The 67536-nt window shown below is 32.8% G+C and overlaps 4 protein-coding genes, 1 long non-coding RNA gene and 1 other non-coding gene across 7 annotated transcripts; 4 read left to right on the plus strand and 2 right to left on the minus strand.

The window, feature by feature from the left end:
* Window positions 1-8038: 8038 nt before the first annotated feature.
* LOC120258392 (ethylene-responsive transcription factor 14-like) lies at window positions 8039-8425 on the plus strand. Its single transcript, XM_039265778.1, has one exon. It carries the CDS (start codon window positions 8039-8041, stop codon window positions 8423-8425), a length of 387 nt encoding a protein of 128 aa, XP_039121712.1.
* Window positions 8426-27518: 19093 nt separating this feature from the next.
* LOC120258399 (ethylene-response factor C3-like) lies at window positions 27519-27974 on the plus strand. Its single transcript, XM_039265789.1, has one exon. It carries the CDS (start codon window positions 27519-27521, stop codon window positions 27972-27974), a length of 456 nt encoding a protein of 151 aa, XP_039121723.1.
* A 10969-nt stretch (window positions 27975-38943) lies between these two features.
* LOC120267887 lies at window positions 38944-39050 on the plus strand. The gene has a single exon (XR_005538614.1). It is a non-coding gene; the product is annotated as a small nucleolar RNA R71 (small nucleolar RNA).
* Window positions 39051-48533: 9483 nt separating this feature from the next.
* On the plus strand, window positions 48534-55154 carry LOC120263966 (OVARIAN TUMOR DOMAIN-containing deubiquitinating enzyme 9-like). 2 transcript variants are annotated; one of them, XM_039271949.1, is made up of 12 exons: window positions 48534-48686; window positions 49537-49694; window positions 49784-49879; window positions 49988-50142; window positions 51635-51708; window positions 52210-52264; window positions 53530-53604; window positions 53747-53820; window positions 53916-53964; window positions 54431-54515; window positions 54608-54664; window positions 54745-55154. In XM_039271949.1, exons 2-12 carry the CDS (start codon window positions 49553-49555, stop codon window positions 54831-54833), a joined length of 951 nt encoding a protein of 316 aa, XP_039127883.1. In that variant the 5' UTR covers window positions 48534-48686; window positions 49537-49552; the 3' UTR covers window positions 54834-55154. The 2 variants fall into 2 exon arrangements, with proteins under 2 accessions (XP_039127883.1, XP_039127891.1); XM_039271957.1 differs by having other exon boundaries at window positions 54772-55154.
* Window positions 55091-60599, minus strand: LOC120263957 (pumilio homolog 1-like). The gene is made up of 10 exons (XM_039271940.1): window positions 59739-60599; window positions 58324-59119; window positions 57673-58240; window positions 57435-57576; window positions 57255-57362; window positions 56738-56950; window positions 56508-56618; window positions 56116-56310; window positions 55596-55770; window positions 55091-55504 (listed from the first exon to the last, which is right to left on the minus strand). Exons 1-10 carry the CDS (start codon window positions 60345-60347, stop codon window positions 55470-55472), a joined length of 2952 nt encoding a protein of 983 aa, XP_039127874.1. The 5' UTR covers window positions 60348-60599; the 3' UTR covers window positions 55091-55469.
* A 1729-nt stretch (window positions 60600-62328) lies between these two features.
* LOC120265652 lies at window positions 62329-67276 on the minus strand. The gene is made up of 3 exons (XR_005537709.1): window positions 67116-67276; window positions 64907-65297; window positions 62329-62445 (listed from the first exon to the last, which is right to left on the minus strand). It is a non-coding gene; the product is annotated as an uncharacterized LOC120265652 (long non-coding RNA).
* Between the last annotated feature and the right edge of the window lie 260 nt (window positions 67277-67536).

Consider the following 67536-nt stretch of genomic DNA (forward strand, 5'->3'; position numbering starts at 1 on the left):
GCCAAGTAAAGAAAGGAAGTACTAATTTTCTATGATTCAGATCACATGGACATCTTTTTCATGAAGAAAAGCTACAACAAGACTTTATAGGCTTGGTACTGAATCTATGCTTCACAATAGAAGTTTGTCTCATTAATAAGGTAATCCTCTCTTTTATGAAATTCAATGTTCAATGATCCACTGTTATAGCTCATAACTATGAGTAAAGAGCAGAAGAAGGTTCTTGCGAGGTTCTAAATATCAACAATGATCTTCTTAGACCACTTATTATATATATATATATAACTAATGCTTGATTTAGACCACTTATTATATATATATATATATAACTAACGCTTGATTTAGACCACTTATTACATATATATGGCATATGCTTTAGAACATTTGGCGAGAAGAGAAGTTAATTAAATATGGAAGGGGATAATTAAAGAAAGCAAATTAAGGACAAGAAGGTTCTAAAATTAAAACCAACGGCAATGAGATCATGGACCATATATTTAGCTATATATATAACTTCATGGAATATGTTCTTGAGTGAGTCAAGACATGAACTTTTGATAAAAGTGCAACCATGCAGGTTAAGCATCTTCTTGTTGCTAGAGATAATATATATATATATATATAGTATTCTAGATTAAGAATAAAGAATGGTATGAACGAGCATAGAAGGGTCCATATACTCATTACCACAAATGGAAGACCATGACCATGTATAATATATACTCGGAATTTCATTGACCTAAAGAAACTTTTTGTTTAATAAATCAAAAGTTAAATACATTAATCAATTAATTAATTAATTAGTTGTAAAACAACATGATCACTAGAAAAGTAATCATAAAAGATTCATATGCATTGAAGATGGCAATTTTCTATCACCAACATTCAATCACCTTAGTTCTTTAAAATAAAAAAAAATGTCAATATATATAGATTCTAGAATTAAAAAAAAAATAAAATAGTGATAGGGACTAATGCCACCTAAGACACAAGTGCACGGGTTAATCAAGTAGTAAAGTGCACCTGAAATAGGGTAGCGATTCACGAGGAACTAAGAAGCACTAGTAATAATTCAAGACTCGTTAATTAGCCTAAACTAAGATCGAAGGTGTCAATTCAAGAGTAAAAACTAGAAGCTATTCTGAAAATAAAAGGTCAGTCAATCATGAAAGAGAAATGTTCATGCATAGGTTTCCCCTAGGGTTTTGATTAAGCTCTATACAAAGTTACACTGAATGTTGCAATACAATTAAATCGAGAGACTTCCTAAATCATATTGCCCCCTTTCTCAAGGTGAACAACATCTAATCCCATACGATGCTGATACAAACTACCCTATGACTGCAGTACATTAGTGAACTTTTTCTAGACAAGTCAACACAGATTTAATGAATAGCCAATCCTTCTCTCGAAGCTATTGGCCATAATCCCATACAAAGTATGATTGGAATCTCTTCCTAATCCTCGCTCTCTATGATTGCATTACGGTTGGAATCCTAATGTTAACTCATTCAAAAGAAGGAGAGAATTCTCAATTCCGAAGTACCCTATTTCTAAGCAAACTCGTAGTTCTCTTTAATTGTAGTATGCCTAGCTATACACTGTGGACTCTCGATACATCATTCATGTGCATTAATCAAGAAATTCTCGGCTCTCACTAAGATAGAGTTCAGGACAAGATAAATACTAAAATACACAATTGAATTCAAAAGTATGACATTGCAATAGAAAAATTGATACAAGATTGAATGTCTACAACCAATGTCATCAAAAAGTAAACCCTAGGTTCTAAATATGCCAAACACCATAAATTTTAGTTCTCCATTCATAGAGAAGAATCATATAATCCAATAAGAACAAAAAAAGAAAATATTAAAACTCCTTCAAACTTCTCCGTCCCATATTACCGATGAATCTCCCACAAATCCTCCACAAACACCACCTAGCACTCTTCTTAACGGCTTCCTTGGTATCCTAGATTGTGGATGAAGCTCCCCAACTGATTTGGTTACGGGGAAAAGCCTGAACTCTTGCTCATCTCTTCCTTTTGCTTGGCCACCAAGAGATTTCCCAAAAACCCTCACTCAAACCTTTTATACCTGACCTCTTACAGGTTACTTACCGGCGTAAGAACAAGACCCGAAGGAAATGGAGATAAGGAGTTTGGTACATTATAAACATCTTACATCCATAAACTGCGCTTGTAAGGTATTTTGACTGGGTGTTACGGTCTAACTTACTACGGTAAGTGTTGGAATATAAGCTTCCATGTATAGTGCTTGTAAACTTCCTTATGGGCATATGACATGTCCCTAAATTCCTCAGTCTAACCCTTATGCCTATGCTTAAAAGCATAAGTAATGCATGTAAACCCTTCTGTCTGGCAACTATGCCCCTACTTATGCGCATAAGCATGCCTGCAAGGTCTCCTGTTTGAGGATTCTGGCCCTAAATGATAGTTTAGTAACCCCATTATGCTCTTTTGGCTCAAAATTACTTCTTTTGGCTCCCTCTTGCCCATTATGCACTATCTGTGACCTAGAATCAATTTTTTACCATGTTAAGTACTATCTTTCAAATAAATACTTCAATACTTTCTAATTAAATATAGAAAATAATACAAAATATGTTTAATTATACAATTATCAAATAAAGATCAAACTTAGAGATTATTTTAATTTGTAGGCTTCTTGTTTATTCATAGAATATATCAAACCTCTTTTTCATTCAAGGGTCAAAGTAAAGATAGAGGAAAGTTCAATAACGTAACCATAAATCATTTCCCTCATCAATACTCGTATGAAATATATAATTGATTTATGTGATTTTCATAGATTTCTCATTGTGCTTTCGAACATGTTGACAATAGTAGACAATTGCAAGAGAAATCATGAGAGCAAGAAGATAATGTAAAAATACAATATTTATGAGGTTCGGTGATGTAAACATACAATTGTGAATGTTGCATTTCCTTGGTATCCACAAATACTATATAGTTAAAACAACAATTATAAAATGTCAATATAAGACTTTTAAGAGACATTTAACAAATGTTACTAAATAATTCTTGTTATAAATAACATTTAATTTCAAAATTAGATATGATGAATAACTTTTACCAAGATTTATAAATATTGACTTAAATTGTGATTTATAATTGCTATTTTGTTAAACCAATGTTTTATAAAAAGGTTGATATAAGTTATTTATGAGACCTTTAATAATGTTACTATATAATCTCTATAAAAATAATTATAAATGTTGCAATATTTCAAAAGTAATGTGATAAAATCTTATGGCGACATTTGCAAATGTTGTAAAATAAAAAAAATTATTGCGCAAGCCATATACAAATGTTGGAATAAAATCCACATTGAGATTGTTTACAAATGTTGGGAAAATATCACAATGTCAGAATATATAGATATCTAAGTTTCTTGAAAATGCACAACAAAGTATACCGAGTGTGGCAATAGCAATATATAATCGACATTTGTTACAAAAGTTGGTATAGAGTATTCCAATGGTTGTTGGCTATTTTAGGACATATGACAAATGTCACATAAACCCTTTTTTGTTGTAGTATACATTTCAATTACATATTTCAAGAATAATCTTAAAACAAGAAATGATACCGATAAACAAGTCTTCCATAATGTAATAAGTTCAACTCTATATAAAATCCAATATCAGAAAGCTTGCATGCCAAGAAATTGTTCCCAAACTAAACCGCCGTCGCGATTAGGTGTGGGACTGAAAAGGCCAGTTACACATTTTTAAACATGAAAACAAACCCACCTTGAAGTTGGACTCTGAGTTCACTCATGTGGTGAAGCGCGTATCTCAGAATTAGTGGGGGTACCCACCCACTCCCAAATCAAATTCCCTTCGTGCCTCCTGAATGGGTAACTAATATCAGCAAGTTAACCATGCACACAGCCTCTCACTAAGCAAAACCTTGGAGATCGCTAGTGCAGTAGTCAACTCACAGACTCGTGGTCACCATTATACAGGATCACCATACATATACATAATTGCAGTAAATAAATTCATATAATTTCATTTTAAGTATATCACATAAAATAGTTTCTTTTTATTTTATATCACATTTTCAAAGTATATCTACAAGCCCAATAGAAATCACATTATGAAAAGATACTATAAAAACCATTTATAAATATCATATTCATTTGTATTAAAATGACAAAAATTTAATCTCTAAAAAATAGCAAAATATGAAACAAGGTCTAGAGTAAACAAACAGTAAAACCATTATAAAATCATTATTAGGGAGGGATATCCACTCATAGTGCTTAGACACGTAGGTCTAAGAGCTTATACGTAGTGCTCCTCCGTGAGTGCCCTTAGCTAAGATTCACCACCTATACCAAGTTTAACTCAGTATAAATCTAAAAATAAAAATGAAAATGCTATCTGATATGCAATGCATGAATGGTTAAGTCTATTTTGATTTGAAATCTAATCCAATTAACCTATCTGGATGCCATTTCAGTTCAAAACCACTAATTATACTCAAACTAGCTTCAAGTAAAGTTGAACCAATCCAATTTAGAATCAAACCAACCAAAATCGGGCTCAATTTGCTTGAACTAGGTCAGTTCAATTTGATTGAACCTGTTCAACCTCAACGACTTGAACCAAACTGGTTCAATTGAATTGAACCGGGTCAATGAACCGAACTAGGTTCAATTGAATTGAGCTGGGTCAATTGACTAAACCAACCCAAGGCTTACTCAAAACTTAGCCTAACGGAAAAGAAGCAGGTTAATCTAAATATACCTATAGAAAAGAAGCAGGTTAATCTAAATATACCTACTATGCATAAAATACGATTTTTCAACACTTCACAAACATTAACCAACCATGAAACACATCACCATCATCAATCACATTTACTAATTCAATTCAATAATTAACACACAAAACTGATGTAGAAATTCAAATATAATCAATATAATACCATCAAGTTCTCTTCAAAAAAGTAAATCATGAATTCCCAAAACACATAAATCAAAACCAATCACAATAAGATATTCTCTAAGTCTAACCTTAAAACTCAAGTTTTTCTTTTATTTCTAAAATTCTCTTCTAAGTCTCCTTTCCACTTCTAAAATCCTGTGAAATCAAGAAGAAAAGTGAAACCAAAGAATAAATAAAAGATCTATGTTTTCAAGAGATAAATGCAAGGAAATCAGCGTCTTACCACTTAGAAGAAAACCTAAATCTTCTCACCTTGAACCTGCAAATCGAGAAGGAGAGGGGTGAGGAAAGAAATTGGGTGCGGCAACTTATGGAAGCGAGAAATCACTATAGTAACTAAGGTTCTTAAGACATTAAAATCTCATTTAAGTTAATTTGTAAAAACACCTCGGTAGACTCACAAAATTAACCTATTATGACATTATTGGAGATATTAAACCTAATGGCTCTATTCTTTTATAATTTTACACATTCGAACTCGGTTAACATTCCTCTCCTAAATTAATATTCTCATTAGCATACAAAATTACTATTTTACTCACGAAGAATCAAAAATTTATCAAACTACCCCTTAGGTTAGATCCAGCCTTAAACCAAGGTATTACACAATTATAACACTTTCACCATGATTGCATGTGCCATAAAAGTGCACTATAATGTTTTGATTCTGCAACTACAACTCCATCTATAACTATATTCCCCATCAGCTTATAGATATTTCATGTATTCCTTGTCTCTCTCATTACTATCAATGCACCTTTACTTATCCTGATACAATCCTCATCAGTCTTGTAGTCAAAACAATTCACATGCAAAGTGTCCAAAAATCAGATTCTCTTTTAATTCTGGAACATGTTTGACAGATATCACACAAGGTCCAAACAACACCATCATGCATCCGAATTTTGATCTGCCCCTTTTCAACAATATCACATGCTTTATCATTGCCCATATAGACAAAACCAAGATCACCTGATGTGTACGAATCAAACTATACCTTGTTAGTCAAGTAAAACGAACATCTCGTATCCCAAATCCATGAATCTAAGAGTTCACTTGATAAAACTGAAAGTGAATCCCCATCGCTACAATTTGAATCACTATTCTAAACAACATTAGCAGACTTTGATGAATTATCATTCTTCTCATCACTCTGCTTCTTTTTGTTTGGATAATCTTTTTCTAATGTATATATGCCCTATCTGCTGACATTTATACGTTACTCTCAGTCTCTTAGTTCTACTCTGATCCAGCATTTTTCCATTTACTTCTCTATAAGAGCAATATACAACAAACTATTATTAAAAATGGAAAGTTAAAAGGATTTTATTTGAATTAGAAATTTGCGTTGCAAGAAAATTTCAAAAGTTCAAAATCGTAATATTTTATCAACTTGCTAATGAAAAAACAGATTTCATGTGATAATTAATAGCAATTGAAACAAAGTTTCTTCCTTGTTTGTTTGTGAGAATAATTAGAAAACTATCGTAAGCAAATCAAACAATATACATCGATCATAAACTTTAGGCACCAAACTTAACATGCAAAAGTCTCTCTCTCAATGCGAGTGAGTAAGAAATCCACAATGTGCATGGGAAGACACTCTCCTATTAACAAATCAAAGACCACGGAATTCTACTTGAATAATGACACTAGATGCACACATTCCTTTCATCCAAACAAAATCCACCAACTAAATGAAATGTGAGACGGAGAAATTGAAAATATCACCAAAAATTACCACTATCCATGGATCTTCTAGGCATGTCTAGAGCTTGAAACATGCCTCCCCCATCAAGATTAAAGAACAAGTGACAAAACTATAGTTGAAGTTTCAGCGAAATCTGATTCAAGTTTCATTAAATTTTGCGTTAATTTTCACAGTGAAAGTCAATCCTAACCCAACACAATTTTTTTGGTTAAATTCTTTGAGTAATTTCACTGTAAACATGAAATGGGTGAGAATTTTGTATTAAAAGTAGATTCTATGATTGAGTGGTTCACTGAATCAGGTGTAAATTTAATTAAGAAAGTAATCTTATAAAGTTGATTCTATATATATTCTTATTTATGAGTGAGCCAATGGATGAGAATCTTCTAGAGATGAAAGAACTTTATAGCCATGGCTCTTACATATATTCTCACTTTTTAGAATTAGACTTTGTGTTAGAATTAAAATATTTTTGGAGAACATGTGGACATTGTATTGATGTTTAGTTACATTCTTTATAGATATGCACTTTCCACATATGAAGTCTAGAAAATTATGCTTAGCTTAGCAAACACTAACCATCATATATATAGCCTAAAGCTTTTCCTTTGATGAAAAATTCATGTGTAATTTATTGATGCAATGTTTTTTCTATTTTTTCATGGCACAAATCCAAAAAATCTAGTTTTAATAAATCCCATGAAATTTTTATTTTTCAAACTACAAAATATTTTATTAATGTTCAAATAAAAACAAATTTAAAAGTAAAAAGTTTATTTCTTTAAGTAAATTACTAAATTACTTCAATAACCAAATTTATATAATCTATTACCTCGTTGAAAGTTCATCCATAATTGAAATTGAAGTTGAATTTCAATATATGTATACATAAACAATTAATGCATTAATTCTAGCAATTCAAACATGAATATTGAAAAGAAAGAGAGAGAAAAAAAAAAACAAATAGAAAACGTGATGAGGAGATGACATCACTCTAGAATAGACGTTTAAAGAAAGTTTGGAAGAGTTTGTGGCTTTAACTTACAATGAATGAGGGAATGAAGAAAAAATAAGCACGAGGCTTAATGTTGTGGCTCTCATATCATATGGATCCTTTATGCATGTTGACCAGCCATCTTCTAGTTTGACCCATCTACGTACAAAGAACCCAAATCCAACTCCCCAATTAAAGGGCCCCACATATACACACTCCCTTTCACTTTCCCTCACAAATTTGTCCCTTTTCCCTCTCTATAAATAAAGAAACACAACCAAGAGTTCGTTACTCACTTGAACTAAACTAACTACCATTTGTAACTGTCAAACATGGAACAAGATGGATCATCGAAAGGAGAAGGAGAGGTCAAGTACCGGGGAGTTCGACGCCGGCCATGGGGGAAGTTTGCAGCAGAAATAAGGGATTCAGCTCGACACGGAGTCAGGGTTTGGCTCGGCACTTTCGACACAGCTGAGGAAGCAGCTAGGGCCTATGACCGAGCTGCTTATTCTATGAGGGGCTCACTCGCTGTGTTGAATTTTCCAAATGAAGTTCATCTGTTACAACGCGGAAGCTCATCTTCGTCAGGGGCATCGTCTTCTTCACTTGTTGGGGCAAATAAAAAGGAGGTGATCGAGTTCGAGTACTTAGATGATAAGGTGTTGGAGGACATGCTTGAATATGGCGAGAACGAGAAAGGTTATAAGAAGAACTGAATTATTATCAGTATGGGGATGCTGTTCAGACATTATTACATATATAAAATAAGAGCCAAATTATCTAAAATTTTCATGCACGTCTGAACTTCTAATATTAACTACATTATCTACTACTTAATTATATATATTCTCAATTATTAAATTTTATTATTTTAATTATGAAAAATGAGCATTACATTCATTCCCAGAGAATTCTTTAGGACTGTGATTAATTGTTTGTGTGTGTGTGTAACCATGTATAACTCATTCTGATGAGAATTAATAGACTAGGAATGGGGGAATAGAGACCACAAACAACTTAGACGTATGTTGGCCGCAAGATGATATATTAGACCATATTCTTTTGTTTGTGAAGGTTATTAGTACCCTAATTTATTCAAGTTATATAAGTCCAATTTGGATGGCAACTGAAAGCCTAAGCCAAGGAAGGAAATCATATTTTGTACTTTTTATTAATGTTTCTCCTTCTACATATAGAAGTACTAATAAATGCATCTCTCTCTCTCTCTCTCTCTCTCTCTCTCTCTCTCTCTCTTTAGTGACCAAAAGCAATCTCTCTCTCCTTCTACATATAGAAGTACTAATAAATGCATCTCTCTCTCTCTCTCTCTCTCTCTCTCTCTTTAGTGACCAAAAGCAATCTCTCTCTCCTTCTACATATAGAAGTACTAATAAATGCATCTCTCTCTCTCTCTCTCTCTCTCTCTCTCTAGTGACCAAAAGCAATAACTATCAAGCTTTATTGAATCCTTACCCAAAAAAAGGGGTACTTGTGTTTGGATTCTATCTATTAGGCTAACACGAGTATTTTATTTGAGTTGAATTTTATCTTTGTAACGCATTATATATATATAATCAATCACAATTCGAAGTCTTTCAATAAATTAATTAGAAGAGCGATAAGTGGTAATTCGAGGGTTGTTTTTGTCTTGTGGTTTATAATTTATCTTATTACATGTATAACATCTATAATTTTAGAAGAAAGCAAAAGACTAAACACGACAATTGCATATATAAAAATGCAAACTTGAATTAAATTTTTTTTCAACTAAACACGACAATGGCAAGTACAACCCAAGGCATGCAAGCAGGAACAATACGGCCAACCCATGTGCTCTCACTCGATTGATACAAGTAGCGAGCGGCAAACCTACACCCAAAGCCTAGCTAGGATCCTTTGCCACCAATTCATCCAACGCATTTCAAATTAGGCCATAAACTTTTAGTAAATCATGCTTTTTGCAATGGGACTTATACCACGAGATCGGAGTTCCTTTGGCAATCAAAAATTATTTAGTTTACGTCTCTATTTATTTTTAACTTGATCTGTTTTACACAAGACACAACTGATGAAGCAAATTTTTTGTTGTTCCACCACCTTTGAATAGTATGACTTCCCATTGTTTGGATCACTAGCATTTTCCCAACTTGGCCAAATTAACTTGTATTGTTATTTATATAAAATCTATAGCCATATATATATATATATATATATGTATGTATGTATGTATATTTAAAAAAAAAATGAACTTTGATCTTTCATTACTATCGTGATGTTGCTACGGTTAGAGTTTTGAAATAAAATTTATTTTAAAAAAAATTATGATGAAAAACTTCCATGTGTGTTAACTTGATATTTTGTAATTTTTTAAATTAATTATTAAGAATTGATTGATTATTAAAATAGATAAATTTTGATGCACTTTAAGGATAATTTATGAGCTAATTTTTTCTACTATTATTTTGTCTTTATTCACTTAAATTATTTTAATATGTAGGATTTATTTATTTTGATTGAAAATTCATAAATTAAAAACTTCGCTTTATATATATTTCTCAAAACTAAGGAAAAAATGGTGAAATCAGCCAAACGTAATCATATACTTTTCTAAATGCCATAAAATTTGTAATAGGTATACTGACTTACATAAAGTATGGAATATGTTTTCTTGGTTATAAATAATTTATATATAATTAATTTATAGCTCCAAAGTCAACTTCAAGAAAACTTCTAGCTCAACATTAATGAAGCTCATATCAACATCACAGTGAGGATGATGCATGCATGCATGGCGTGTAGATAAACACTACTCTCCCTTTCAAGGGCTCATTTGAGTGTCTATGTTCAAATAATATGTAATGATAGTACTGTAGAAAAGTTTTAAGTAAATTTTTAAGGTTTTGTCTTTTTCTAATAAATTATCACCTTAATTAACTTTCATTCACATTCAAGAAATGGTTTAATCCCTCTATATATGGCATGATAATCTTTTTGCTCTAATTAGTTGAGATGCATGTTGCAAGATATACATGGAGATTCTACAAATATAATGTAATAGATAGAGATTCATATACATAGAGATAGTCCAAACTTAGTTAATGGTTATGGGGACCATGCATAAGTATGTGCAGGGCACATGTAACTCTTGCTATCACCTCTCACCAGATCAAGGTGGGCCAGCAACTTGCATCTTGTCTCTTAAGAGCTCATAGCGAAAGTTATAGAATGGTTTATGAATATGACAATTGAAAGTGAAACAGGATCAAGGACGATGAATCTATTTATAACAAACAAATAATCATATAAGTTCGTTTGTAGGTGTTAGTTTTTTTAAGATATTCAAGTAATAATTAAGTATATAATATTTTATTTATTAATGTAATAAGAAAAGTCGGATTCAATAAGCCTTTTTGTAGAGTTAGATTGTCATACATGTGCCATATTTTAAAAGCCCAAACTATGTGATTGAATAAATCCCTTTTTCATATATATTTATATTTTTTTAAAAATTTTATTTAGCCAGTAAATAACAAAAATTCCATCACTATTTGAGGTTGAGTATACCAGAGAAAAAGCAGATTATTTGATGGAAAAAGAATGAGCTTTGTTTGAACAATCTAGTCTAATAGAAGATTAAACCCCATATCTTAAAATTAATACATCAAATTTTGGCCATTATTTGAGGTTGAGTATATAGGGAAAAAAAAAAAGCAGAATATTTGATGGAAAAATATGAGATTTATTTGAATAATTTTGTCTAATAGAAAATTAAACCCTATATCTTGCACTAATACATCAAGTTAATGATAAAATCCACTGGCATGATAGAAAAAAGTCAAGAGTAAAGATACTAGGATAAAGTTTTTATAAACAAAAAGTATATATATATATATATATCACTCTCTATGTGTTTATTCCAAATGTAAAAGATGGGATTAGACACTGTTTATGTAGCATTGATGTAGTTACATAAAAGAGATAGTAAACTTGTCAATGAGACACACAAAAAAGAGATAATAAAAGCAAAGCACAATGCCCACCTTAAAACTTAGACTTGAAACCTATCGTATAATTTACTTAAGACCAAGAAGTAAGTTAGGTCCCAAATAAATGGCTCAATCAAATGTTTAACATTGGCGTATCTAGACATCCAGCATAATTCTCACTTGTAGCGCGTGGGCATGAATAGTTCACACTAGGAGAAGTGGAGCATAAATATTGTTAGGATTGCTTTTAACATTTGGAACAATCTCTTAGACACAATAGATTAGGGGTGTAAATGAGGTTAGCTTGTGTTAGCCTAGTCCAACTCAACCCCAGCTCAAGTTTAAGCTCTATTCAAGCCTAGTTAATAAACTTGAGCTCGACCTAGACCATAACAAGCCAAGCTTATGAGTCTTAACGATCTGAGATTGTGGCAGTGACAAGACCAAAGATGAAGACTATGAGATAAAGATATCCAAAACTAGGATGGAAAAGAGTAACTTATCTATGGCCCATCACTTCCTAAGATACAAAAGTTATTTCTCAGAAGGTGATACGAGCTTTGTTATGCGTACTTAGGGATGGCAACGGGTAGGGTATGGGTAGGGTATGCCAAAACCCTTACCCGTACCCGTAACCCCTACCCCATACCCGTACCCTTACCCGTACCCTTCAGGGTAAAAAAAATCATACCCTTACCCTTACCCGCAGGGTACGGGTATACCCGCAGGGTACCCGCTTACCCGTTGTTCAAATTATCGAATTAAATTTAAATAATAATAAAAATAAATTAATTATACATTATATTACAATCTTTAAACACATCCATAAATTCAAAATTACAAGTTGATATATATATTTGCTTATCTTAAATTATATAATCACATAAAAATGACGTCTATTTAGGACTCAATGGTAACTCTACCTTTTGTTTTGTTCATGTTTAACCATTTTGGTTTTTGTTTAAAATTTTTTCATATATCTACTATTTATATTTTATATAGCTTCAAATTTTATAAATATCTAGTAATAATATCTAGTAATATTTTGTTCTCATAAGTTATATCCAATTGATTTTTTATTAGTATCTTATTTTTCATGATGTTCTTATAATTTTTATATTTGTTTATTTTTTAATTTAATTATGATTCTTAATATATATCTAAAATTCAATTTTGATAATATTATCAAATATAAATATAGAAATTAAATAACATTGAAAATAATATATTAAGAGAAAATTTGAAGTATTATTTTCAAATTAATCACTATGAAAATAGATATTGAGTAAATTGTGAGTAAATGTTTAGTTTTATAAAAAATTATATATATATATGAGAGGGTAAGGGTACGGGTACGGGTTTTACCCGTACCCTCTTCAACGGGTAAGGGTAAGGGTAAGGGTACGGGTAGGGTAGGGGCATACCCTTACCCGACCCGTACCCGCTCAAAAACTAACGGGTAATACCCGTACCCGTACCCGTACCCGGTCAAAGAGGGTAATACCCTCTTTGACCGGGTACGGGTACGGGTATACCCGTCGGGTAGGGTACAAATTGCCATCTCTATGCGTACTAAGCTGAAAGTATATATATAGGGGTCGTATAAATAGTAAAGTGTACCCTAAGGTAAGGTAGTTGATCCCATGAGAACCGGTGCTCCTAGTACTAATTGTTTTTTTATTATCTAGCCGGTGAGTTGAAAGATGGTTGCTAAATCACCTAAACTAAAAGAAACTATTCAAGAGACCACGAAAGACGGTAAAATTGAGGGAGATACCAGATTGAGAACATGATACCTTGGATATGAATCCCCTTGATACTATATTCCAACTGAATTCCTATATTATCTAAGTATTGAGTGATTGTAGACCATGGAGATTCCTAAAGTAAACTAACCCCTTTCTCAAGGCGGTTTATCCATAATCCCATAAGTATTAGGTTTAACTTAAATCCAAAGAGTTCGACACCATACACCCTAACTCTAAGCGTGCACCCAACCTCTATCTTCTATGTTGGGATCTATACATAATTGATTTTTCAATCCTAATCATGCAAGTCAAATATATATTTGGGGCTTGCACACATGCAAATACAAGCATAAAGTAAATATAGAAGATTCACAAGAAAACACATCAACTAGCCAATATAATTAAAAAGAAATTCAACTACAAATTCATCTAAGGTTCATCAATCGAAGGCACCAATAGAAGGTTTAGCTACTCATACTTTAAAAATCCATAACAAAATCCAAAGAGTTCAACATGATTGAAAGCATAAGGAAAACACCCCTTAATACTAGCTCTCCTCATGTGGATGATGGATTCCCACAATGTGGCTATGAACTTCATCTTCAATATCATGCCAAAACACTACTATCACCATCTTGGATTGCTCCTTGATTAGTTTTCTTCGATCCTCTATGAAGCCCTAGCCTTAGACGCCATCTATGCCAAAAGGTAATTGCCCCAAAACATAGTAGAGTCTTGCCCCTTTTAATTGCTAGAAACAAGTAGAGCATGCTTGTGCTAATCATTCTGGGCACCTAGGGCTCAAAATTTGGCAAATAGATGAAAAAAAAAAAAGAATAAGCAAGGCCTACGTACGCCCGTGCTTATGAAAGCAAGCCCATACTCTGTGCTACCTTACCATGCTTATTTCAGGTTGAATTTCTACATAACTACAATACTACTACAGTGCATCTTGTAGTACTACTACAAAAACCACATCATTTCACAAAGTCATATTTGAAGCGTGCTTTTCACTAAAAATGTACATTTTCCCTCATTTTGCTCCAATTCACTCCCACATTCATTCCTTTCATCCCAAGTACCTAAATTCTTACTCAAAACCAAAAAGAAACAACACCAAGTACAAAAATAGCATAATTTATGCTAGAAGGAAAGCAAAGTGCATCGATTAATGATATGAAAATATGTATAATTCTACACTCATTAGAAGGTTGTGCAAGATTCAAATGGAGAAAGGCAACCCACAATAGTGATAATGGGAAGAAATAAAATTTAAAAACTAGAGAAGAGATAAGGAGAGCTTTAGATTTTTGGATTTAAAATATTTTTCTCTAAAACTGTTTGTAAAATTAAATTCTAAATTTAATTTGTCCATGAAGTTTTCTTAATCAAACCTTGATTAAGTCCGTTATCATCTTTTACATTTTTGAATGATCAAATGAGTAGAAAATATTCAAATTAAGCTTATTTATTTGTTCAACCTAAAATCTCAACTGAAGCCCAACTCATTTATAGTTAATGGTGGCAATACTGAAACCACTAACTACAAGTAGGGAAAATAGTGCTCAACGTAATACCTCTACTATTCCTAGGACCTCTAATATGTATACAAAACCTGGTCCTTTTAAATGGTGTAGATGCATTGAGATTGAGTGAATATCTTAAGAGAAAAGGTGATATGGACGAATTGTGGCCACCCACAAAATGTAAGTGTATGTGCTTATCGAGTAATAAAATGTGCTAAGGCGCAAGGTATCAGTCCACATGGAACTAGAGATTACTAGTACTGATTATAATCCGCAAATTAACCTAATCCAATTAGTGAGGTATGCAAGTAAACTAAAAATAAGAATCAAAGGTATGAAAGACAATATGGCTAATCAAGCATAAAAAGGGGGTATTCGGGCATAGTTTTCCTCTTGGGTTTGTTAAGTCATGTATAAATCTAGTAATCCAAATTGAACCAAAAGAACTCATAAATTATACTACCCTTCTTTCTCAATGTGAGTAGTAACTAGTCCCATACGGAGCTAATACAGACAACCCTATGATCATAGTGCACATTATGAACTCGTAACAAGAATAAACAAGCATTCAAGAAATAGACAATCCTCCTCTCAAAATAACTACCCTCAATCCCATACAAAGTAGAATTGAGATCTCTCTCCGAAACAACTCTTTACCATTGCATTATGAATGGAATTGCTTTCTAATTCACTCAAAAGGATTATGGAAGGAGAACTCTCAACTCTAAAGTACCCTATCTCTAGGCGTACTCATAACTCCCTTCAATCATGGCTTTCCTATGCTAGGTGAGTCTCTCAACTTGTCGTAAAAGCTCATCAAACATAAATCTAGGGCTCTTGCCTCAATAGAATTCAAAACAACAGATGCACACAATTGAATTCAATAATGAAAGATTGTAATTAATAGTCATTGTAAAAGCATTAAAGATACACAACCATAGCCAATCAAATCTTAAACCCTAGAGTTCATCTATGCCTAAACACTTATAAATTAGTTCTCCATCAAAGGAGGGCAATCAAGCAAATCACAAGAAACAATTGACATAATTGAAGACATAAATCCCCCTTGAGATTGCTGATGGATTCTGCCCCCTAGCTTCCATAAATGCCGCCAAGGTGCTCCCAGAAGACTTCAATGATGTCCCTATGAGGTGGGTGAATCTTCTCTCCTCAATGGATTGCTCTAGAAAGTCTGAAGAAGTTTTCCTCTTTTTTCTTAAGCTTGGCCCTCAAAAGATATGTCCAAAATCCTTATCAAATCTTTTATATCTACTCACTTGCGGGCGCTTTACAGGCATAAGAACTAGGCCATAAGAAGCTGAAGATGATGGGTTCAATGCCTTATGAGCAAACTTGTTATAGCCCAGTTTACGGCCGTCAGTGCTGGATATTAATCTTCTCTGGCTGGCTCTTGCAACCCCCCTTATGGGCAGATGTTATTCCCTGTAAGCTCCTCTAGCTAACCCTTACAGTCAACCTTAAGAGTGTAAGCCATCCCGTAAGCAAGGTTTAAAAAGGTGAAAGCGTACTTGAGGTGTTTTGCTTTTATGAGGCGAGGCATAAGCCTCGAAGCGGTCTGAGGCATAAGCCTTAACAAAAAAACTTAAAATTGTAAATAATAATTGATAAAATAGAATAAATAGTCATAAAATTCATAATAAAATGATTCATTGTCTTTGGTTTTCATATTTTTTTTTTAACTTAAATTTACCTCATAGTTCATTTTAATTTCTAAGAAATTGTTTTCTAATTGCTCCAAAAAAACATTGACACTATCATCACTCATTAATCACTATCACTAGAAAAGTTTTTCATAAAATCATTTTCTTCTTCATCTTCAACATCATCCTCTTCCCATTCGGATTCTTCCTCCACCAATGCTATTGGCCTTTTTTTCTTTACCTACAAATATTTATAGTGTGATAATTTGAAAACTAAATCATAAATTAATGTTTAATAATTAATTCAAGTATTAAAGCCTTATAAGAAAATTTAACTAACCTCTTTTACTCGCTACGCTTGCTTCATGGTCTTCACCATTTGAATGTGATTTCCTTTTCCTTTTACTTCCGTTGCCATTGTCATCTTTAAGTAGCATTGGCACATCATCAACATCAAAATCATTTTCATTAAATGTTAATGCATTTCCATCCTCTTCATAATTGTTTTCTTGATCAACAACCCATTCATCATCGGATGGTATATGATCAACAATTAGTGGATCCTCATCATCTTTGAGTGACTTCAACTTTAAATGTCCATCTTTTAATCTCTTGTTGTACATGATACACACCAAAAGATTAAGTTACTTGGTGATCAAACGGTTTCTTCTCTTTGTATGCACCTATTTAAGAATAGTGACAAATAAAATTAAAAATTAAATAACATTAACATCATGATCAAGTAAAAATCTTATTTAATAAAATTTTAAACTTAATTGAAAGTACTCCAATTCCTCTCATATCCTGATGCTGAACAAGTGAGGCTCAATATTCTCACTTCAAAACTTTGAAGTCCAAGGGTTTCATCTCCATATTGCATCCACCAGTCAGATATATTAAAATAGAAATAAATTAAGTGGTATTAACATTGCAAATATTAAAGTCAAAAATTCAACTATAGATCATTGCATACCTGGAGCACGTTTCTTAGAAGTTGCTATTGCTTGATAAAGACCAAAGAAACACTTTTTGTTGCGGAATGCATCCATTTCAAGATCCACTTTGACTATGTCTTCCTCCTTAACAAACTTGTGCATACAATTGAACTAACCTTTTTTAATCTTGGGATGAGTTGATTTATTATCATCATAATGGTAATGAAGATTCAAGAAATATGTTGCGGCATGCAAATCGCGATGCAATTGAAACTCCCATTTTTCATCAATGATATCCCATAATTCTTTGTATGATGCTTCTTCGCCTCCCAAATTTTTTGCTATTTCTTCTTTTGCGGCATCCATTACCCCATAAATAAATCCCATTGCTGGCATCTTTTCTGAATCCACTATTCTTAACACTCCCACCAAAGGTTTTATATTTTGAAGGGCGTAAAATACACTAGGCCAAAAAGTTCTATCAATCAAAATGATTTTTTTTTAATTGTTTTTCCTTTGGCTTTGTTTGCCCATGTACTATTTGCTTATTCTTTAGAAGTAAACATAGCCTCCAATGGTTGCCTCAACTGACAAATGCTTTGTAAAGTTAAAAATGCATTAGTAGATCTAGTCGTTGGAGGTCGAAGAAGATCCCTATTAGTGAAAGTTCTCATCATTTCCAATACATAACCATGATTGTAAATAAAATTGCACACTTTTCTAGCTTTCATCAATGTATTTTTATGTTGAGATAGCTCACCAATCTTTTCTAGCATCAGATCAAGATAATGAGCAGTACATGGAGCCCAATAAAGCGTTGGCCTTTTTCTATTAATTTTTTCCCAGACACCTTATAATTTGAAGCATTATCAGTTACCACTTGAACAACAAGCTCTTCTCCAACTTCCTCCACAACATCATCAAGAAGCTTAATAACATGGTAGCATCTTTTACAACATCTGATGCATCAATGGATTTTAAGAAAATAGTGCCATGAGAATTATTGGCAAGAAAATTAATCAAACTTCTTTCTCTCATATTCTTCCAACCATCAGATAATATGGATACTCTAGTTTGTGTCCATGTCTTCTGAACCTCATCAACGAAAGCTTTAGTTGTTTTCACTTCCTCTTCTAAGATCCAACTTCTAAGCTCATACATGGTAGGGGGTTTCAAACCCCGACCATATGAACCAATTGAACGGCACATATTATTAAAAGATGGAGAAGTAGCCACATTAAAAGCTATGCCATTCTCAAAAAAGAATCTTCCAATGTCTAAGTAAACTCGATTTTCGAGCCTCCTTTGCACTTGTAGGATTCATGGATTTTGGATCCCCTTGAACACCTTCTATGCCATCTTCCAAATTAACAATGAATCTATCCATTGGTCCTCTAACTCCTCTTGAAGAACCACCACTTGAAGTTTCAAAAGGATTCGGACAATAGTTAACATCTTCTAAGGATACCAGGCCTCCGAAATAAGACCCCGAATCAACCATATCATCAAATCTCTTTTATGCAACTTGTTTAGCTATATCACCTTTCTTCAAATATGATTTAATTTCTTGTTTAACTTCATTGGGAACTTTAGGGCATATGGTGATATTGTTATGAGTACAAGCAAGGTGCTCCTTCAATCTTTTTACACCTCCTTTAACAACTTTATTGCAAAAGTTGCATCTAATGTATATATATCCTTTTGCATCTCCATCAATCTCCACCTCTATACCATATTTCCAAGCCGGATCTCTTCTATGACCTCCCTTTGGTTTCATTTGTAAATTGTTAATGCCTCCTATTATTAATAGATCCCTCAATGTAAGCAATCAAACAAGAATTAAAATATCTAAACCGGTTATACCAAATCAGAAAAACAAACACCAAGAGTGATTTAAATCAGAAACTGAAACCCTAACAAAGCTAAACAATATGTTCATTCAAATCAATTAGGGCCAAACAAATAAGGAAAAGAAGAAAAGAAACAATTACAATAAATATCAATACAATCAAATTAGAAAAACAAGAATAACTCAAATCAGAAGAATAAGCACCAAACCAGTGCAATCCAATCAATTCTTAGAATGTTCATCCAAATCAAAACCGAAACAATTACAAATTTACAACACAACAACACTATTATGATAGACCAAAAATAAAATTTTAAGACAAACCTTTTGGCCATGGAGGAGAAAGGAGCGGTCGAAGGCTCGGAGCCGACTCGGAGTGCAAGCCCAGCAAGGAGAAAGTCAAGTTGTGGAGGAGAAGGAGAAGGCCATCAAGTTGGTTCTTCGCTGCCATCTTTCTATTTTACTTTTTCTTATCTTAAAAACAATGGGCATTGTTTTCATATAAAACTCTATTATATTATACTATATTGTACCTTAAAATAATGGGTATTGGGTGATTAGATTTAATTACATTATGAACCATCATATATATATATTGTACAATTATTTGGAATTTTAAAAAAAAAAATTTGTTGGCTAGTAGTTCTATAATTTTATTTAATGATTATGATCATCTTTTATTATTTTGAAAAATATTCTAAAAAAAATTCTTTATCCATACGTGTGAGATTTTGTTTTGATTTCATTGGATTGGAGATAATTATCAATCACCATTAAAAATAATTAATTTATATAATAACTTATCAAGAAAATATTTTTAAATAATTTGTAGATAATGAATAAAGAATAATAGTTAATTTATATTAATCATTTGTTTTAAATTAATATTTGAATTATACATATTTTTGATATTTTTTTAAAAAAATTTATCTCTCTAATACATATTTTTAATAATTTTAAACTAGAGAAATAGGAGGGAACATCTTTGATACATTATTAAAATATGTATTTTGTAATTAATTATTATTTTAAAATTATCTCAGCCATTAATGATTTGGTGATGGTTAAGAAAACCCTAGCCTCTAATGTACAGTCTTTTTTCTCTCATCCCATACATCCATCGCCACCACCACTGAAAGTCACCACCGCCAACTCAAAACCGTCCTCCCACCACCACCGGCATCCTCCTTCAGCCACCGTCCGCATTCTCTCCGGCCTCCACAACCTCTACTTTTTTTTCTTCTCATCATAGGGTGTACGCCTTTTCCGCCTCGAGGTGGAAAAGGCGCCTCGCCAGGTTGAGTCACAAGTTCCGCCACCGGCCATAGGGGCATGCGCGTTAATGCAAGCAGCCAGCGCCTCGAGTCGTACGCCTTGTTAGCATTTTTAAACTTTGCCCATAAATCCCTCTATTTTATCCTTATGCTTATTCTTACATGCATAAGCATGCTCGCAAGGTTCTCTAGATGAGACTTATGGTCGTAAGTCCATCTACAAGATGACCGTAAGGTGATCTATATGGCCTGTTCTTTAGTTGTTGATATCGAGAGAGCTTTATCTTCTTTATTTTGACTCAAAATAACTTCTTCTTCTCTCTCTCTCTCTCTCTCTCTCTCTCTTCCTGAACATTGTCCAAAACCTAAGAATATTATTTTTACCATGTTTAACATTATATTCTGAAAGAATACTCTAATACATGCCAAATAAGTGTATAAATTGATATAAAATGATGCACAAATATACACTTATCAAAAGATCTAAATAATATTGAGAGAGATTATGAAGTAAGGGTGGGGTGTTATAAAGTCTAGATGGCGATGATGTTATTGATAATGAGCATGGGAAGGAGTGTGTTAGTGTTGTGAGATAGTTGATGTAATGACAAGAGAATGTAGATAATTCTCAGAGGCATAAGTTTTTCTTACTAGATGTATGGTACAAAAGATCTTGTTTGAACTCATCACTGATTGTAGTTGCCAAGAGAATATTATTAGCACAAATTTGGTGTCAGATCTGCAATTGGTACTCGAGGTTTATCCTAATCATTACACTATTTAATAGATCAAAGAAGTACAAGGAATTTAAGTTATAGAGAGAGAGAGAGAGAGAGAGAGAGAGATGTGCCATTTTTTAGTTATGAATATTCTGATGAGCTTGTCGTATATTGTTAGGTAGAAATTGGTAGTTTGATGTTACTGTTAAGCACTTGGCAAAGAAAAACTCATATTAGTTAGAGAAGGAGTTAAATACACTCTCATACAATTAGGGGAAGGCTCCTACCAAAGCTTATGAAGTGGAGGAAAGGACTTTTCTTACAATTTAGCAAGTGGCATTAGAATTTATATATAATTGCAAAGAGATCATAGACATGCACTTATTGACTATGAATGAAGTTGGTATAACAAATGAATCAAACAGTAATGAATTTCTAGTGGAGGTGCAAAATTTGTTGTATTAATTTCATAATATTTTTCCTAAACAATTATCTAATAGCTTGCGCCTATGAGGGATATACAATATTATATTGGTTTGGTTCTTAAAGATAGCCATCAAATTTACAAGCGTTAAGAAGAATGTGATTCTTAGAGAGAAAGTAGAAGAATCATTTCAGAAGGACATATCAAGGCTAGTATAAGTCCATGTGCAATACACCCCTTTGTTAACACCTAAGAAGGATGAGAGTTAGATAATGTGTATTGATAGTAAGCTCATCATCAAGATTACTATTGGGTACAAGTTTCCAATTCCTAAGCTAGATGACGTATTGGAACAACTTGAAGTGGCAATGGTCTTTTCCAAGATTGATCTTAGTAGTGGCTACCATCAAAACAGAATTCTTTCTGGAAATAAGTGGAAGATTACATTCAAGACAAGCTAAGGGATGAGTTAAATATAAGCCTTTAGTCATATCCTTTAAATTAACTAATGCATTAAACACTTTCATGAGATTAATTATGAATCAGGTCTTAGGTCTTAGCCATGCAACAGAAAAATTAGCAAAGCAAATTTATTTACTTTAAGAAGATGTGAAGTCTAAGCTTGAGAATGTTGGTAATAAAGTCATCGTATTCCTTGGCAGAGAAAGACTTGCAAATGCCACTCAAAGCAAGCTGAGGCAAAGAAAGTATTGACCATTTAAGATTATTAATTAAGAAGATCAATGACAATGCTTATGTTGTTGATTTTCCAAATTGAAATACTTTCAATATTGATGACTTATATTTATATTTACTGATAGGGACACAAGTTTACATGCCGATCACGTAATAATAGTGTGCATAAAGTAGAGTGTCGGTCCACAAGGAAGAAAGTGAATATTAGTAATAGCTTTAATTCTGAAAAATAGCCTAAGTGATCGAATGATGTGTGTGTGAACAAAAGAAACTAAAATGAGAAATACGGAAATAAAACAAGAGGGAAATCAAGGGAAGAAACTATGTCCAGGCATAGTATCCCTCTAGGGTTATGAAGTGTTGGATAAAAGTTATTTAGGTTTGCTATCTTATTTGAACCGAGAGTTTCCAGAATTATACTAAACTCTAATTTAGGTGCAAAGCTGATATAGGCATCCATACAGTTGCATTAACACTCTATGTAACCTTACTGTGGGCTAATGACAATCTCTTAAGTAGATAATCTCCCCCGTAGAGAGAGATTACCCTTAATCATCGGAATACTGAGTAGAGATGTAAATTCTCCTAAAATTTACTCTACGCGATTGCAAAGAGCATGGAGATTATCATTAACTCACTCGGAAGGATTGTGGGAGACAAAGTCTCCAAATGACCCTAATCAGAGTCGTACTTACTATCCTTTTGAATTATAGCATGTCTATGCTAGGTGAAAATTTTTTCTTGTCACAAAGCACACCAAATGCATGAAAACTAGGGGGCTCTTGCCATAATAGCAATCATTCAATAAAAACATGCAATTAAATTCAAATAAAAATGATTACAATTAAGAAAACAATTAAAGCATCAAAGATCCAACTACCAATATTAATAAAATAAATTCTAAAGTTCAACTATGCCCAAACATCTACAAATTAACCCTCCATTAAAAGAGGGCAAGCATTCAACATACAAGTAATAGGAGAAGACAGGAGAAACATGAAAAGGCCCTTCTCAATAGTACCGACGAAGGATCTCCAGAGAAACACTAGGAAAGCTTCCATACATGCCGCCAAGATAAGCTTGATGGCTATGACCTCCAATGCCCTTGAATGTGGATCCAAATCTCTCTTCAAATAGCCCCTTGAGTGCTGAAGATTCATCTCTTTTTTTCCCCTAACTTCGCCTCCAATAATCACCCAAAAGATAAGTAAACAATGCCCTAAAAATTCTCATCAGTTTTATTTATACTCGGCTGCTTACGGGTTGCTTACGGGAGTATGAACGTGGTCATAAGTGAGCTGGAGAAGATAATCATGAGCCTTACGGAACAACTTATGACTGTAAGTCATGTCCGTAAGGTCTTCTGTTTGTGTTACAGTCCAACTTATGGTCATAAGCACTAGACTGTAAACTTCATTGTGTTACTTCTTGTGACTGCCCTTACAGGCGCATGTTGTGGTCGTACACTCCTCTGTATGGTCCTTATGAGCATCCTTATGGGCGTAAGCCGTACCTATAATATTCTCTAATTTGGCTCTGAATACTCCTTATAGGCATGCCCATAAGGTTCTCTGGAATCTACTTACGGCCGTAAGGTTGGCCGTAAGCCGCTTGTAAGCCACCTAGTTTGCCATTTCCTTTTTCAAATAATACCAAGAAAACTCCAACTCCTTTGTTTAAGGTCTGGAATGCTTCTTTTAGCTTTCTCTTTCTCTCTTCTTGAAGTGCTGCCCTAAACCTGAGAATGTAAAATACACTATATTTAGCATCGAATTCACAATATGATTCTAATACATGCCGAATGAGTATACAAAATAATATGAAATACATGAACATTGTACACTCATCATTTACTCAACTACAAACCTTAATTATCTGGATCATAACTCAAGGTCGAGTTTCTTGTGAATGGAGGTGAATAGTAAGCATAACATGCAATGGAATGAATACTCTTGACAATTTCATGGCTTGAATCTTTGAGTTTTTATGCTGCTTAATATTTTGGCACTATTCTAACTTTATTTATTATTTTTACCTTAATACATTTTGTTTAGCATTTGTAATCATCTATCTGTCTATTTATTTATTTATTATAGAAGTTTTTAGCTAACAATTCTTATTATTTGACTTTGAGTCTCTTTGCTATTTATGGTGTCAATTAATTTTTCTAACACAGGTATACGCTACCATGAACAAATAGTATAATGATTAAAAGAGAATCATCCCATGAGGATTATGCTTATCAACCATCGAAATTAATATAACTCTAATTCCTTTTGGACAAGTAAATTAAGAATGGTTAATTGAAAGTAAATAATACTAAAAGGTAGAAGAACTCATAATTGACAAGAAAAGAATATTCAATATCAAAAGGCTCTATAAAGTTTCCAAGTTCACTAAGATTAATTCTACCCATGATAATCTAGTTTAATCAATTGATGTTTGCTCCATATGTTGTTATCAAATTTTTATTAAATAACTATTAATCTTTCTCAAGCATCAATAGCTAGCATATCCCTCAAGTAAGTTAAGTACATCTCTTTGATAACTATGAACTTATGAAATTCATTAAATTATAGAAATTTATGTGGATGCATATGATCTCATAAATATCTCTATCTGATGATGATCATATGATATTTCAACAAAGATCCAATCCAATTATCATCTCTCAGTTTCAAATTGACTCACTAATCATGTAATTGTTGATTAAGCAAACACAAGCATTAAATTCAAATTGAAATATTCAACATAATTTGGAAATTACCATCAAATAAATTGAAACTAGACTAATTTAGGTTTTCATAATCTAGCTACATTGTAACTTAAGAAAAATAAATTTAGAATATAGTAAATTCAAAGGTCATCTTATTAACAAGGTTCATAATCAAGAAAAGAAAAGAAAAGAAAATTAAGAACTCGAGCTTGAAGATGAGTTGCCAATGAATCTTTGCACCCAATTCGTCTTCTTCGTCTTTTCTTCTGAACCCCTAACTTCTTTTATAAACTGAATATCGGGGTAGTGTCTGAGCACTATGATATTGGTAGCATCTTGGTGCCATACTTTCTGGTTCATAGTTAATTGTAGCACCTAGGCACCACACACTTGAGCCAAGGCACTATATTTTCTACTTTGCTGCTTTTCCTTTCTAATCAAAGCTTAGACGTTAAAACATAGGGCCTAGGCGTTGAGTACTCTACGTTGGTACCCATTCTTTCTCTTTTTTGTGCTTTTAAAATGCTTTTTTTTCAAGTCATGCTCTTCCTTTCATACAATTTAAAAACAACAAAAATAAGGGTAAATTACATGAAATATTCCAACATTGCACTCATCATAGGTTGAAACCAATTTAATTCACTAAACAAAAGCCTCATTCATCAATTAACCACTTAGGACATAACTGAATCGACTTAATATATCATCAATCAATCTAAGACTAACTAATTGAGGAAAATAAACTACCATTGATGAAGCAAAAGAGGTTATGATAAGAAAACACAGGATATACTTGTCTTTTTTAAAAAGGGAGAAAGTTGGCACTTTCTCCTTGAATATGTCTCTAATTGATAATAATACTCCCTCCGTTCCTTTTTATCTTACACAAATCCATGTTCCTTTTTATTTGTCACTTTCTAACATCAAGAAGCATTTATTATTTTTTTCCAAAATTACCCTTAACACTCTATTCAATTCTCTTACTAGAATTAAATATGAGAGAGAAATGTGAATGTATAAATTAAGGATAATTTTGGAAAAAATAACTACTTTTTTTATAAAATTTTATGAAATAACTAAATTTCTGGATACGTGAGATTCGGTTAACCACGACAGATAAAAAGGAACGGAGGGAGCATACCGAAATACAAATATGATAAAACTACGTCTAATGATTGAGATCAATTGAGATAAAGAGTGTTTGGTTGCTTGTAACTCTTCCTCAACTGAAAATAAATAATAATGTGTAAGTACAAGATAGAAAAACTAAAATTTTGTGTTTAGTTGAATGAATAAGAGAAAATGTACACATATACTATATACGCAACAACAACAATAATAATATCAAGAAACTATAATAAAGATTTAAACTAATTTAATTATAATTTAAAATACATTTTATTTTTTACCTAAATACTAAGAAAAATAACAATAGTACACACAGGGTCTATACTTGATATTTTAAAATTTAAAATTTAATATTTAATATAAAAGTATAAAATTAAAATATTTTAAACCCAAAAATAAAAAAAAATATTAATTAATTAAATAAATTATAAGATAAAGATGAGTATAAGATGGATGACTTGCTAGAACTCATTCGGTTCACGGAAAAATAAAATAAAATTTTGAATGCTTACATCCAAAGCTTTTTAATGGATATTTGTCACCAAGTACTTTGTAAGAGTGCATCTCCATTGATCGGTTGAGAAACCAAACAAACAAACAAAGGAAAAAAAAAAACAATAATATAACGTGTACGAGTCATTTTTCAGTGTAAATGGACATCCAACCAAACAAACACTATCTTACATTAAAAAAGAAATAACACATTAAAATTAGACAGTACTCATATCTTAAAATATACGTATTGTTCAAAATTAAGAAACAAAAAAGCTTTGGCTTTGAACACATTAAAATTTTAAGTACTTTTTTTTTAAAAAAGTACTTAAAATTTAATAAACAGATTTAGCAAAAATTAAACAATACGAAACTGATGGGTCTGGTCAGTCGGTGTTGACCGCAGCCTGGCCCGGCCCGGCCCAAACACCATACATGTGATGACGTCATCGCCCGTTTGTTTGACCCGCCGCCGCACGCATTGACTCACGTGCCCCATAAAAATTCATGGGGCCCACCAAAGAAAAAACCTTCAAACCAGGGCCCACAAAGCCCAAAAAAACAAGCCCATCAACTTTCTTAGCGCCATCATATAAAAAACGCCGGCTCTCATGCACTATAAATGAAGCTCCACAATCTCTCAAGCTCCACTCCAATGGCGTCTTCTTCTTCTTCTTCTTTTGAAACCCTAAGTTCATATACAGAGCCATCAGAGAAGAAGAAGAATATGACATACAGAGGAGTCAGACGCCGGCCATGGGGCAAGTTCGCGGCGGAGATAAGGGACTCAACAAGAAACGGCGTTAGAGTTTGGCTCGGGACCTTCGAGAGCGCTGAGGAAGCTGCCATGGCGTATGACCAAGCGGCTTTCTCAATGAGAGGCCCAAGGGCAATGCTCAACTTTCCGGTGGAGAAGGTGGTGGAGTCATTGAAGAGTTTGGGATGCGGCGAAGAAGAGGATGATTATGGTAATTGTTCTCCGGCTATGGCTTTGAAGAGGAAGCACTCTATGAGAAGGAGGAGGAGGAGAAGTGAGAGGTTGGTTTTGGAGGACTTGGGTTCTCAGTATTTGGAGGAGCTTCTTTCTGCTTCTTTAATGGATTCTTGCTAGCTTTTCTAAATAACTTCATTAAGCTATATATATATATATAGCATTGTCTTCTTGATTTCAATTTTCTTCATTTCATCTTGCTCTTTCTCTTCCTCACTTTTTAGTGAATATGAACAAAAGTAATAAGTTGGTTAAATCAATTTATCATCATAAAAATTGATCTAAATCATGTTGGTGATGTTGTAATACTTTAATGGAATTGATTTCCTTGTGTTTCATCTCTTCTTCTCTCTATTGCTTTTTCTCTCCCCCCTTCTCACTAAGCTTGTGATTTATGTTTGATAGATGTGGAGTCTAATTTACATTCAATGACGAAGAGTACGAACTTATTATTAATATTTACAATATAAAGATAGATGTAAATGTATGTAATACAAGATTGTTTTATATTAAAGCTTAATTAGGAAGTAGATAAATTGTTGGATGGACTTCTAAATACTCCATCAATGCATAGTCTTGTGTTATTGGAACTCATTGTTTATAGACATATATAAGCAGTTTATTACTAGGGTTGGTGGATTTTGAACTATAATTTGGACCATGTATATATTGTCATTTATAGCTTGAGCCAACCGACATTGAAGTATGACCATGAATGTGACACTCTTCGTTTGTTTTACGTGCATAGTTTTTTTATTAATTAGTAAGAGCATTTAATATTCCTAAGATTGAATTCAACATATTTTTTTACTACAAGGAATGGGAATCATGAGCGTGTGATCATAAGAAAATGTAGCATGTGTTGGTTAGTATTAATGCTTATCCTATATACCATAATTGTTATGAATTAAATTATGGTCAAGTCTGATTTTTTATTTAATTAGAATTAAATCATAGTCATATTTAGGATAACAACTTTATTACAATGTCCTAATAATTGCATTCAAACTATTACACCAATCATAGTAAAATTTAGTCAGATTTAGTTAAAATTAAATTTTATATATATATATATATATATATGCTTCTTTCCAACACTAACATGCCATTGTTCATGCAATCGAGCATCATTCTAGCCTCTTCACATATAACTTGCCATTCGCCACCATGTACAAACCCTAATTAGAATTTTTATTTTATATTATTACAAAAGAATGAGTGGTTACGTGTAAAAAATAAAAATAAAAAATTTACAAAACATTTGTTTTAGTAAAATTAATTATACAAGGACTAATATATAATATGGTCGGTCGATAGGATGTTTTTCTTTCAAGGTGTCATACTCCACCCAAGTTTCCAGTGAAGTTCTTTCTTGAGGAGGATCACATTAGCAATGCACTTATATTTTAAGATTAACTTGGGCCATTCATCTTTTAAGATACCACATTTCACTAACCCCTGCTTTGGTCTGGAGGGAGGAGGGAGGAGGGGTGAGGGAGTGAGGGAGGAGTATGGAGGGTTTGAGAAAATATCGTGTTTGGCTCATGGAGGTGTGGAGGAGTAGTTTATTTTTTTTTTGTTTAGTTGAAAAGAGGAGTGGGGAGGAGAGAGAAAGAGTGTAATGTGTATTTAACTATTTTGCCATTGTACAATAAAATAGGTAATAATATATATAATAATCAATTGTAGAATAATAATAATAACACAATATATAATATATGATAAACATTATAAAACACACACAATAATTAGGGAAAAATATTTATTCAAAAAAAAAATTATGAGGAGTCATAACATTTTGATTATAATTGACAAATATTGGTTAAAATGTGAACACCCAAACATACCCTATTTTTGTCATATTTTTTCATAAACTTAAAAAAAAAAAATGGTGAAAACATGCTTGGAAAGCATACCCTATTTTTTTTCATATTTAACAAAAAATATGCTCATGATAAACATATTCACAATCCCAAACAAACAATCACTATGATACAATAGGAATTCTACATATAGGTGAAGGGCATTAATGGTATTTTGCATTATTTAAAAAAATTAAAAAAAACAATAAACATCCACTCCCCAAAAGACCCCAATTTGGGGGAGTGGATTATGAGGGGTGAGGAGGGGTGAGGCACCCCTCCTCACCCCCTCTCACCCCCTTTCACTCCCTCAACCAAACAACACCCACACCCCCCAACACCCCCTCACCCCTCCTCCCTCCCCCAACCAAACAAAGCCTAAAGGTTGTGCAGTCGAGTTTACCTTAAGTTCGAGGTGTCACACTCTAATTAATTAAATATCTAGACGATAAAGTTTAGTCTTCGATGGGATTACACTCATAAAGCAATTTCAATATAAGCTTGACCCATGGAGTTCGACTTTCAAGTTTATCATGTATGTCTTCATCTGCTTTGCTAACTTTAACTCTAATTAAAAGCATTACATTCTTTGCTTCTTTGACGAAATATGGACAAACTATATCGAGAAAAACATGTACTAAAAATTATTTAAATATTTAATACAAAAATATAAATTAATATCAATAATATGCATTATATAATAAAAAATAAAATGTACCTTTTTTTTCATTCTTTTACAACAAATCCTTTTCTTTTCCTTTCTAAATCTTGCTCCATGATCAATCCACCCCCAAAAAAAAATGTTTTTAATAATATAAAAATGAAAATAAATAAATGAGATATTTTCAAAAGTAATATCAAGGCAAAACATGCATGTTTATAACTAATCCCATAAAGTTTTTTTTTTGAAGTTGTTCAAATAAATCTTAATTAACTAATTAATACAATTGGTTTCGCGGTCCATGGTTATTTTATTATTAAATTAAAAGATAAATTTTTACAAATATAAATTTTTTTAATGTGTTTTTTTTTTTTTGGACAAAGTGTACAACTTGCACATGCACAAAATTACTCTTTCAATATGCATGTGCCCTCAATTTGTATGAGTTGAAATATGAACATATCTTTTTAACAGAATATAAACACTTTAATAAAAAACTCAATGATAATAAACCAAAAAATAATTAACAACGCAACAACTAATCCCATAAATTTTCTTCATCGCAACACCACCTCTTAGAATGCCATGCATCTTGACCACCTTTGTAATATATATATAAAGTTTATTTTCAATAAATAAATAAAATTAAAGAAAGAAAGTTAGGTCAAAGTGGCTAATAGCAAACCACGTGACCACACCTAACTTGCTTCCAAAATGGAATATATACAATTGTTATTTGAGTAAGGATTAATTTTTTAAATGAGACCATGATTTATTTTATTTTAGTTTGGATGAGATAATAATAATGAAGATTAGGGGCAAAAGAAATTGCAATATAATTATATATTATTTCACTTCATTTCATTTCATTTCATAAATTTCAAATTAATATTAAGTTTAATATGATGAATATAAAAAAAATTGTGTTATAAAACATAATTAAATAAAGGTAACATTTTTTTCTTGACAAATATAACAACCGCAGTTAGTTAAGAGTGTGCACAGGACTGGAGATTGATCATTCAGCCTCACACTCTCATTTAGGGACACAAGGCTCAGATTGTAAGCATAAACCTACATTAGGGACCTATTACCATCACATTACGATTGGGAGAATTTGAACTTGGGGCAATTAAAATCGACTATCATCACCCCAAACAATTAGAGCCGGGTCACCAAGCTATTAGCTCATTGACTAAAAGTTAACAATTGATTCTCATAATTTTTTTTAAATAAATTTATCAATATCATAATAATTAATGTTTGATTGAATATTATAACACTTTTTTTTTATTTTGCAAAATAAAACAGAAATGAAATGGAGGAAATAAGTAGGCAATACTAATTTAAGATGCAATCCGATATTTTTTAATTAAAGTAAAGAATAATCGAAGTTGTTTCATTTCCATCACAAAATATTGAAAAACAACCCAAGAGCCTTTGGTTTGGTGATATTGGCTGCTCCGTAATACTTGGTTCGAGGTATTGTGTGTTAATGACCAATCAATATTTCATGAAAGCGCACACTTAACTAAATCATAAAAATAAGAGAAGAAACACAAAAATTGTTTACTCAGTTCAATTGAACAATAGCTTACATCTAGGGGGCCAAGCCCAAAAATAAATCCACTAAAAGAGGGGACACAAAGATGGCTACAAGACTCTCACACATCCTCTCAAAAAGTACCCTCACTCTTGATTACTCGATGCCCACTCTCTCACCCACATTCTTAGGTCTCTCTCCTCGTAGCCCACTTTAAATCTTCAAAGCAAGGTCTTATATAGACGTCTCCACATTCTAAAGATATAATCTCCCTTTTTTAGAATCATTGTGGCTTCTAACTTGAACACATTCTAAATTTAATCGTTGCAACATCAGTTGTAATCGAGCTTACAACTTGGCTCTCCTACTGACTATGACTAAATTCTAGCTTCCATTGTAATGCGACCTTGAAGATCAAAGGTCGCCTGCGGCGCTAAACCCCTATATGCTTACGAGCGGGTTACGGGCATAAGCCTCGACCGTAAGTTTGCAGAATGAACAGTTACGGGGAGCTTATGGCCGTAAGACGTATCCCGTGAGGGTAGTTCTCCTTTACAACCTAGGTTACGACTGTAATGACCCTAATACTATAGCCCGTAAAGTTCTCTGACTGGCTCTTACTATCATACTTACGAGATAAGACACCCGTAAGGAACATAGGTTGAGATCCCCAGAACGTTACGGGTCGTAAGGGTTTAAATTCTATCCGTAAAGTGCTTTGGATGACCCTTACAACCTCCATTACTGGCGTAAGCCACCCGTAGAGAACTTACGGGCGTAAAATGCCGGTAAATCCCGCTGTTTGAGGCTTACGACCATGCTTACTGGTGCACTTAAGGAATTCTAAACTGTGCGCTTAAGGACTTACAGACCGTAAGTGCACTTGTAAGTAAGGCTCTCTGAAATCCCCTTATAGGGTGGCTTACGGGCATAAAATACTCGTAAATCCCGTTGTTTGAGGCTTACGGCCATGCTTACGAGTGTAAATAGCCCATAAGAGTCCTAAAAAATTGAGCAAAGTTTTTCATGTTTCCTACAGTTAAGCTCAAATACATTTAGGACGTGGGAAGCACGCAATGAGTGTCTAAAAACACAAGCAAACAACCAACACATAAAAATCACGACAAGCCAAGCAATTTATTGCAAGCACCAAAGAAAATAACAAACTACACTAAAGACTAAAACTCAAACAAAATATGAGAAATCTTCCTTGGGTTGCCTCCCAAGAAGCGCTTGTTTAACGCTACGAGCTTGCCGTACCTATAACGCATAATCATGGAGGCTCAAAGTAAAAGCACTTCTCATGACCCCAATCAACATCTCCACAATAATGCCCAAGTGTTAGATCAGAGCAAGTAAGGAACTTACCGATGTAATGGACTAAATCGGAAGTTACCTCTTTATGCAAAGATTCTCTCTTGCCTTTCTTAGGGGAAGTGACCTAGCTTCATTGCTTCTTTCGTGTGCTCTCCTCAATAATGGCAAGCGTAAGAAACGAGGTGGTATCTTCAATGTGAGGGCCATCCAATAACTCCTCGATAGGCTCTTTGTGCAACATCTCCTGCACATATTCATCCACAAGTGAGTCAGTTCCATCAACGTAATAACATGTATCAAAAGTAGAGAGATGTGGCATTGCATCGGATAAAGCAAAAATCACTTCCTCATCCCCAACCCTAAGTGTTATTTTATTGTTACTGACATTAATGAGGGCTTGGGAGGTGGCTAGGAATGACCTACCAAGTATGAGGGGCAATTCAACATCCTCGTCTACGTCTAGAATTACAAAATCTACCGGGCTAATAAACTTGTCAACCTTAACCAAAACGTCTTCTATGATTCCCCTAAGATGTCTAATTTAGCGGTCCGCTTGTTGCAATATCATCCTAGTCGGTTTAAGGTCATATAGTCTAAGTTTCCTAAACATGGTGTATGGCATTACATTAATACTAACACCTAGACACGTTAGAGTTTTTTCATCAACCAAATCACCAATCTTACAAGGAATAGTAAAACTCCCTAGATCTTTTTTCTTCCTTAGTAGCCTGTCACGTCCCGACCCGCGGGCCCGCCACGTGACAACCGCCGCGACGATCCCGAGGAGGGACACACACCACTCAACCCTCGAGTCATCGCAAGGCTCACAAACTCCTGCTAAACAACACCGCAATAATAAAGGTACCAAAAACAAAACTTTCACTCGAAAAATCAATAGTAAAGTGAAAGATATACAAATCACATTTACAGAGTTAATAACACTAGTGGATCCACTGCACTCATACAATGCAACCTGATTAAGAGTAAACAAACAACCTGACTCGGGATACAAATTGCCAAGCACTTCGCCTCGCTATGACGACCAAAACCACTAAAACCTGGAAGAGAGGAGGGGGGTGAGTAACCATAGTCACTCAGTGAATGGGTTAGCACAAATCTAACAGAATATCAAAACAAATCGAGGAAATTCCAATAAACACATTCTACAATAACATAAATGAACTGGAACGTTCACATTTGCAACATAATGAAAATACAGGATATGAAACCTTGGTATTTAGAAACCAAAACATAAATTCTCACGAGTATAGACAAAACATCAACATGTATAAAACAAATGCTTGGATATAATTTCCCAAAATAAGTAGAAGAACCAACTTAAATAAATAAAATCCTCGATAATCACAAATCCTCAATTCTGCATGATACATGTTCGAAAAGCATTAAGATATCAAACATGTTATGTGAAAGATCACACTTCGAATATACCAATTGCAAGAAAATAAAATTTTCCTCAAATATTGAAATTTCATCTCGATCAAATAAACAATGGCCTAAAAACACTCTCTCTAACTTTAGCCAGTCACGACTAAGTTGAGAGCCGTCAAGGTCTTCGCACCCTGACGTTGGGCCCACCGGTCCCGTGTGGTGACCCCGGGATCCCGATGTATCATCCAATCGTGGGCTCTACGCTCCCACCCGATCCGGACAAATCAACACCCGGTCCACAACGCCACCTCTAAAGGCTGGCCCGTTGGGACCCACTATCGCAGATAGTCGGGCCTTAGCCCGCCCGTCACCATCCAAACCAACATATAGTCGTAGCAATAATACAATCCCGAATCACTCATGTCACAAGGTCCTTATTCGGGACAAGCATTCACATATCGGGAATAAACATTATTTCCACAAATCCAAAGCCAAAGCATAGTAATGCATGTAAACTTTCAAAAAGTATTCCAATCCCGATGTGCTAATACATTCAAAAAAACATTTCGTCCAAATGTCAAGAATAACACAATAATATGCGAAGCTCGAAGCATTGCTTTTAGACAATAAAAACCAGATCAATATTAAACGCATTATAATATCCACAATCTAGAAGAACATGCCATTCGAAATAAAAACCCTTTTGTTTTTCATAACCATAAATATCAAAAAGCATGCTTATACAAGTGAAAGGTTTTTACAAACCATTTCTAAAAAGTTGATGCCAACGATGTAGAAAAAGAAACATTAAGTTTTTGAAATACAATAAAAGGCATCAAAACAAGCATAGCTTTTTGTTCTAGTTAAACCTCAAGTTACTTAGGATCATTCTAGCTTTCTCTTTCTTCACTCACTAAGTTTTTCCTCCAAATACAAGATTAATCCCCAAGGTCTAGTCTATCACAACCTCTAAATACTTTTACAAGTCATGAAAAATATGTTCATCTCATCACATATATTTACACCTACCAATATACATTGATTAAATCCTACTTTACACATCATTAGGTATTTACTTTCACAAGCCTTTACTATTCGAGCCTCTCTTATACTCAACAATGTCTTAGATCCTTATCATAGTGCCACTACCTCAACATTAATATTTACTTCATCTATAATAATTTCATTGTCAAAAATACTCACAAGTTGACTATCTCCTCTAAGGATGTATTAAATCAAACTATTATTAAAAAAATTCACGTGAATATTCAGTCTTTGCAATTCAACACTTGTCACATATATAGCTCAAGCTATTCATCATCAACCTTCTAAATAAATTCCATTTAGAATAATAATCATAATCATTGGCATCCACCCGATATATATATATATATATATACATATGTATATCCCGATATGATCAAACTACAATTAAGCACCCTACACTATGCTCACAAGAACAAACCTCATCAATTTGTGAGAATCCTACTACATAAGTGTAATTATGTCACCCATGGTTCTCGGATATTACAAAGAATATATTAGCATAAATCTCAACGACTAGCCAAAAATCATATATAAGGTTCCACAAGTTATTCCAATTCCAATATACTAGTGTAGTCATATACCTTAGCATTCAAGACTTCATCAGGGTTCCATGTACCATGTTTATCACATCATGCCTCAAAACTTCGTAAATTATGCATCATTAGGGAGATTAAATCATCCATTGAACATACATAATCAATTTTACTTATAACCCATAAGCTCCATGAACTTGTTGTAATAATCAGCAATTTCCATTCATCCACCAAGCATGTATATCCTCAAGTTCAATCTCAACTAACGCAAGTACAACATTAACAAGCTTTCTCATGATTTTTTTCGGAGAGTAAACCACAAGTCATTTTAAATAAACCATAGTCTCTAGTAGTCATCTACACTTTCTTTTTCTCCTATAGCCGGTGATTTGAAAACATGATAAAGCCATGGAAATCATTTTCAGAAAAAAACAAATAAAAATATTTTTCGATACTCAATTAGAATTGTGCACTCAACATAACCCACTCACGGAACATGTTGCCTCGCTGGAGACGCCAGACACCGATCAGCGGTTTCCTTCCCTTGGAGGATGCTTCGCCACCTAGATACAAGCAGGGGAATCCAAATACTAATGAACACAAGAATGATCGCTAAAAGAAAAATGCATGCAAATGCATTTATACATGTCTAATACTGAAACCTTAGGGTTTTAGGGCAAAAACATTGTCATTTTGGACCCAAAACGACCTCGAATGAAGTAAACCTAGTTCCAATAAGTTCAATGAATGAAAAGCTTCAATTTGGATCAAAGAAATACAATAAAAGGCCAAAGTTTTTCCGGTGCTACGAGTAACATCGGGGAATGCTACGATAGAAAACCCGAACCTTACAAATGGTTTTCTCTCATTTTACAACATCAAACGATGAAATTTTTGACACAATTCTCATGAATAACAATTGACAACATCAAGGGCTTTCATTTTAAGCCCAAAAACTTCCACAAATCATGAAAAAAATCTAGGGTTTTTGGTCTAGGTTTTATAAATAATGAATACAATGAAAAATACTGGAAGAAATACATACTAAAAAAACTCGGATAAAGGCTCTTACCTTACTCAAGAGGATGTGGGGAGTAAATTTTTTTGGTGTTGGTTCGCGGAATTGGTCGCCGGAAATAGTTAGGGATAAGGGTTCGGCCGGCATGGAGAAGCAAAGAAGGAGAAGGAAAGAAGAAGGAAGAGAAGAATTTGGATATTAATTCTCGGGTTGCTACGATGTCGGGTTGCTACGATGACACTTCAACAAGATCTGGGTCACTACAGATCGTCAGTGCTACGATGTCGACAGTAATCAATAGTGTTGAGTCGCAAAAACTACGAGGAACAGGCTAGTTTAACTACGATGAATGGGTTGCTACAATGTTTTTTTATTCTTTTCTAAATTACTCTATTGCCCCTCTAACACAAGAATGGAAACAAAAATCCAAATGACCGAATTGCCCCCTATTTATGGCAGAATTTTCGCACATAATCAACTGTGCAATCCAGTAAAAATCTATTAATGCAAAATGACCATTTTACCCTAATGCATTCACAAAAATAAGAGAAAATCCTAGGTCCAAATTTGGACTGGGTACAAGTTTTGAAGCAATGCAGAACTGCTTTCGCTCAGTGTCACAGTTGATATCTCCTCAAGTTTTTGCGTATTTGTTAATAAATCCTTGAGAAACTTAGCGTACTTTGGCATTTGGGACAAGGCTTCCACAAACGGTACATTGATGTGCAATTGCTTCAACAAGTACAGAAATCTCTTGAATTATTCGTCTATAAGATCATTCCTCATCCTTGACAGATAGGGGAGGCGGGGAACGTACTCTTTCACTGGGGGTGTCATTCTCTTCTCAACACTCAGAGTAGGTACGCTTTCCCATACCGGGCTCTCAACGAATTCAATTTCTGGCTCTTTTTCCTTCTCCATCACCTTGTCACTACCCATCCCCACCTCTTTACCACTCTGAATAGTGATTGCCTTAAGATGCTCACAGGGATTAGCTTTGGTGTTACTCGGTAGACTTTCCCGAGGTCGCTCAGACAACAATTTAGCAATTTGTGCCATTAGTTCTCCAAGTTCTGAGGAAAACCTATTGGTTTCTCAATGATGCCTCTATGCCCTAAAACTTATTGTCTAACTGTTGGAACTTGATGTCCGTACTTTGAATAAACCGAGTAAGCACTTCCTCCAATGTGAGTCTCTTGTCGTTCTGTTGGTGAGAATGAAACCCTAGCGGAGCTTTCTGCTGTTGTCCATGACCTCCCCAAGAGAAATTAGAGTGATTCAGCCCATCCAGGATTATATGTGTCACTGTAGAGATTTCCTTGCTGTCTGGGGGAACTACCGACGAAATCCACTTGTTCAACAGGTCCATGCGCCACCCCTATAATGGAACAGTCCAAGGGAGCGTGTCCTCCCCACAAGTATCACGAACTATGACCATAGCTGATTTTTGAGTAGGCAAACTGTCAATCTTCCTGCTCAATGCCTCCACCTAGGCTGCTAATGTTGTAACCTCACTGACCTCAATCATCCCAGCGAGCTTGGCAACTTATTTGCCTCTCGAATTTCACTAATAATTGTCCATGGCTATTTCTTCAATTAACTATTTGTTTGCCTCCAGGGTCTTATTGCCAAGCGATCCTCCTGCTATAGATTCAATAAGTTGTCAGGTACTCTGCTTGAGACCCTGATGGAAAAATCTGAACTTCCATCCATTCGAAGAGGTTATGATGCAGACACTTCCTCAACAAATTCTTAAACCTCTCCCACGCCTCAAATAATGATTCAGTATGCAATTGTGCATATGTTGTAATCTCTTGACACAACTTGGTCGTCTTCCTGGAGGAAAATAACGGGCCAAGAATACTCCTACAAGCTGTTCCCAAGTCATGATGGATGCTCAAAGAAGAGCTTAAAGCCACAGTTTAGCTCTCCCTTTTACTGAAAATAGGAATAAACGGAGTCTGATGGCGTTATCAGAAACATTGTTGATCTTAAGCATGTCACACACTTCGAGGAATCCCCTAATATGACTGTTGGGATCCTCGTCCGATAATCCATGGAACTATACTACACTTTGTACCATCTGGACAAACGCAGGTTTAAGCTCAAAATTGTTTGTTGTACCTGGTGATCACACTATACTTGACTGAGAACCGTCAAGAGTGGGAGAGCATAGTTTAAAAGGGTTCTGTATCAGTTCCCTTAGTCTGCCATAGTATCCAGTTGCTCTCCTTCAACACTCATCGTCAAAGATCCTGTCTCATTTAGTAAGGATGTCCTTAATCTAATTCCAATCACTCTCTCTAGACTACTCTCGCCTTCTGCCAGTCTTGGAGCTTTACCCTTTGGTGGCATGCACTGAAATCAAGCAAAAGAAAAAGAATCTGAAAACAATAGAAAAGAAAGAGAATATAAACAAGTAAGAAAAAGAAAAGAAATTGCTAAAGTGACAAATATTTAAGTGTTCCTAATATCACTAATCATTCCCCTACAATGGTGTCAAAAACTTGACGAGGACGCATGCAAGTGTACGTGCCGATTGCGTTATAAAGTGTGCTTGAAGTGCAGAGTGTCAGTCTATAAAGAAGTTGGTGAATACTAGTAATAACTCTAAATCCAAAAATTAGCCTAATGAAGTACGTGAAGTGTGTGAAAACAAAAACAAAAGAAAACTAGAAAATACGAGAAAATCGCATGAGAAAATTTAAGGAAGAGAATGATGTCCACGCATAGCATTCTTCTAGGGTTATGAAGTACAGGACAATTGTTATCTAAGCATACAATTCTATTTGAATCGAAATGTTTTCAGAAGCATAAAAAACTTTGATTTCTCAAACGAAGTGTAATTGAATTGGTGTAGAGCTGATACAGACATCTACACAATCGCATTAACACCCTATAAAACCTTATTGCGGGCTAATGGCAATCTTTTAAGTAGACAATCTCCAACTAAAGAGAGATTGCCCCTAATCTAAATATAGAGTAGAAATGTAATTTCTCCTAAAATCTACTCCACATGATTACAAAGAGGATAGAGATTATCATCAACTCACTCAGAAGGATTGTGAGAGACAAAGTCTCCTACATACCCTAACCAGAGGGCACCCACTATCCTCTTGAATTGCGGTAAGCCTATTCTAGGTGGGAATTTCTTTTTGTTATGTAGCAATACAAGATATGAGAGGTAGGGCTTTCGCCTCGTTAGCCATCAAGCATCCATTCACATAATTAGACTTAAATAGATATGATTGCTAAGGAGAAATCTATTAAAGCATAAGAGATCCAACAACCAAAGTCACAAAATATAAACCCTAGAGTTCAACTATGCCCAAACACCTACAAATTAGCCCTCCATTAATGGAGAGCAAGCATTTAAGATACAACAAATAAAGGTAAACATAGTATCCATGAAAACTCTATTGTCAATTTCTAGGATGTAGAGTCGCAGAGGTAGAATCCATGTGCATCCAAGATAAGCTTGACGACTACGATCTCCAAACTCCTTCAATGCTGGCCCAAATCCCCTCCAAATCTTGCCTAAGGTGCTGGAGATTCGGCCCTTTTCTTCCTCAATCTCGCCTCCAAGAATCGCCCCTAAAGAATAGAGAAATAGAATAGATCATGACCTAAAAATCCTCTTAAGTTCCATTTATACCCGACTGCTTACAGGTTACTTACGGGCGTAAAGGCTAGGTCGTAAGGGAGTTGGAGAAGATAATCGCGAGTCTTACAAGAATGTTTACGGTAGTAAGCCTCATCAGTAAGGTCTTCTAAATATGTTATAGTCCAACTTACGGTCGTAAGAGCTGGATCGTAAGCTTCGCTGTCTGTTTCTTGCTATTGCCCTTACAAGCGTGCACTGTGGTTATAAGCTCCTCTGGATGGTCCTTACATGCATCCTTACAGGCATAAGCTTTGCCCATAAGGTCCTCTGAATTGACTCTGAATCGTCCTTACCGGCATAAACATGCCCGCAAGGTCTACTGGACTATATTTACGGCCGTAAGGTGGACCATAAGCTGCCCATAAGCCACCCAATTTCTTTGTCCTTATTATAATGATACCAAGAGAGCTCCAACTTCATCATTTTCGGTCTAAATTCCTTCTTTTGGATCTCCTTGTCATAAGCCTATTAATGCAAAACACACCATATTTAAAATCGAATTTCATATTATGGTTTCAATACATGCCAAATGAGTGTACAAATAAACAATTTACACTCATCAGACCTCAACACGCATCCAACCCTCCTATTGTGTCTGAGACAAATGCGGTAGAATTCTCCCAATCTTGACCTGCTAGCAACTAGCTAAACTCCACATGATCTTATTAGCCTTACTCTCTCAAGGGTCACTCCCTACCATGGCACGTCTTCACCATACCAAAAATAGTCTTCAAAGATCTTCAAATCTTTTACCAAACTTGTTTTTCAATTCATCAAAGTTTGGTCTTTATAATTTTTTAGATCCCAAACTTGATCTTCCATTCATTCAAGTTTGGGTCTTCATAATCATGTCTTTAATATTCACCATATTTAATCATGTCTCTAAATAGCTTCGTCTTTAAATAACCAAGGGTTTAATAACCGGACAGGTTGGCGAACCGGTTCGCGGTTCAACCGATCCAACCAGTTCTACCGGCCGATTCAATAATTTCCATTTTCTAATTTTTTTAAAATAAATAAAAATTATAAAAATCCAAAAAAATCAGAAAAAATAAATGGGGAAAATAGAAATTTAATAAATATATCTATGAAATTATAATTTTATTATTTTTACAAACTCATTTGCCAAGTATTTTTATTTCCGAAGAAAGCTATAAAGACATTGTTTTGTTTCTTGATTTATGTTTATATAGAAAAAAAAATAGAGAAAAATATTAATTTTAATAAAAGTTTGATCCTATTCTACTCGAATTAAAAATTTAAATTTAAGTTTAAATAAAATTTGATTTTTTATGAATAATGATCGTTGTTTATTAATATAAAAAAAAAGAAATTTTAATTAAAAGTTAGAACTTATCCCTCGTATAAAAAAAATTATTAAATTATTAAAAATTATTCTAATTGATAATGATATTGAAAGAAAAAAATATTTTTAGAAAATATATATATAAAAGTTTTTTTTTACAAGAGAACAGATGCACTCAAAAGCTCTCCTAAATCGTCGAGGGCGTGTATGCAAGCCCTGTGGAGCAAATGGTGGTGGGGCCCGTGCACACATGGGCGTTGGGACCACCCACACACAACCATCGCTCACATCTCCCAGAAATGTGCCCTCAGCCGAGAATCGAACTCTCATCACTCAAACGAAGAAACTTTTATCGCTGACCAGTATATAAAAAGCTTTTGACCTGGATATAAAGATAAAAGAAATATAATTTAAATTTTTTTAAATAAAAAAATTATAAGATGGGGGTCCAATGTGCATTTCCTTCTTAGGTGGTGGGACCCGAGGGAGAGAATGGATGCTCATGATCTATCCATCCATGTGCATGTGCATCTTCTTTCCTTAATGGTGGGACTAAGAAGGGGGGATTGTTTTTTCATATAAAAAAAATCATGATAAACCGGTCCAATCGAACTGGTTCCCGGTTCATAACAGGTTCAATCAAGACCCGATTCAAATTATATAAGTGAACTAGAATGGCGGCCAGTTCACTGTTGACCCGGTTGAACCGGCCAGTCCGATTTTTAAAACCTTATAAATAACTACTTCCAAGTGATAAACTCAACTTGCCTTGCCAAAATATAGATGAAAGGGCTTATTTCCCAATATAACCCTCCTTTTTATTTTAATTGTCAAAATAGCTTCACTTAAAATTTATTCACTAACATGGTTTCCAAACATCACATCAAGCTTAGTCATCATTTTGTTAATATGTGGATTTTTAAAAATACTAAGATATTGGTTTTTTTGGTGGACACCCTTCTCTTTAAAAAATCAAACAAATAAATAATTTTGTTTATTAAACAATTTTTTAAAAGTTATTTTTTTCAATCACATCTATTTAGGAAAAATATCTTGCTGTTATTATTATTCTTATTATTATTTATACATTTTCTTGGTTTTTTAAGCCATTTTTTAAAATTATTATTATTATCATATTATTTTTTAAATAATCACAAAAAGTCAAAATTTTTAAATCTATTTAAGTTATTTTTTATTAAAAAAATTTAAATGGTAATTATTTTGAATTATTATTATTATTATTATTATTATTATTATTATTATTATTATTATTATTATTTTGGTTGAATAACTTGTTTATAATTTAAACATCAATAATTATATTCAAGTACAAAAAAAAAGATAGTCAAATAGATCCATAACTTATTTTACATTACATATTTTTACCATGTGTTGGACAAGTAGTTTTATAATGTCTGGTTGTTTACATAAAAAACATAAATTATGCCTAGTAGAAATAGAATTTTTATCCATGTATATATATATATATATATATATTTATATATATATATATTTATATATATCTACGTCTGAATTTTGGTCAGTTTAAGATATGTCGTTCTACAGGTGAACCATCTTTAATCCGAGGTTGCTAAAACAAATAGTTTTAAACAAATAAGTTTAAAAAAAACATGTAAACAATTCGTATTTTAATAATAATAATAATAATCATATTTTTCCAAAATAAATGCAATTTAAAAGAAATATAATTTTTTTAAAAATTAATGATAACTTAAAAATTATTTCAAAAGACAAAAAATATTTTATTTTTGTGATTTTTTAAAAAAAAGGGTGTTAATGAGAAAAATGTCAATATATTAGTATTTTTTAAAGGTTCAAACATCACCTTGGAGATGATTAGGTTTGATGTGATGTTTTGAAACTCATGTTGATAAATAAATTTTACTTGAGATTATTTTGACAATTAAAAAAATGAGAGTGTTATATTGAGAAAAAACCCTAGATGAAATCTTCTTTCTTGTCAAACATAGCCCGCAAGTATTGCTTGCTCTTCAATTGATACCATCCTTACCTTCTATACCTCTTCCAAAGATGTCCCTTTATTCAATAGTCTTAGGATCACATATAGCTTCTTCAAGTTGACACATTACCAAGTCTTGTCATCTGCAACACGTCATCATAGTTGTCACGTAATCACATTGCTTGTCGTCATAAATCTTCAACATAACAAATTATCAAATAATGTCAATTTTGTGTTTATGCATTAATAATGTCAAAAGTCCTCGACGGAGGGAGTGAACTTGCAACTCAATTTCCATGTCAATTGGATGAAAAAGCAATGGCAGATTATTGTTGTCTTTATGCATACACCCCTGATTGTATATGTTTTGTTGAATTTATAAAAAAAATTAAAAAAAAATCTTACAGTTTTGTTTACATTGAACCAAACAATCTTCAATTTACATCAATTAATCAACACTGAAAACATTCCATGTGATGATAATACTGTTATTTCCAACTTGAAAAAAAAAAATCAAGTCCCAATAGTACCAAGCTCACTGAAAAAAGGGCAGAAAAAAGATTCCATTTTTTGTGAAAGGAGCCGAAAGCGTTTAAAAAATGAAAGTAAAATAATTATTTATTTTAAAAAAGAAAGCTTTCTTTCGGTGTCCCTGAATAAAAGTCAAACTTTCTGAAATTTCTTATTATAAACTTTCTGCTGCTTTTTGCCCCTAAATATATGTCAAACTTTCCATCATTTCTTTGAAGTTAAAAGATTTTTCTTTTCTGAAAAATCATAAAATCTAATTTTATAAATTTATATATGTTTATTTTAATATTAACTCGATTTTCATTTAATATTCAGTAAATGAAACAAAAAGAAGTAAAGGAAGTAAAACTAGACTTAGATAAATGGTAGAGTAAATTAATCATGTTTACAAGTATTTATTCAACAAAAATAGCTTTCAAAGTCAGAAGTAGAATATCTCATTTTTCTGTTTTGACTTCCGTAATTTTCTTTTATAAAGTAGGGCTTCAATAAAATTAATTAAAATATCAAAATCCCAATTCTAAGCCTATTCAAAACCATTTTTTAATTATTTTAAAAAAATCATATGTATAAATATATATACTAAAAAGTAAAAAAAAAAATACTCTTTATTAATTTTTTTACTTATCTATTTTAATGTTATTGAACAACTAAAATGATAGTATTTTCTTTTTTTTTTGGATGGGTTCTTCTTTGGTGATAATATTGCCAAGAGATTTAAGAGAAAAGAATGAGTAAAAGAAAAATGAAAAATGGAAAAGAAACTTTAAAACCACCTCAGCCTCCACTTCTTTAAAAAAAAAAAAGCCTTCTACCTAGGGGTGGCAAAAATTCGGGTCCGGACAAAACCGGGTCCCGGACAACTACTAATATAAATAGAAAAACTTGTGTCCCGGACCCTGCCGGTTTTAAATCCGGACAAACTTAGATGTCCAAACCCGGTTTATTTTAAAACCCGGGTTGTCCGGATGTCCAAATTTTTTTCCGAATTCTATAAGTTTATTTTTAAGTTCGCTCAAATATTAAATTATACAAAAAAATAATTTAATTCACATTAAATGTAAAAAAACATTAATAATCCAAAAACTCAACTCAAATTATAGAAAAAAATCTAAGTCTTAATAGAAAAAAACAATAGATGTTTAAAGTTTTTTTAGAAGAATGGGACTTAAAAACAAATGGGCATAAGGTTGTAGGGCTTTTTAAAGTTTTAGGGGTTAAAAGGGCCCGGTTGTCCGAATTTCTATGTCCGGACCCGGCCCGGATTTAAATCCGGACAACTAAAAGCTCATGTCCGGACCCGGCCCGCATTTGCAAACCTTATGTCCAAACCCTTTTTATTCCGGGCCGGACAAAACCGGGCCTGCGGGTCCAGACAGATTATTGCCACCCCTACTTCTACCTAAACATTAAAAATGCATTCATCTCAAAAAGAAGTGGAGAAAACTCAGGAAAATAGTCAGCAGTCTTTCTTTTTATTCCTGGTGTTCTTTTATTCTGAAAAAGAAAAGTGTGATTTTGAATTCAGATAAAAATGAATTGTGTATTAAATTTTTGGAAGTAAAATAATTCTATAAAAATTAACTTCTTACCACTTTTAATATTTTCTTGAACTCATAAAAATCTACCCAACACCAGAATTGTTTAATTTTATTCTCATTTTCTAACAAATAAACACTAGAAATGATATCACTTTTTCACTTCGGAGAAACTACCACTTCTCCCCACCTCTCAATTTTCTCCATTTTTTTCAAAATGAATGGTTTGTCATCTAAATGAAAATTTGTATATATGGATAAATCATTGACACTCTCTCAATTGTTAGTTGAGCTACGGTAATAAAATAAATAAATAAATAAATAAACATACATGTTTGAAAAGTCATATTGTTAAAAAAAAACTCAACTAATGTCTTAATAGTATAATTTTATTATATATATACAGCGTGATTTTTAATTTTTAACACAAAACAAACTTATGACATGTAGAATAAGAGTGTGTTGTTTATCCCATTTTTTACTATATATACATAAACTGTAAATAATCGAATAAACTTATTTACTCTGAAGAAGTCCTCTTGATTCATTTGAACTATTTAATTAGGTAATTGAACCGTCAAAGCATTTAATGTTATCATTCTATTATTCATTTTAATAACTCGAAAGTTTGATTTTTAACAATTTAAATTCTTAAATAAATATTAAATCAATTAATACTTAACTCATAAAATAAATATGATAGGACTTATGTTAAAATAAAATAAAATAAATTAACAATAGGGTTCATCCAAAAAAAATAGAGACTTGAGTTATTTAAACAAGTAGTTTTAAGTTAAAATTTTTATACATATAACAAAAATCAGCCAGATAAATCAAACTTCTTATAAAGTTTTCAATACTTAATTTGATTTAAAAATAGAGTTTATAAAAAAAACGGTGGTAAAACACAAAATAATAAAATAATAAATTAAGAAATATTATATAATATATTTTTTTAATTTTTAGAAAATGAGAATTATTTGCTTCTCACTTGGAAATGGAATGCCCTTCAGAAAGAAACAAAACTATGGGGACAAAACCAACAGGCAATAAGTTAAAACTCTGCCTAAAAAGGGACAAAATAAGCATAAGAAGGCTATACGCCATCACACTGCATCATCCACCATTCATTTATGATCATACGGTGAATGACAATACCGGGTCCCACAGTACTATATTCAGTACAAAGTGGGACCCACAACTCCGACATGAGTCAGACTCACCGGCGCGAAGATTCTCTCTGATAATATAAATAAATAAATAAATAATGTTTTGTTTGTCAGTGACACCCTTATAAATTTCTAAATTACAAACAGACCCTCCATTTTGTAAAAAAAAAGCAGAAGGAATTTTAACTTCATATATTTATAACATCTTGAAATTACAGATATTGTTATAAATACGGTAGAAACAGTTGATAATTGCTGTAAAAAATGATGGTATTGTAGAACGTGACGTTACTGTAGTAAACATCCATAATTTATTATTATAACTGTACATATATAGTAGCCGCATCCGTTAGTATTTTTCACTTACTAATATATTTTAAAATATTGGATTGAATTAAATTTGATCGTCTATTATTTTTTTGAGTGACTATAAATATCCCTCATTTGTTATAAATAATATAAAAATAAAATAAAAAACAAACAAATAAAATATAAGTAAAGTGTTCAATATACATTTTCTTTCTCTTTATTTTTATATTATTCATATTTATTTTTTAAACTTATTATAAGTTCAGAAAAATTTATATACATAATTATATTGAGGATGAGCTATTAGTTGTATTTATAATAAATATATATATATTTTAAAAATTATCACTTTATATATAAACTCCTAAAAAATTAAATTATTACTGTTTATTATACTTGATGTTTATAAAATTTGTTGTACAACTATTTGATTGGGAATGAATAACGATTTGGGAACGTTCATGAATAACGAATATACGACCATTCTCAAATTACCGTTTCTCTCTCGCTATATATATATATTTGAATAGAAATCCCAATTACATATCAAATTAATGCTAGTTATCGACATATTCATCAAATTAAATAATATAGGGTTCTGTTTGTAATTCAACTTTATTAAATAAAAATTTTAAAATAAAATAAAATAAAACAGTTTTACAAGGGTATATATACGCAGAAAAGAAAACATTCTCAATCCCCAAAGCATCTCAGCCGTTCATATTTTCACTGTTGATGGATCTGACGGTTATAATTACCTAAAGATCAGAATCTAAAAATTAACGGTCGATGATGAAGGAGTGCCGTGAGATTCCTCTTCGCATCGCGGTTATCTCTCTCTCACTCGTTGTTGATGCTTTGTGGCGTCTCGAAGCCGCGCTCTTTCTCTCTCGCTTGTAGTCCAAGAATTTCGATCGAAGGGTAGCTCCTGATCGTGGTCTTGCTGTTCTTGCTGATAGATTTGGTACTGAATGAGTTATTGTTTCAATTGACGGATGATTCGAGGATTTTTTTTTTCCATTGTTTCTTTTGTTGAATTTGGTGTTTCTTTGGTTTTGACGTTTTGGTTTGGATTTTGGTGATTTTGCTTGTTTTTATTGCTTTATTCTTTGAGTTGTGATGCTTCTGTTTGTTCAAGAAGCGATCGGACTGGGGAATGTGATTGATTGGTCTTTTGGGTGAAATCTTGATTTTTTTTTGGCTGATTTTGTGATTTGGATCGTCTGATATTGTGTTTATGAGCTGTTGGATGGTTTGTTTGTTATAAAGTTCTAGTTTTTATACATTTCTGTGTTTAGGGACACTTAAAATTAGTTGTTTTTATAAGGTTTTGTAAGCGGTGATCTATGACCTTGGAACTGGTTGCTTTTGTTGATTTCTTTATTCTATCTAACTATCTGCTTCATCACTAAAAGCTAAAAGAAAAATTCTAGCTTTCTTATGTTGGACTTTGGGAATATTCTAATCAGTAGTTCTTATGATTTATTTGTTATGAAAGTCGTAATTTTTATGCATTTCTGATGTTAGGGATATGATTTTATAAGGTTCACATTGCTGTGATCTTTGATCTTGGCGCTTGGCTTTATTTTTATTTTTATTTTTATTTTTGATAACGAATAGGTGAATGGTTTGCTGATTTGTTTATTCTATCTAACCATCTATTTCATCACTAAAAAGAAAGAGAAAATTTCTAGCTTTCATATGTTTGGACTTTAGGAATATTCTAATTATTAATTTTTATGAATGCTTCTATGTAAATCTGTGAGGGTTGATATTTTGTAGTTTGTGTTCTGCCTGCAATATGTTGTGAGCAGGTAACATCTGAAGCTGATGACTACGTATGAACAAGATCCTGATGTTCTTCAATGGGGCCTTGATCTTCTTCAAGGAGATCAATATGCAAACAATGGTTATTGTGGAATCAATGCATTGGATGGTGATGCCTATTATGGAGGAGGTTATTCCATAGAAGGTAATTTGTAGCAGACTGTTTTTCTATTTAGAATGATGAGATTATTGCATTTTTTCTTCATGAAGAATTTTCGCGACTTGTTGTTGCAGAGGTATCTGGACTTTCACATGCAGATGAAGAACATAGGCAAGCATCTGTTCTTGCACAAGATTGGTTTGGTCCTCCAGTTAGGAATTTTCTCTCAGGTAATCTGATGGAGACTGCTTCTGCTTGTCTATTTAGCACACTATAATGCTTCTTTCCTATGCTGGTTTTTGTATTTAGCATGTGTTTTGTTCATTAATGGAATGAAGGTGGTGATGAAGAGGAAGATGATAGGGAAGCCTCCAGTTCATGTTCAAGCCCTGGAGAGAAATTATATGATGTGGAATGGCCTTTAGAGCTTACAGATGATCTTTCAGTTGATGGTGAAGTAGGCAAGAGGTTAAACCAGATGGTCCCTATACCAGTAAGTCTAAGGACACTTCTGAAGTCCCAAATAATGTAATTGAACATAATTTTTTTATTTTTTATTTTTTTTCAAAGGGCACTGTCAGTAGTGTATGATTTAGGCTACTAGATGCTCTCGATAGCGTTTTGAGTTTAGAGTGCATAATAATAATATATTTGCTAATAGTTAATCATTCAATCTGAAATAATAACCTTGTGTCTTGTCATATTCAGGCTTTGGGCTATAAATACAAATTGTGTTAGTCGAGTTTCAACATTAAATCAGTTATTGACACTTGGAAGGATGTAGAGCTGGTTAAGGATGACAATTTTTATGGATTTGGTGGATCCCTAATTTACCCGAGCTTGATCGGACCAATTTAATCTGTTAGGGTTTGGGATGGATTTGGTATTTAAAATTAAAACCCGAACGGATTTAGGATAAATTTGAAATTTGACCCTTGGGTACCCAATACCCAGACCGTTTGTGTGTACATTTATCCATATATATGTGTGTTATATATATACACATATATATAATTTGAATGTTTACGTAAGTTTAATTATTATTTGATAATCTTTAACCCTAGTCAACTACCAAAATTTAAATAACTTCAATTTTTTTCCCTAATTTTATAGTATTTGTTGTAATTTTTTAATTTTAATTTTCTTGTATGTAAAGTCAAAGAACAAACATACTTCTCATGAAAGAACATCGTAGTACGCTTCAATCTTTCCCATTTTTCTATATTTTTTATTAGTTTACTCAAAAAATATTTTATTATATTTTTAAAGATCATTTTAGTTATTAAACTTACCATTATATAGAATAAGCTTGTATTAAATTTTAAAGATGAATGATTTTTTTTTTCTGTTTAAGACATTCAACTAGTCTAGGTCCTTAGGATGGATTTAGAATAGGAAAGGCCTGGGGATTTAGACAGAGAATATAAATGGGTTTGGGATGTCTTTGGGTTTGAAAAATTTTGTGAAAAATTTTGACGGCTTTGGGTTTGGAAATTGTGTTTTTTAAGAGTACTCGTGACACTGCCATTTCTAGAGCTCATCAGCCATTTTTTTAATTCTGAGTTTATCCATCAACCTCTGGATCTCTGCCACCATGTTTAGCCTTGGCCTCCAATGAAAATGTTGTTATGCCTTGTCTACCTACCATTTTAATTGCAACTACATGCATGTGGTAGGCTATACTATGTGCATCTCTTTTTGTAGGTTGGGACTTGAGAAACATGCACATGTTGTGGTCCTTGAGTCTCTGCTTTAACAATTTGAACTCTTACATATGATGGCTTTATCCTTTGTAGCTTCTCTGGTCATGTTGCATTGACTAATCCGACTTTGCCTTGTGGAACACAATGCATATCCTTTAGAATGCATCTGATCGATTTAATAATTGTTCTAGCAATATTCCTGGTTAACATTGAGTTAAAAAATCATTTTCCTGCTGGAGTAGTGTGGTCTTTTTGAACTAATTAAATTTTTGGTTTATGCAGCATGTTCCGCGAATTAATGGAGACATCCCTTCCATTGATGAAGCCACATCAGACCATCAAAGGCTTATAGACAGGTATAGTTTCTGGGCATTCATCTCTAACTGAGCACTTTAATAAGGGTTTAAAAGAATAAGGTGCCATAAACCTTTTAATGAGGTAAAATACAAATGATGATGATGCAGTTATGTACTTATGAAAATTTAAAGGGCTTTTTTTGATCCAAAACCTTGTTGTTATAAGTAAGACCTGAGACCTCTCAATTTCATGTGGCTAAACACTTAAGAATCTTGTAGAAGGCACTAGTATGATTGTTATTCCATGGCTAGTTTTTTTCTATAACCACTAAATTTTGAGTTCTACATTTTCTAATAATGCTTGAGTTCCAACATGTTTTATTCGCTTTATCTGTTCTGTTCTTATATTGATGTTTTCTTACGGTATGAGCATGAGGGATTTTCAGTAGAATGCTGCCCTGTGCATGTTCTGCATTTAATAAGTATATTTGGTGCAAAAAAAAAAAAAATTCTTTTTTCTTTTTTTTGTAAATGGTGGTGAGCATGTTGTACATGTTTCAGGCTGCGATTGTATGATTTGGTTGAACTCAAGGTTCAAGGAGATGGTAACTGTCAGGTTAGTTTTCTAAGGCTCGTTTCCATATCTCTACATTTCTTCCTCCTGTAGCATTCCTCTTATAGGGGGGTGTTTGTTTGGTAGCATTTAAAACTCCTTATAGTTGAAATTACAAAATTTCTTGAAGTAAGTTGTTTGGTTAGGTGGATTTAAAAAAGCAACTGGAGTTGCAAATTCTCTTTAGTTGGATCAGTATTTGGATTTTCAATTAAAATTATTTTTTAAAAAACTAGAATTTAGTTAGAATATAAACAAATAAAATTATATAATTAATTAATTTGATAAATGATATTTTTGGTGGTTATATATATTAATTTAATACACATATATTAATTATTTTAATATTTTATTATGATAAATTAAGTATATATTAATGATATTAATTACTCATAATATTAACTACACTATAATTATATTTTATAAAATATTAAATAAAATATAATTATAGTGTAATTAATATTAAAAATATAGTATATAATTGATATATTATAATATATTAATTATTTTAATAAATAATTAATATATTATATTTTATTATAATAAATTAAGTATATATTAATTATATTAATTACTCATAATAATATTTGAAATTTGAATTCATATTTACATAAAATAAACTATATATTTTATAATTTATATTAATTATTACATCAAACCAGTTTTCCAAATTCAAATTTACAAATCCCTCCAACCAAACACAAAATTCTGTGATCCACCATTATAAATACATCAAACCAAACACTGGATTTGACTCTCCTGAATTTTCAAATACAAGGATTTGTAAATACAAATCCACTGCATTTTCAACTACATCCAACCAAACCAATTTACTTACACTTGATTTTCACTGTTCATCTGAGTTTTTGGGGCTCTCTTTCAGTATTTTTGATTGTGCCAAAATAAAAAATCAACATTAAATTTAATAAAAAGATAGATTAGTTACGAAATAAATTGGAGCTGATTTTTGTTTCCCTTATGCAGCTGAACATAAAAAAACATGTTAAGTCCATGGTAAACATCCTTCATAAATCCAATCTGTCAGTAGTGATCTTTTCAATGTTTCATTCTAAAAATGAATTAGCTTGTTGATTGTTCACTTGTTGCATAGGCACGCATGAGTCATGATTGAATGACCGTGTAATATTATTTCATACTATGTCATTAACGTTATATGATGTGGAACCATGAAGTTTTTGTTGATGACTTTAAGCTATTTATGCTTTTAAAGTTGATTTCTATTCTTCCATTTTTAACACATCTTTCAGTTCCGAGCATTGTCTGATCAATTTTATCGAACTCCTGAACACCACGAGTTTGTGAGGCAGCAAGTTATTAATCAGGTTGGTCTAACCAATGCCTGTGTCATCTATTTTTCTGCATATCTCAGATTACTTTCAGTATCTGTGATGTGCATTCCTTCTGACCTATTTCTGCAGTGATTTAAGTTATATATTAAACTTGAAACTTCTCATTGATTCTCAGCTTAAGTCTAATCCTGAGATGTATGAAGGATATGTACCCATGGCTTATGGTGACTATTTAAACAATCTGTCAAAGTAGGCCCTCTATTCAAGTTAACCATGGATCATATAGTCAATGCTGTTATTAAGGAAACAAAATTTGATTTGTCTGCTCTTTGTGAATTTTACAGGTCCGGAGAATGGGGTGATCATGTCACACTACAAGCTGCCGCTGATTCTGTATGTTAAGATTTTCCTTGTTTCAGTATTAGCCATGTTCCTTAAACTTATTTTAGAAGTTTGTTGGTGTAGCTTCTTAATCCTTTAAAAACTTTCCTCTTTTAAAACTTCCTTTTATCAAAGGGCAATTTTACAGCTAGTTCCCAGGTCTTAACCTTGCAAATTTTTTTTGTCCACATTGTTTTTGGACCAATTTATTATGGGTATAGTTCAGGAAGCAAGTAGAAAGTTAAATCAGTACCTTCCTGACAGTAGTATGAATGGTCATAAGTGCTTAAATCAAACAATTACAAGGAAAGAATGCAACTTTACTGCTGTTTGTGTGAGACAATTCGCCTCTGTTTATGGCCAAATGTGTCATTATCTTGATGTTATCGGATTGATGAACAACTTGCTCGTTTACAACTACTTTAGTGTATGTTTAATACAACATCTGAGTAATACTGGCTGTCTACTACTGTTGCAGTACGGCGTGAAGATTTTCGTAATAACATCCTTCAAGGACACATGCTACATTGAGATTCTGCCTCATGTGCAAAAATCTAACCGAGGTATGTTTCTACTGATTACTACTTTCCCCTAGTTGTGTCTTCCCGCTAATCATATTCATCATAAAACTGATTGAAACCCTAAATTTTTGTAGTTATTTTCTTGAGCTTTTGGGCTGAGGTGCATTACAATTCCATTTATCCTGAAGGAGGTAATCACCAATCACTTTAGACTTTTATATGATGCATGCCAACTTTTAACATTTGATCAAATGAATCAATTGAGTTACAGATACTTATGGTCGGCATCACCTCGCAGATTTACCGACATTGGAAACAAAGAAAAAGCGCAGATGGTGGCGTTTCAGAAACAAGCATTAAAGTTTCAAAGCAAGGAGGTATTTCTCCAGCATTTCTCCAGCATCAACTATTGTTTTATTCAGTAAAAGGCCCAACAGAGGAGGCATCTGCTATTTAGTGATATAAAGCATGGTAGAGAAAACATCCAATGGTTTTTACCATGCATATTGCTTCTCACTACTTGGAGAAAACAATTCTCCCTATTCAATATGGGGTTACTGTAATTGCATTGGATTATAAATATCTCAATATATATATATATATATCAAAAGGAACAATTTGTGTGCCATTGCTGAGCACCCTTCCTTTACAGTATGTGGAAATTACACTGTTTTATCTTTACACAGTTTATGTTAAGTGCTAATGCAACGTCAGGCTTTTCTAGACTGCCAGTGACTAAACCTAAATAGATACATGGCTTCCATGGCAGTGTTGTTGCTGATGCTATTACAAACTCAAATTACCAGTTCAAAATATACATCCGAAAAGGCGAGCAAAATTTTTATTCCAAAAGGCAGCCTATCACTTATTTACATATAAGTTGATATACTCCGTTATAACTTGCCTTTTTGTTCTCCCAAGGGAAAAGACTTGGTTGATAAGTAAGACTAGGCTCATTATCTGTACAAAAATTTCATCAATTGCTCGAACACATCTTCAGGAAGAATGCGAGGTGATTCCAATGTGCCTCTCTGCAAAAACACAAAACACAAAAGCCTTTTTACCGTATTTCCCTAGTACGTAACTATTAAGAATTCTAGAAAGCATAGCTTAAGATTGTACCTCCTGCGGCAACCAGCTTTTCAACACGAGTGACAATGTGTTTTCCGTAAGTATACTTCTTTAAGGCATTTAAGTGAACTTTAATGCGTGAAAGGATTAGCTCTCTGTTGCGATCATCACACGTCTCGAGAACCTTCTGAACGACGTAATTCCCAAACTGGTCTTTCATCATAGCCTGTTTCCAGATAAAAATAAATAAAGCTTTAAAGAGACCAAGGAAGAGATGAAGTATGATTGACCATGTTTGGTGAGCTAGCATGTTCATGCATCCACAGACAATGTTGACTAGAATGACTAAAACCGATGCAGGAAAGATATTTGATTTCATACACCAACTCGCACTTTCCGCAAAAATAGACTAATCCTTGTTTAAAATATCTACTTTAGAATGTCATCGAAAGTGTCCATCCATGTTGATTTGTCCTTGTGACAGCTTAGAAAATAAATATTAGCTCAATTCCATGATCATGACAAACTGATCTACATTAACATCATGGAGAGAAAAGATGGTGTAGCATACCTGTAAGGGTTCATTCTCATCAGTAGTACCAAGCATCTCATTTATTAGCAGCTGACGTTCTTCAGGACTACCAAAAGTCAAGCACTTCTCAACTACATTAGAAGCGAACTTCTGCTGACTCATTTTCACTATCTGCCCAATGAGTTTGCAAATAATAGCAGACCGTTCTTCTGGCTTGCCGTGTTGCAGCACATGCTTACACAACCAACCAAATTCAGATCATTATTAAAAGCATATTTATCACACAAAATACTAAAATTATCACTGATGCTCATCAGATATTTTCCCTGAAAATCAATATAGATATATAAAATGAAAAGGACAGGTTTCCAAATTAATTTAAATGGTGATTATCAATAAAAAAATAAAATAAAAGTATGACAAACAAATACCTGAACAACATAGTTCCCATATTGATCTTGTGCCAACATGCAGACAGATTTAAGTATCTCATCCATCATGGTACTTTGTGTTTCAGGATCATCACAGTGCTCCAAGACCCTCTGTTAGCATCAATAAAGCTATCATATAATGGACCAGCAAAAATATATTCACAATGAATAAATTGACCAAAATCGAAGTAGAGTGTCCTGTATGAAGAGTGATAAAATCGCTTGAGAACCTGAATTACACGACAACCATATGGGTGGGTGGAGAGTGCCACGACTTGCCCGTAGAAGGTCTTAATGATAAATTGAATCCTTTCTTGAGGGACACACTCGATGCACTTCTGGATTACGTGATTGCCATTCTGATCACGAACGCACTTCATAATTGAACCTTCAAGCTCAAGAACCATTTTGGTTTGTTGCTCTACATCAACTACCTCTAAAGCCTGCAAAACAGTATGTTATAGCATTATCACACATCATTGACAAAAGTAAGAAATTTAAAGTAACAGCAGAATAACAAAATGTCAGCTGCCAGCACAAGCTGGCAAGCAGATACTGTTATCTTGGACACTATTTACCCATGAACAATACCAAAATATTTCATTGATTGGCCCCATATAGGTGGGGAGAACACAAAATCAAACAGGTGAACTAAAGCAAAAATAGTGATAAGGTTTAGAATATGGAACGAGCAATAATTTAAAAAAAAGTCAAGTAAGATGATAAATAAAAAAGTTGGGACTGAACCTTCTGAATAACTCTGCAACCATACATTTGAAGACTTAGAGGTAACACATGACCAGTGAGTTGGCTAGCCAATTGCTTTCTCTGAATTTCTGTGCCATGCTCAAAAAACTGCAAAACAAAGTGTTGGCATCAGAATTTTTTTTGGAAGTAACGGCACCCACCAAAGTGAAGAACACATGCCTTTTGTATAACATAATTTCCAAAAACATCAGTCATCAAAGACCGAGCCTGTGGAAGAATTTCAGGGAAGATCTTATTTTTCTCTTCTGTGGAGGCAGTTTCTAATTTTTGTTGAATGAATCGGCTTCCGTATTGATCCATACTAGATAACATGAGAAAAAGAAAAAATGAGGCCTCTAGCAATCTTCGAAGACAAATTGTATGAAAAAATACAACATATACAACCAGTAAGATATACCTGAATTTCACAACATGGTCCACAATATCTGATAGATCAAAAGCTCTTGTTTTGTTAGTCTTAAATTCATCCAACAATGATGAAGCAAAGCCATCTTCCAGTGTGCCATTATCTAAGGTCCAAGATCCTAGAGGTCCTGCAGCAGTTCTAGTCATGGAAGGGAAACGTGATAGTCGATCACTGTGCCTTAAAGGACTCCCAATACCCAAAGATGAAAGAACAGAGGTAGATAATGGACTTCCTTGATATGGGATGCCAGCATCAAACACATTGTTGCCATAGAGTCCATGATTTAAACCACCTGATTTGCTAAAGAAGGGCATGCCATACTGTAGTCTTTGCTGCGCAAGCAATGTTTCAAGATATGCTTTCTGATAACCAGCCAAATCCACAGGGGAAGTTCCTAAAGAATTTCTTCCAAATGAAGGATCAAGCCTTGCAGAAGCCTGTGCAATAGAATCAGATGCTCCTTGCACATATTGCGCATATAGTGGATCAGCAATCGGAACTTGAAAACCAGATCCCATTTGATCGCCAGCTCTATTCAAAAATTGCTCATCAGCAGCAGCTGCCAGAGCACAAGTGAATAATGAAAAAAATTGATTAAGTTGTAGCTTGTGCAAATAATAGCAGCAGGAAACAATGGCATACCTTGGTTTTGTTGTATATCCACAGCTTGAAAGTGGCTAGAACCTGGCGTAGTGTTTGTGCCAAGAGGCGCCACTGTTCTATAAAGGTTACTGGAAGGTGACGGTTTTTGCAAGTTGATCTGCTCATTTGAAGTTAATTTTGATAATTCAAGGTCAGTCAAGGCACCATTTTTCTTGGAAAAGTCAGTATAACCAGTGAACAAATCAGTTGAGATATTTAAAGGCTTGTCTTCAGACTTCTCAATGATTTTTTGTCGCAGATAATGCTTATGATCAGTGGGCCTGTTCAGTAGAAATTCAGGTTGATCAGAAAATTCATGATGAAGCTGACCTTGCACAAGATTTCCTCCTCTCTCTGATACTAATTTTTTTGATAAACTCAGGCCAGATAAAGCAGCCACCATATCACCATCATTGAGCACATGTGCAGAAACACCGCCAAGGCCGTTTGTCCCTGAAAGAGTCTTTTTCTCAACATCACTCAACCTGCCTCCTATGGAGGGAAGGCAAGGACTTGGAGATCTTCCAATGGGAGGAAGTTCAGGAGTAGTACTTCTAATAGGAGATCTCACCGCAGAAGCAAAGGAATGAGAAATTCCAGAGCCAAGGCTCTTGACCCTAACAAGGTTGGGACTAGCTGCTCCAGCATGCAGGCCTTCAATATTTTGTGATTCCTTATGGAGCAGAGAGTGTTGAGAGTCAGATGCCGCTACACGGTCGACAACATTATCAAAAGCATTGCGACTAACCGGGCGTGAGTGGTGCATAGGCATGGATGTAGAAAGATTAAGTTCTTCCTGGAAGAAGACAAAAAGATGTCAGCATAAAACTTAAAATAGGATAAAACAGTTTTGTCATGAATGCAGTCCTAATATGAAAGCAATGAAGGAAATTTTAAAATTATAAAAAAGAGTAAGACAAGCATACTGGAAAGAAGAGTGACAAAAAAAGTTGGACCAAAATAAAAACTAAAATGCAAGGAAGTGATGAAAATAGCATTTAACAAACTGGTTTGCATAGCTTTGATATGAAAAGAAATATCACAGACAGAATGGCCATGTGCCCAACAATCAGCATTGAGAACACTAACACTGGTAACCGGCTACTCATAATAAGTAGCTGAATTCCCGAAATAAAAACAAGAGAAACAGAATTTTCTATTTATGATGACATCCAAAACTGATAAAAGAACAACAACTTGACAAAAGAAGTTCCAACACCAGCCATTATTGACAAAATCCAAAGCAAGGACAACATAAGTTTTCAGTCATGAAACTTTTAGTATATCTTTTGAGTTTTCAGTCATGAATATATTCACAATTACATTTATTCTTGCTATCTACCTATTGATTCATTTGAAAGAAAGTAAACAACAAGAGCAAAATATTGACAAAAAAGAATTAAACTTTAAAAGACCTGAACAACATCAGCAAAGCTTTTCCTCCGAGCGCCAAGGCCGACGTCCGGCAATCCCATAAGTGCATTGGCACCATGACCGGACCATTGCGAGGACTGCTGCTGCGGTGGTAACACCCCTGGCTGCAAAGAAAACAGTGAGCTACTACTCCCATCACCCTCCCAAGACTCTTTTTTCCTCCGATCACCAATCCCTCCAAATCCATGAAACCTCTGCGCCACCCTCCAGTCCTCCTTTGACACCATCGGCGGTGGCAACCTCGGATTCAAATTCTCATTGGAATAATAGTATGACAAGTAAGCAGGGTGCGACCTCATCTCGTCCTCAGAGAGCATCTCGCCGGCATCATGGTTATCAACGAACAGAGACTCCGGTTGGCCGCCTGGGGCACCAAACAAGTTCCCGACGGCCCTCCTCGAACCCTCAACAGTTGGCGGCGCGCTCCCACTACGGTAAAGGTTAAGCTCCCGCTCACGCTCCCGATCAAGCGCCGCCCGGCTCTGGTGCTGCTGTTCACGCAGCACCGCTTCAAGATCCCTCTCGAAGTCCTCAAACCCTCCGTTCACCGCCGGCGCCGGCGCCATCCTCACCGATCCCTCGCTAACCATCTACTCTCAAACCCCAAAAAACCAAATCAAAAGTCCACAAATTTCTCACCTTTGTACCAATTCCTACATCAAATCAACCAGAAAAATCCCACAATAAACGATTTTTCCTACTCAGATGAGAAGATCACGAGCTAAATCGTGAGAAAAACAGAGAAAACCCCAAACTTTTCTCAGGGTTTTCGATCGGAAAAGAGATCTAGGGTTTCAGGGGCGAAAGGATGTTCTTTTCGGAAGCGAGAGGAATGAAGAGAAGAGGTAATATAACTGTTTTGAAGAAACGTTGGGACGCTTAAAACCGTTGGATTAGATCTGAACGGCTGAAAATCCACTACGGGTTTTGCTAGTTTATAGCATCGCTAAGCGTGCAGATGATTGCAATTGTGACCGTTAGATTTGTGTCATCTCAAATCTCAGCCGTAGATTCGGGGCAACAATAAAAAAATATTGAGTTTATTTAATTTCCTTTTTAAATAATAACCTTATTTATTATCCTAATATTATGGAAATATAATTCCACAATTTTAAAACTTTTCTCTTGGAATTTAATGTCATCAATTACTCCATAAAATAGACCTAATTAATATTTACTATGTTTTTTTTAAGTAAATAAAAATCCCTATTTATTTTTTTATTTATTTGGTTAGGCTTTTTGGGCTTGGTAGTGGGCCGGTTCATTTTTTTTAATAAAAATAAAAAACTAAATCTGAACAACTAAATTAGAAATTTGTTTCAGAAATTGCCTAAATATGATTATGTACTTGGGAAATATAAATTAAAATATAATATATTTCCATTTTTATATAAATACGAAAATTATATATTGCATGCCTTATATATTATCAGATATATTAATGGTAAATTAAAATAAAAAAATATTTTATTTTAGTTAATGATAAATTTTAGTACTAATTAAAATAGAAATTTGAAAAACTAAAAGAGAAATTTATTTAAGAATTTCCTAAATATGATTATTTTACTTGGGATATTGAAAATTAAAATATAACTTATTTCCATTTTTACATAAATATGAAAATTATATATTGCATGCCTTATATATTATCATATACATTAATATGAAATTAAAATAAGAAAATAAATATTATTTTATTTTATTTTATGTTAAATTAGTATTTATTAAATTCAAAATTCGGAAAACTAAAATAGAATATTATTTTTTCAGAAATTGCCTAAATATGATTAGTTTACTTGGGAAATAAAAATTAAAATATAACTTATAAACAACCATATGAATAAACATTGTCATTATAAGGGAACTTTACATATAAATATTTTCATTATAGTCAAGTATGTGTTAATTGGAATCTTTTATATAAAGAAAATGTTACATAATTAAATTATTTGTTAAATATAAATTTGTTTATATCTAAATTTAACATTAAAAATATATAAACATAAAATTTAATATTTTTCAGAAATTGCCTAAATATGATTATTTTACTTGAGAAATAAAAATTAAAATATAACTTATAAACAACCATATGAATAAACATTGTCATTATTAGGAAACTTTACATATAAATATTCTCATTCTAGTCAAGCATATGTTAAATGGAAACTTAAATATAAAGAAAATGTTACATAATTAAATTATTTACTAAATATAAAATTGTTTAAATTTAAATTTAACATTAAAAATATATATAAACATAAAAATAAATAAATATAAGCATTAGAGTAAAAGTATACATATAGAAGTTCTCAAATTAATAAATATCTTACAAAAGGAATTTTTATGTAATTTTTATTGAAAATTTCTTTTATTATTTTATTGTGTGTGCGCGCCCGCGGGGAGGGGGGATTGGGGCTTATGATGGATATTCCTACCACTTTATTTTTTTAGATAATTTTTTTTATGTTGTTATTTGTTAATAGATAGATATATACTATTATATTTTTTTAAGTTTAATGTTATTAAAAATTCTTACTGCCAACGACCATTTGGTCTATTGGCATCGGGTCTCCTACATAAGATGTTCACCTCGAGTGTCGAGTGTGGCTCCCCGAATTCGATCCCTATCTCGCGCAAAGTAAGAGCACGGTTCGGTGGTGAGCGCGGCTCCTCGCGCTTGTCGCCTTTCTAAAAAAACAAAGAAAAAATTTTACTTTAAAATGACTCCTTAAATTTAAAAATATCTGCAAATATAATTGTGCCATATAATCATAAAAAAGTATATAGGTTGAAATTGTAATTAACAGATGAAATTTATAATTTTAGTTTTATTTTTTATTTTTTTAATAAAATCTTTACATTGAATGAAAATACAAACATGCCATCCACTATTAATTATTGTAGTGTATTTGTATTTTATTTTATTTCTTTTCCTAAAACCCCTTTAAATTTCCTTAACATAACCATTTAATACTAAATTTTTTAATAGTATAGTTGTTATCCATTTTATAAATTATAATTTTTTTTATAGTTTCATTGTAGATTTTTCAAATCTAAAAATAAGTGCTAAAATTTTAACAAATAAATTTATAACATTTTATCAAATATATTATATATTTGTTATTTATTAATAATTCACTATTTTAAACCACCATGATTATGAGCATTAATTTATTAAATTTGTACTAATTTCAACTATTTGTTGCAATCATCCATAAGTGAATTGTCAAATTATTTTAATACCATGTACAATAATGTATTTAATTTTTTTTATAAAAGCAAACAATAGTGTGTTTGGTGTGACATTAGTCTGAGATAAGGATTTTTTTTATATATAATTTTGTGGTAAGGAAAATTTTCCTTTTTTTTTTTACTTGATATTTATTTGACATTAATTAAAATTAAAAATTATATTTTTAATTAATAATAGAAGTTTATTAGTATTAATAATTTTCAGAATTGAATTATTAAAATATGTACTAAAAAAACAAATCGGTGCTTGTTATCTTTTAAATATTTCATAGGACAAGATAATATAATATTATATATATATATATATATATATGAGAAAAATGAAATTTTGAAATGGAATGACAAGAAAATATGATGAGATTTTCATTTCCTGTTAATTCAAAAAAGAAGATAATAAATCATTAAATTAAAAGAAAATTATTGTCCCTATGGTGAAAACATTAAACTAATATTCAAATAAGACTAAAAAAAAAGGTGCTGGAAGTCAGTAAGAGACATCAACAGATTGATTGCATAAGTAGGGGTAAAATACCTCACCTTACATGCAAGGCCTAATTTTAAGAAATAAATAAATAAATAAAAGAGCATGTTAAGCTCCATTAGAAATAACACACTACAGAAAAATAGCCCAACAATAAGAATGATAATAGTAATGGAAATAGAAAAAGTAATGGTAATGGTAATGAAAAAAGTGTTTAGTTAGAAGAAATAAATATTGAGAATGAAAAAAGTGACATAGAGAATTGTATGTAAATTATTTTAATGCCCTTCATGTAAGTAACGATAAATTAATATATAAAATAATTACATATAAAATAAATATTTAGTCTCTGTAATTATTATAATTAAATATTTAGAGTAAATAATTTTTTTATCATTAACCAATTAAATAATTTAATGGGTAAAAGTGTCATATCACTTTAATTACCATAATTAAATATTTTTATTAACTATTTTATTTAATTAAATCTATGTAGGGGCAAAAAAAAATCATTTCGGTTTAATTATTATAATGTATATGTATATTACTCAATTCTTGTTAATTTTTATTTATTTTAATTATTATAATATTTAAATGACTCAATTTATGTTCAATATAATTTACTTTAATTATTATAATTTGTTATTTAAATTAATAAGTATTATTTAATTAAATCTCAATGAGGGGCAAAATTGTCACTTCACTTTAATTACATGATTAAATACTTTTACTAAGTATTTTATTTAATTAAATCTATATAGGAGCAAAATTGTCATTTCACTTTAATTATTATAATATAATTTGTATAGTAAATAATTCTTGTTAGCTATTATTTATTTTAATTATTATAATATTTAAATGACTCAATTTATGTTTATTATAATTTAATTTAATTATTATAATTAGTTATTTAATTTAATTATTATTATTTAATTAAGTCTTAACTAGGGGCAAAAATGGCATTTCACTTTACTTATCATAATTAAATACTTTTATTAATTATTTTATTTAATTAAATCTATGTAGGGGCAAAACTGTCATTTCACTTTAATTTATAATATTTAAATGGCTCAATTTATATTAATTATTATTTACTTTAATTATTATAATTAGTTATTTAAATTAATTATTATTTTTTAATTAAATCTTAACTATGGGCAAAAATGTCATTTTACTATCAATAGTGTTTATTCCCCTCTATGCCCCCCAATTTTGGGGGTAATCAAATTCCTTTATTATGCACCATACAATTACCTACAGTACTTATTACTAAGCTAATAGTAAAATACCCAAACATGGGTATATATCCCTATTAGCAATCAATCCCATGCCAATAGTGCCCAATCCCTTCATCCAAACACAACCTTAAGTTCTATTAAAAATAAAGTACATGCTAAGTTTGAGTAAAAAGTATACCATAACGAGGGGCGGAACTGTCACGTCCCAACTCCAAAGCCGAGCCCACTGACAAATCAGCCACATTTAAAAGGGTTGGGCTCCATTGGGTACAAGGCCTCAAATTTCAGACCTAGTCAGAGTTAACACCAACAGACAAACTAGAAATAATAGTACAGAAATACAAACAAGATAATAGCAATAAATATAATACAAGTATGGGCTTTAGCAGCCCTACAGAAATACAGTACCACACTTAATAGACCGAAACCAGGAATACAAATAGAATACAAATCTCACTCACAGGAAGCAATTGCAAGGTCTAAAACCTCAAAGTTCAATTATAGCAATCAGACAACAACTACAGAAATAAGACCCAGGACAACCCGCCAAACCTAAGCTTAATCTTCTCCTGAGAAAGAAAATCACGTAGTACATGAGCCACAAGGGCCCAGTAGGATCACATAAATAACAGATAATACAGATAATACAGATAATCGCAGAATAATCATAAGTCCAGACAAAAATACAGAGAATGCTCAGAATACAGAAATAATCAAAAAATATGAAAAATATGCCAAACCAGACGTGGACATCTCCCTAACTAATAACAGAATCAACAACTCTAGGCTGAATCTTCGACTTGAAGTCAGAACAGAATAGACAGAATATTAACAGCCGAAGCCGGATCTTCGACCGCAGCCAAAATGGACACGCATGTCCGGTAGCGCTACTACTAAAAACATGTGCACATGACTAGGGCTTACTTCTCCTAGCTGGGCAATTTGCCAAGAATGAAGATGTACTAAAAACAGCAGAAATACAGAGTACAAACAGAGAAAATACTAAATAAATCACTTCACAAGATAATTAACTTAAATAATTAAATAAATAAACCAAGAACAAATAAAAAAATATAATAAATTACTAAATAGTTAATTTATTAGCCACACACCAGAAATACAAAATTATTCGGGTACAAGAGCCTACCTGATTCCGAGCTAAGACGTTGGGTTCAACAAATCCCGCGAATTAAGACTCACTACAGAATCTAGACAACAAAAAGCTACACTTAGATTACAAGTCTAGGTCTTGGCCTAAACTTACAACTAAAGCCCTAGAGGATGAATTAACACTCACTTAAACTACAACCTTAAATTAAAAGCATTAAATAAAATAAAAGAACAAGCATTTAAACACCAAGCTTAAATAATGAGGATTCAGACAAAAACCTCCCGAATCACAAAATGATAATCCTAATTCAAGATTTCAAAGCCAACTAAGGCATCAGAACAACCATGCACAATTTAATATGCAACTATAAAAATATAACAACTAACATGAATGATTTAAGAAGAAAATGCCATGCTTTAAAATATTCAGTTCAAAAAAAAAAAAAACAAGGCTACAGGTTCACCATCAAAATACACATGCATAATTATATTTGCAAAACAAATCAAAGGTTCAGACAACTTAATCAAAAGGTTGCTCACACTTAATTGCCTATAATCCACGATTCAACATGCTGCACTTAACAATGCTAATCCAATACTTCCAAGAATCAAATGTCTAAATAAGACATGATAACATACATTAATACAAATAATATAACTAAACCAAAGCTTGTTTGCAGGAGCCACAACGTGTGTACATATATGTTGAAAATATAGTACCACATCGGTTGTGTGATAGAAGTGTTAATGGGTTTATATATAGGTATAGGGGTTGAGCCACTAAGTCTTGAGACTTTTTGGTGTTAGACCCCTAAGTCCATATAGGGCCCACTAGTACCAAAAATATAAAATCTAACAATATACACATACAACAAGAATTACAATCTAGGTGTAGGTTTACAACTTCAGTTTACTGATATAAATTCCTATGTATAAAGCAAGATGGTCAACAAACAAAATCAAGATACGATAAACCATGGTTGCCTACTCATATTTTCAAGTTTACAAACATGTATATATATATATATATATATATATATATATATATGTAAATGAAACAAACATGAAAGCATGCTTGCAGATTCCATCTTACGAAGACACATATAAAAGAATCATTAACCTAAAGTGGCATGCTTAAGCAGCTGCATACTACCAAGGATTAAAATCAGGAAAACAAGAATCTAAGCAAGCAAAACTCACAAAAGGCATACATATGAAAACACTAAACTGCAAAAATTACTCAACAACAAAGCACTCCATTTAAACACAGAATCCACCTATAAGATTGCCAAGGAATTGTCGGTGGAGGGTTGATTTTTCAATCGCTAGAAGTTTAGAAGAAGGAAGGCAAAGTTGTTTTGAAGGAGAAGATGAAAGCCTTGAAGAAGAAGGTTTGCAATTTAAACAAGACTTCCACTAAGAAACCACTTAACCAAGATTAAGCTTCAATTATTGAAGTTCTAACAAAACTTCACCAGGCCGACCAGATCCATAAATTTAGGAAACATGGCCTACAAGTGGGGATGCCCTAGTTGAAGTACTTTCATGTGAAAGTGTGCGGAATCAAATCCTTTATGTGGAATTTATTCTTAAAATTATTTTTTTAATTTTAAATTTATTTTCAAAAGTTACAAAAAAAATCAACAAAAATTTTAAAATTGCATAAAAAATTAGTAATTACAAAAAATTCATGGCATG

The sequence above is a fragment of the Dioscorea cayenensis genome, chromosome 1 (assembly GCF_009730915.1).
Source record: "Dioscorea cayenensis subsp. rotundata cultivar TDr96_F1 chromosome 1, TDr96_F1_v2_PseudoChromosome.rev07_lg8_w22 25.fasta, whole genome shotgun sequence".
NCBI classification, from domain to species: domain Eukaryota; kingdom Viridiplantae; phylum Streptophyta; class Magnoliopsida; order Dioscoreales; family Dioscoreaceae; genus Dioscorea; species Dioscorea cayenensis.

Bases quoted from the DNA above. Each gene is read 5' to 3' on its own strand.
- LOC120258392 (XM_039265778.1), top strand. From the start codon at position 8,039: ATGGAACAAGATGGATCATCGAAAGGAGAAGGAGAGGTCAAGTACCGG.
- LOC120258399 (XM_039265789.1), top strand. From the start codon at position 27,519: ATGGCGTCTTCTTCTTCTTCTTCTTTTGAAACCCTAAGTTCATATACA.
- LOC120263966 (XM_039271949.1), top strand. From the start codon at position 49,553: ATGACTACGTATGAACAAGATCCTGATGTTCTTCAATGGGGCCTTGAT. The intron at 52,265-53,529 runs GTTAGTTTTCTA...CACATCTTTCAG, and splicing joins AAGGAGATGGTAACTGTCAG to TTCCGAGCATTGTCTGATCA. The intron at 54,516-54,607 runs GTATGTTTCTAC...AAATTTTTGTAG, and splicing joins TGTGCAAAAATCTAACCGAG to TTATTTTCTTGAGCTTTTGG.
- LOC120263957 (XM_039271940.1), bottom strand. From the start codon at position 60,347: ATGGTTAGCGAGGGATCGGTGAGGATGGCGCCGGCGCCGGCGGTGAAC. The intron at 58,241-58,323 runs GTATGCCATTGT...GTGCTCTGGCAG, and splicing joins GGATATACAACAAAACCAAG to CTGCTGCTGATGAGCAATTT. The intron at 56,951-57,254 runs GTTCAGTCCCAA...ACTGTTTTGCAG, and splicing joins GTTGCAGAGTTATTCAGAAG to GCTTTAGAGGTAGTTGATGT.